Genomic DNA, 72,089 nt, shown 5'->3' with positions numbered 1-72,089 from the left:
TTTTTTTTTGTTTGAGGATATCCAGGGCTTTATTTTGCAATGCAGAGGCCATACCGTGGCCCCAACCCCACTTCCCACCCTGCACTTCTTAAATGTTTATCACTCTAGAAGACCCAGCAATCCCCTTCCTGATCTTTTGAAGATCATTGAACTGGAAAATTATACCCTTATTTCTCTGAAACAGATCAATAGCATTACTTACAGAATTCACTTTACATATGTAGCAAAAGTTATACTAAAATTTTCACTAAACTAACTTTATAACTAACTTTCACAAGAGCACCAATTCTATTTATGAGGATAGTCCCCTGTGACCCAATCACCACCCAAAGTCCCTGTCTTCTGATATTGTCATACTGGGGATTCAACATGGTGAGTTTTGAGTGGACACAAATATTCAGATTACGGCAAGAAATCAAGAGAGGCATGGAAGGGATTCTTTGTAGCCCCTTCAGAGGGAGCATTGTCCTGCTGACGGCTTTGAACCCCTGAACCCATAGAATGACGAGACAATAAACTTCTGTTCTCTTAACCCACCCAGTTTTTGGTTCTTTGTAAACACAGCTCTAGGAAATAAATACATCTTTCTCATTTTTTTTTTTTTTTTTTTTTTTTTACTGTGTTGGCCATCACCGTTTAACCCACATCATGGGACATTCCTAGAGTTTAAAAAGTAATAGAGTCAGCTGGCGCCATGGCTCACTGGGCTAATCCTCCACCTGCGGCGTCGGTACACCGGGTTCTAGTCCAGTTTGGGGCACTGGATTCTGTCCCGGTTGCTCCTCTTCCAGTCCAGCTCTCTGCTGTGGCCCGGGAGTACAGTGGAAGATGGCCCAACTGCTTGGGTCCTGCACCCGCATGGGAGACCAGGAGGAAGCACCTGGCTCCTGGCTTCACAGCACGCTGGCTGTAGCTGCCATTTGGGGGGTGAACCAATGGAAGGAAGACCTTTCTCTCTGTCTCTCTCTCTCACTGTCTAACTCTGCCTGTCAAAAAAAAAAGTAATAGAGTCATAAAAAATGTCAAATGGTATACTGGGCACCTCAGGTTATTTGGATCAACCTCCCTTGTTTTAGAACCATTCTTAACAGATGATCCCATATACAGGATAGGCACAAATTAAACCATTCCTCATAGAACTTATGTACTGGAAAAAATATTTGCAAGCAAATGCTTACTGGGAAATCTAGAGAAAGAGAATTAGGATTCCTTAGGATGCATATGTTAGAAAACACAACCCCAACTGGCTTAAATTAAAATGAAAGCAATTAACTCACTCAACACAGTAGACTGTGGACAGGTCCAATTATGGAGAAATTAAAATATATTACAATTAATATCTGGTCTCTTTCCTGGAGTAAGATTGTCTCTAACCACAGGCTTTGGGCCCCTCATGGTGTAAAACATAGATACAACAATGCCAGATAATGTTACTTCAATCAACCCATAGGGCCGTTGTTGGTCCCTCAGCAAATTATCTAAAGTTAACAAATCATGGGTTTGCTTGGGTTGCATACCCACTTTTTATTATTATTTATTTTTATTAAACATTTTTATTTTAATTTTAAATTAATTTTTAATAGATTCAATATGATTTGTAGATATAATTCTAAGAACACAATGATATTCCCTTCCCCCATCCCACCCTCTTTCCTTCTGTCTTTTTTGTTATTGTTTTTGAGATAATATACCCACTTTTTAAGTAATCACTGGTCTAGCACAGTAGCAAATTCACATTCAGAGCATAAGGAGGGTTATACCTCTAACTGCAGAGAGGAAAGTGGTCTTCCTTCAAAAGCAATGCAGATGCCCTTAATGATGTAAAGGGACGACTGTCTTTAGAGAGGCATCTGCCCAAGATCTAGCAGACAAAACAAATTCCATTACCAATCACATCATGTTGGTACATACATGGAGAGAAAACTATTCCTCCAGGGATCAGCGTTGTGGCATAGCCAGGAAATCTGCCGGCTGCAATGCAGGCATCCAATACAGGCACCAGTTCACGTTCCAGCAGCTCCATTTCTGATCCAGCTCTCTGCTAATGGTCTGGGGAAGAAGTGCAGGATGGCCCAAGTGTTTGGGCCCCGGAAAGCCATACAGAAAACCAGCTTGAAGCTCCTGGTTCTGACTTCAGCATGGCCAGCCCCAACTGCCATTTGGGGAGTAAACCTGCAGATAAAAGATCTCTTTTTCTCTTTCTCTTTGTAACTCTGACTTGAAATAAATAAATCTTAAAAAACTTATTTCTCCAGGGTGATTTCAGAAAGTTTCATCAGCTGAAGACATTTTTGCTAGGTAAAATAAGATAATATACAGCTGGGGCCTGTGTTGTGGTATAGCAGGTAAAGCTGTTGCCTGCCACCTGCCACCTGCTGCCTGCAAGCCCCGCCTCACACAGGGGCGCCAGTTTGTGTCCTGGCTGCTCCACTTCTGATCCAGCTCCCTGTCAATGGCCTGGGAAAAGCAGCAGAAGATGGCCCAAGTGTTTGGGCCTTTGCCATTCACCTGAGAGACCTTTAAGAAGCTCCTTGCTTCAGCCTGGCCCAGCCCTGGCCAATTGAGGCCATCTAGGGAGTGACCCAATCAATAGAAGGTCTCTCTCTCTCATCTTTCTCTGTGCCACTCTGCCATTGAGATAAATTATAAAAAAGATATAAGGATAGAAAAAAATGTGGATTGGGTTCCCCTTAGGGCACAGAAGCAACACTGCTCTTACTCTAAGGAGCCACCAAGACTTGGGCTAGGAGTAGCTAAGACCTGTGTTTTAGAAGAGTTACTTACAGATTAAAGAGGAGGTAGATTGTAAGTCACACTAATCATCTCTAATAAACCATAAAGACCTGAATTAGGATGGAGAGGGTGCCCGTGGAGAGTATAGCACTAATAGGGTACTCTGCAGGATTTGGTGGTAGGTGAGGAGGAAGAATGGAGAGAAAGTACATCTGAAATTTCTTTAGTAGTAACCAGGAAAAGGCACTGCCTCTAACCAAGGTGGGAGCTAATTTACAGAATGAGAAGACGGTGCGGAGATAATGAGTTCAGTTTGATTTTATGGCATTTAAATATACTCATATGAGAGTAGATTAAAAATGCACTCACAAATATATATATCTGAAATTCCCAAGAGGTCAGGAGATTAAAATGTTGAATTCCTGCCTGCACTTAACTTGCAGTGAGCGGAAGCTGAAAGGCAAATTTTATATGGTTCCTTCGTTTCTCCTTTACCACAAACCATAAAAATCCCTTACTGAAATTATTTCACTAAAAATCTCCAACTCAGTGTGTGTTCTACATATTTGTCTTTTGTGTCATTCTTTGTTTTTAGACCCCCAAACTCCTTGGGGTAAGGACTTTGTCATTAATTTAGCACAGCTGAATCTATTACATGGTGCCATGCGTATTTATAGAACTTTGCTAAGTAATGATGATTCAGATTTGGTAATCAGCACTTGTGATGATCATATGGTTATGCAGATCAACACTTACTATGCAAAAATCATTTCCTATAGGGGCAGATGTGCTGGTCTCCCACTTAGTAAATTTTTAGATCAGTTGATTTCTTGCAATATAGAAGTCAATTTGGGATTATGCCTTTGATTGTCTTCTTGCTACCCAAGAGAACCAAAGATGCGGCACCTTTTTAGGGTACTAAGCTGCTGAAGGTTAATAATGTTAACAGCATTAGCAGCAAATAAATCGAATAACTCAAATGACAAAAGATGCCTTTGCTTGATTTAGTAGGATTATGATTTCAGTTCACCAACTCAGAAATCCATAGATAAAACTTTTTAAGGGGCAAGTGTTTGGCCTATTTGTTAAGACAGCATATTGTATATTGGAGTGCCGAGGTTCAAGTCTGGGCTCTACTTCTGATTCCAGATTCCTGATAAGACACATACAAAGAGGCAACAGGTGATGGCTCAAGTGGTGTGGACCCTTCCCCCAACTTGGGAGCCCAGATGAAGTTCCAAGTTCCTGAATTCACACTAACCCATGCTGTTGCCAGCATTTGGGGAGGGAACCAGTGGATAGGAACAGACATTGTCACATTCTTTCTCTCTCTGCATCCCAAATAAATGAACAAATAAAAATAAAAATGAGACACTTAAAAACATTTATAATATGGTCATCCAAATCTGGTTCCTACATTGATAGTGTTGATACCCTATTGGAAATTGGAGACAATAATTCTCACTATTTTTTCCAGAAGATGACACATGCTTCTGGACTTCAAATTTAACTTTCTTTCACAATTTCATTAATTTATTTTGAAAGTTCATTGTTCTGGCCAGCGTCATGGCTCAACAGGCTAATCCTCTGCCTAGCGGCGCCAGCACACCGGGTTCTAGTCCCGGTCGGGGCACCGGATTCTGTCCCGGTTGCCCCTTTTCCAGGCCAGCTCTCTGCTGTGGCCTGGGAGTGCAGTGGAGGATGGCCCAAGTCCTTGGGCCCTGCACCCGCATGGGAGACCAGGAGAAGCACCTGGCTCCTGGCTTCGGATCAGCGAGATGCGCCATCCACAGCAGCCATTGGAGGGTGAACCAACGGCAAAAAGGAAGACCTTTCTTTCTGTCTCTCTCTCTCACTGTCCACTCTGCCTGTCAAAAATTTAAAAAAAAAGTCCATTGTTCTGCTCTTCAAAGAGGATTTGTGAAAACTCCATTTGTTGATTTAGTAACACCATAAAAAATAATCTATTCTATCAACCACTCAGGTCAGTAAGAAAGGAAGAGAGAGGAGGGTGCTGAAGGAAGAGGGACGTGAGGGGCACAGAAGTTTGGAGACAGGAAGTTTTTGAATTCTACAATATCAGAATGCAGTAAATCATTTTAGAAAGAAGCCTCGTTGTTCTCATGCTTAATTTTTTTAGCCTGCTCTCAGGGGAAATTTTGCAAAATTTCTTACCTGGGAGAAATTCTTAACTGCTCTTCCTTATTTATCATAATCATCACCACTGGCTGATTGAAATCTGTGTGATATTTATTGATTTGAAGTTGATAGACAACTCTAATCCTATTTTTAAAATCTAGCAATTAAGTGACACTATCTCACTAACCCCCCCCCCCCAACAAAAAAACCTTCAATAGCAATGTAAAGATGCTCAAGTATCCAATTATATTCTGGGTGTACATAAACAGCTCCTCAAGAGCAAGTATTAATTAAGCGATGATAGTTTCACTGTAAAAGCTGCTGAAAGCTCCAAAGATTATCAAATCTGTTGTTTCATGGTCTTTCTCCCTTTGTACCCTGGGTGGTGGTAGATGGGGAAGAAAGATTTAACAGATTTTTGCATGTGCGTGTGTAATTTTGCAATTCAGTGGTCCTTCTTAATACTCGTTTTTGGAATCAACTAGAATAAAATCTAAAATATCCCTTTATTGCTAGGTTTTTTTTTTTCCTTTCCTTTGTTATTGATGTTGTTTTGTGAAAATTCATGTGAAGGAGTTGCTTGCCATTTATGTATTTTTGGAGAGCTCAGTTGGAAAATGTGGGTCTCTCCAGTTTTGATGAGGGTATGTGACTCAAATGCAATGGGAAGAAACTTGTAGCCACGTGCCAAAGCTGTATAGATTCTAAATGAGATGCAGTCAGAGAATGGCTTTCTTCTCAACTTCTCCAAAACAGAATAAAACAGAAAGGACACACTGGAGATAGAAAGACAAAACTAGGCAATTTGTGGGTGGTCCGTTGGAAGTAAGTGAAATACCGGAGCTGGACCACAGAAACACCAGAAAAGCTAGAATGTGGTGGCAAAGCAGAGAATGAGGCCTTGGCAAGTTTCCGGCTCCCCTCCTCCATCTGAGTGTTCCGTTATGAGAGGGCTGCGACAGTGTGGGTGAAGAGGGGTAGGATGTGGGACTCTTGTCTGTGCACTTCCACAAAGAAAACTTTGTAGGCAGCACTATTGTGTCCAAGCAGATTTAAATGTGTGAATGCATCAATTTTTTTTTCAGATTTCATAAGCATTACGAAAATAAAAGCAGAAGAGACCCAATTCATTCTTTTTGGGGCTTACAAGGCTCACATACAAGTGGATGAGAAAGAAGGCATCGTAGGACTTCAGAAAAGAAAAATTGGAAATACAAATTGAAAGTGGCAATGCTTTGTTTAAATTCAGATAAATAGTTTTAGGACATTACTTGACGGTCTTATAGTTGTCAGTTTGCATATATTAGGATAACCTATTACTTGCAATGTTTATTTATTTTTTGTTTTGTTTTTAGTTTATGAGAGGGAGAGAGTGGGGGGGGGGGTAGAACTCTAGTTAGAGCTGCATTAGGTCAAAGGCAGGAGCCCTGAAACTTAGTCCAAGTCTCCCATGTGGGATGTGGGTGTCCAAAGTGCTATCTTTGCCACTGTGCCCAACACTGACTCCACTACCTGCAATATTTTAGGAAATATCATCCATATACTTATAACAGCTTATTTGGCAACAATAACTCAAAACAATTTTTATAAGAAATGTACTTATTCTGTAATATTCTCAGGAAACTGAGGCTGCAATAGTCATTTCCATTTTATGATTTATCCTTTTATTATTTATACTTTGTTCCCAAATTTTTTATTTAAGGTAAACAAATTTCATATATTTCATATGTAGAGATTTCAGAACATAGTGATACTTTCCACCCTACCCTCCCTCCCATCCACACTCCCACCCTTTCTCCTCCTTCCTCTCCTATTCTCTCAATTTTTACAATGATCTACTTGCGGTTGACTTTATTCTCCTAAGATTAACCCCACAGTAAGTAAAGAGTTCAACAAATAGGGAGGAGGAGGGGGGGGGAGGAGAAACATTGTTATAAGATCCCCTGCTGGGAAGATCTTTGATTTTTGCAGGTTCTATCCTTCTGTCATTACCACAGAGAAGTGCGGCAAGGTAGAACTATTCTAATTAAAATTTTTATTTTTTTCTTTTTTTTTTTAAAGATTTATTTATTTATTTATTTATTTGAAAGTCGAAGTTATACAGAGAGAGATGGAGAGGCAGAAAGAGAGAGAGAAGCAGAGAGAGAGGTCTTCCATCCACTGATTCACTCCCCAGATGGCCGCAAGGGCCAGAGCTGCGCCGATACGAAGCCAGGAGCCAGGAGCTTCTTCCTGGTCTCCCATGTGGGTGCAGGGGCCCAAGGACTTAGGCCGTCTTTTACTACTTTTCCAGGCCATAACAGAGAGCTGGATTGGAAGTGGAGCGGCTGGGACTGGAACTGGCGCCCATATGAGATGCTGGCACTGCAGGTGGCGGCTTTACCTGCAACACCACAGCGCCAGCCTTTAAAATGTTTCTCTACATTCATCTTCTCCCCACCATCCCATCTGTGCCTCACAATCCTTGAGTAAAATATCCTTGGATTCTTAAGCATGGCAAAGCCAGACCTGGTTGTGCGGTAACTACCTTCACCCTGCCTTCTAGATCAGATATTTCAGCAAGTAAACATGCATGGCTCATCCTCTTGAGCTTTGTAAAGACTGTTAACAGAGGCAGGGAACACACATGCACACTCTCAGGCGAATGGTAAGGACTAAGGCAGACTGTAAAGCAGATACTCTAAACAGCCCAATTATCCTGAAACCCTCGGTGACTGTCGCTTCTCATAGATCCAGGCTCAGGGTTGCCAGATAGCCCAATGTCCATTTGAGTCACTTTTTGTCTGTTTCTTCTGTTTGAGTCTCAGGGCTCATAGCCAGTGAACATATCTGGGATGAACCCCAATTTCTTAAACTTGGGACACACGTGAATCAGCAAATAGCAGCTCGCCTGGTTTATAAACCTGAACTGAGTGATCACATAAGAATCTCTCCAGAGGGGAAGAGGAGTTGCTTTACCTGCTAAGACCAATCTGTCCACACACTGGAAACCTCTTTCCTGCCTGTCTTTCCCCTTGCCGTCTGTTTTCTTTTCCAATCCACAGCATATCACTCCATTTTTCTCCTTCTGCCTTCTTACATTCGAGAAATATGGACATACCTCTGCTCTGGAGCCCGTCATTGACCAGGTGCCCCTCGTGTTTTCCCATCAGCCTCTCCTTTCCCTGTAGCTCCCACTTTTCTCTGTCTAGCAATTTCTATTCCTCCACAATTCATGTTCTTTTAACCATTCCTTCAAATACCAGTTTACACTATAAGGATTGTCTCTCCACTTCTTTTCCTTTAACTAGGAGCTTTCTCATCAATCAATTTCTTGAGTGCTAGGTGCTTTTACTGCCACATATAAATACTTTTTTTTTAAATGAAGCAAACCTAGCTTTTGAAAACATTTTCCTAAGGTTTATTTTGTTTTTCTCTCTTTAAATGCCTTGACTCCTGTTTACATGTGACAACTGAGCCTTCCTGATTTTCCTTGAATCCGTTTCCTGCCTCCAGTTTCTGTGACTTTCCATTATCCTCCTACATTCACTTCAATTTAATTTTGAAAAATGTTTTGTGTCACTTTTATGACTTTTTAATTTTCAATTACAAAACTAATATACATTAATTTAAAAATGAAAAATCTACAAGATCTTTTCAACAAATGATGCTGGGGCAACTGAATATCCCCATGCAAAAGTATAAAATTGAACTCCAGCATCACACTATATATAAAAATTAACTCAAAATTGATAGTAGGCTTAAATGTAACAGCTTAATATACAGAATTTTTAAAGATTATTTATTTATTTATCTGAAAGGCAGAGTTACAGACACAGAGAGAGAGAGACAGAGAGAAAGGTCTCCCATCCACTGGTTTATCCCCCAAATGACTGCAATTGCCAGAGCTGGGCAGATCCTGAGCCAGGAGCCAGGAGTTTCCTCTGGGTCTCCCTCTCAGGTGCAGGGATCCAGGTGCTTGGGCCATCTTCCACTGCCTTCCCAGGTCACTAGCAGAGATCTGGATCAGAAGAGGAACATCTGGGACTAGAACTGGCACCCATATGGGATATTCACCGCAGGTGGAGGATTAACCTACTGTGCCACAGCACCGGCTGCAGTATACAGAATTTTTAGAAGAAAGCATGCATGTAAAATCATCATGACCTTAGTTTAGGCAGTGTTTTCTGGGGTATAACAAAGCATAAGAAACAAAAGAGGAAAACAGATACATTAAGCTTCATTGAAATAAAAATCTTTTGTAGTTCTGTGGAAAGCATTAATAAAGTGAAATCGAAGCCTACAGAATTGAAGAAACATTTCAAATAATACATCTGTTAAGGGATTTGTATCCAAAATACATAAAGAACTATTACAAGTCAACAGTGAAACCTAATTTCAAAATGTACAAAGGATCTGAGTAGTTTTTCTCCAGGAAGATATACAAAAGGCCAACAAACAAATGACATTTGTTCATCATTATTCATAGGGAAATACAAATTAAAACTACACTAATATATCACTATATACCCATAAGCATGGCTCAAATGATACAAGAAGACAAAAGCAAGTGTTGTCATGGATGTGGAAGACTTAGGATCTCTATGCGGTGCTGGTGTGATTATAAAAGGCTGAGCCACTTTGGAAAATAATTTGGCAGTTGTTTTAAATGTTAAACATAAAGTGGCCATGTGACAGAAATTCTGCTCCCAGGTATATGCTCAAGAGAGTTGAAAAAACATGTTTACACAAAATTTGTTCAGAAACATTTATAGCAACATTATTCTTAATGGCAAAAAAGTGTAAATAACCCAACTGCTTATCTATACATAAATATAAATACTACTATATATATAATAATTCATCAATAAAAAAGCAATGAAGTAGGGATACATAACACACTACTGATGACTCATGAAAACTAAGATAAAGCTAAACAAGACTAAGATTAAAAGTCAGATAAAAAGCCAGTCATAAAAGCTTATATGATTCCTGCATTTATTATTGCTTGATTGATTGATTGATTTAAGCTCCTATCTGTTGATTCACTCCTCAAATACTGGTAAAGCTATGGCTAGTTCAGGCCAAAGCCAGGAATCAGGAACTCAGTTTAGGTCTCCATAATGGATGGCAGGGACTTAGATAATTGAATCATCACCATTGCCTGTCAGAGTCCACATTAAGAGGAAGCTAAAGTTAGAATCTGGATCCAGAATCAAACCCAGGTAATCTAATGGAGGACCTTAGTTCTATGCCAAATACCGAGCTCTGCATAATTCCATTTACATGAAATGTCCATAATAGGTAAATTTATAGAGAAAGGAAGTAAGTTAGTGGTCCCTTGGTGATAGGGAATACAGGAACTGGGAAACTGCTATTAAAATTTGGTTTTGGGGTGATGAAAGTTTTCTAAAATTAGATAGTGGTGATGCTTTGTACAATTCTGTTCATATACTAAAAACACTAAACTGTATAATTTAAAAGGTAAACTTATTTGTGTATGGATCATACATCAAAAAACTATTAGATATAAAGAGAATTGAAAATGAATCTTTATGTGAATGGAATGAGAGAGGTAGTGGGAGTTGGGAGGGTTGTGGGTGGGAGGGAAGTTATGGGGGTGGGGAGCCATTGTAATCCATAAGCTGTACTTTGGAAATTTCTATTTATTAAATAAAAGTTAAAAAATCTATTAGAAAAAAAAATAAAGTTATCTATTACTTAATGATCAAAGATAATCACTGATTCTAGAAGAAAAATAGGGCAGCTTTTAGAGGCATTCAGATCTCTGTTTAAATCCTGTCCTTTCTATACATGTAGTCTTAGCTAAGTTACTTAATTTCTTAGACTTCTCTTTCATTTATAAATGAATACATTAGCAAATATATAACAAACTGCTATTAGAAATTAACTGTAAAATGTAATATTTCCAGTATAGCGTGTCTATTTATTTTTAAAAAGATTTATTTATTTATTTGAAAGAGTTCCACAGAGAGAGAAGGAGAGGCAGAGAGAGAGAGAGAGAGAGAGAGAGATGTCTTTCATCTGCTGGTTCATTCCCCAATTGGTTCACTCCCCAGCTGGCCATACGGCTGGAGCTGTACTGATCTGAAGCCAGGAGCCAGGAGCTTCTTCCAGGGCTCCCATGAGGATGCAGGGGCCCAAAGACTTGGGCCATCTTCTACTGCTTTCCCAGGCCATAGCAGAGAACTGGATCGGAACTGCAGCAGCTGGGTCCTGAACCAGGCCCATATGGGATGCCAGCACTGCAGGCGGCGGCTTTACCTGCTATGCCACAGCACTGGCCCCATGTGTCTATTTCTGAGCTCACACTAGTCCAGGAATGTTGGTTTCTGGTTGATGGCAGCTCTATGAGTGATTTGGAAATCCAGGTTCTGCAGATTTTGGCTTTGCTGTCAACTAGAGCACCACTTGTTAACTTTTTCTTTGTAGAGCTAGATAATAATTACTGCAGGCTTTGTAAGCCTCAGGTTCAACTCTGTTGTGATAGCACAAAGCAATAGACAACGTGTAAGTGAATGGACTTGGCTATGTTGCAATAACACTCTTTCTAAAACAAGGCAGAGTGCAGCTACCTGATACATTTTGTCAGCTCCAACGCTGGAATATTGTAGTCCAACTTCATCCATCCAGCAAACAAATTAAAATCCAAAGGTGTGGAAGAAGTACATCTGCTTCATAAATCCTCAGCCTATAGCTTGTGCCTGTTACTCTGCTCACAGTGTCTCAGGGAGAACAAGTCAGTGCCACACAAGATCCTCCCGGCTGTCAGAGAGGCTAGGAAGCACCGCTGACTAAGCATGCACTTCCCAGCTTCGACTCTGGAAAGTGAGAGAGAATTGTCAGACACTGCTCATATTTAGCACCATTACAGTGCTGCTGCCAAGGTTAGCAAGAGTATCTTTTAAGTGCCTTGAACACAAAAACATTCAATACCTTGTCATTCTAACATATTTTTAACAAAAATTCCAACCTGTGATCATAGCTCCCCTATCTTCTTAATTGGGTTTTAGCCATCATTCTCTTTCCTAAAGGTATATTCTTCTGTGACTACCTCCAGTCTCTTTCTCCACTGCCCCATCCTAGACATGTGTTAATCCCCAGTTTTCAATGATAGTGCAGTATTCAGTAATCTTCCAAGTTCAAAACTTCTGAACCCTTTTTGGCTTACCTTTGCACAATCTTGACTCACTGTATAAATTTCAATTTTGATGTCTCTTTCCACATATGGTCATCACTCAGTTCCATGGGGGATGATTTCAGGACCCCAAAGAATCCCAAAATTCTCAGATGGTCAAGTTCCTTATATAAAATGGAATAGTTTTTACATATAGCTCCATGTACCTCTTGCCCTCTGCTTTAAATCTCTACACATTCAGTAGATTTGAATTTGTTAAGTAGTTTCAACCTGTGTTCCGTGAATCTGTAGTGCTGCACTTTGCAGATACAGAAGGCGGGTGTAGTTTGTAAGCCTTCTTCTCTGTGCCCCTACCCATTATCTGTTGTCAAGTGTACTGAATTCCTAGGGCTGCCTCTGCAAAGAACCGTGAACTGGGTAGCTGAAAGTAAAGAGGTTTATTGTCAAGCCCGCACAGCACAAATCAAAGTGGTGGCAGGGCCAAGCTCCCTCTCAACCAGGACAGGAATCCTTGATCACTGGGACCAGCTTCCTGAGGAGTGCAGGCAGCCTTGGCAGGTTCTGCATCCGCTACCTCTGCCATCACTGAGGTTCTTCCCGTATGTCTCTGCATTCTCATGACCCCACCCTCCAGAAACTTTAATTAGCATTGCAGAGAGAGAGAGTGTGTGAAGACAGAGAGAGTGAGCAACGAGAGAGAGAGAGAGAGAGAGAGAGAGAGAGAGAGCGCAAAGGAGACAGAGAGAGAGAGCAAAGGAGAGAGAGAGAGAGCAAAGGAGAGAGAGTGTGTGTGAAGACAGTGAGAGTGAGCAACGAGAGAGAGAGAGTGAGCAAAGGAGAGAGAGAGAGCGCAAAGGAGAGAGAGAGAGAGAGAGAGAGAGCAAAGGAGAGAGAGAAAGAGCACAAAGTAGCGATAGAGTGAGTTCCCACCTGTGAGTTCCTCCTCAGAGTCCTACACTGGTCAGGACTGGGCTGGGCTGAAGCCAGGAATCAGGAACTCAACCCACATTTCCCACATGGGCTGCAGGAATCCAATTACTTGAGCCACCACTGCTGCTTCACATGGTCTGCATATCAGGAAGCTGGAGACAGGACACAGAGCTGGGTATCAAACCCAGGCACTCTGATAAGGGACCCAGCTGTCTTAATGGTTAGACTGGACACACACTTCATGATCATCTTATTTCGACATCATTTATATTGGATCAGGGGCCCCACTACTTACTCCAGTAGTACCCCATCTTAACTAGTTATATTTAGAATCAATTTTTTTTCAGATATTGTCACTTTTGAAGTTCTGAAGGTTAGGGTTTTAATGTATCTTTTGGCTGGAACACATTTCAGCCCTGGATACCATCGTTCAAGCCTTCATCACCTATTTGCTGGACCACTGTAGTAGACTTTCCTGTTGTTTTTCTTTTAAAAATATTCCAGTTCTTCTTCATTTCAATGCAGATTTCAGTCAATAAACCCTTTCTAATGTGGCATGAGTATGATGTAACAGGCATTGCATTAGAAACTTAGTGACCTGTGCAAATAACTTAATTCCCTAAATCTCAGTTCTTTCCTTTCTTTCCCAGAATTGTAATAGCTACTTCACAACGTTATCAAGAGGATTAAATGAGGTCATGCATAGGAATGCACCTGCCATATATAGGACCTAACTTGGGGCCCAGGTTATCCCAATAAAGGTTGTATCTGAATTTATAAACTTCTTTATGCCATTCTTGCTTATTTCTCTGAGTGCCCCATTGACATGAGCATTGTCTTACCCTATGAGACATTCAGTAGTTATTTTCCTTATGAATTTTGAAGACAAGGCATTTCCTAAGCTACTACATTTCAAAATACCACAACCGTATATAAGAAAAGGAAATTTTAGGGAATCAGGTCAAAACGAGAAATAGGAAAATAAGTATACATGGTCAGGTTGAATTCATTAGCATTCTCTTTTACTTGTGATTCATCCCAACATATAGCTCACATAGGAAATATGTGTAGGATTTCAACTTTGGCTGCTAACTGTGAAAAAAAAATCTGTTTTGTATTTTAAAGTAAACGAAATTCCCTTTAAATAACAACACGGTGTTGAGTATCAGCATTTCCTTGTTTTTAACCCCAACAACAATCTGCTTTCATACATATTCCACACACAGTATCAATTCTTTAACATTCTTTTCTCTGAGGATTGCACAGGAATCTAAGTAGTGTAAATCTCATTCTTTTTATCATCTAGTGTATGAAAATCTGAGATCGGATTAAGTTTCAGTGCTGAACAGAGACGTGGTGGTTATTTGATCTCCGTCTATAAATAAGGAAACACTACCTGGAATAATTGCGTGGTTGTGATTACGCTCCTAATTAGTGCAGAAACCGAGATTGTAAACGAGGACTCTGTCAAGTGTTCCTTGCAGTCACACTGGAGGTAATGCAGACGGAATCCACGGGTGTTCCCTGGGAATGCGCATGCTGGTGGTGGACAGCTTCCAACCCTGGCACAGCAGCTGTGGAGTGCGGGTCTTGTCAGCCCATACACAAAACATTCATTTCTCTAGTAGAGGGAAATAAGATATCTGTACATACATTAAGGCTGACAATAAAACCAGAGCGATAGTTCAGGAAAAACAATTTAGATAGATTGAAAACTCTTTCCTTCCATCCCTATCTGCAGTTTCCTCAACTTCCGGTATGCATGTGAGTCACCAGGGGATTCAGCAGAGCCCAGAGTGTGGCCTGACAGCCCACATTTCCAACAAGCTCCTGGGGTGCTGACATCTATGAGCCAAGGACACAGCAGGAACCGCACAGCTCTGTGGGTGTGTCAATTGCAATTTCTGTGGTACCTGAGGAACGCCCAGCCTCATCCAGTGTCCCGCACCCTCCTGTCAGGGGCCACAGTATTGGCCTTCTCCAGCATGGATGTGGCCCTTTGCTTCTTCCACACCCATGTCCATCTACTTTTCCCCACCAAATCTAGCAACTGTTGTTCTCTTTGAAATACTTATGATTGATGGTGAAGTACAAGGGGAAAAGCTTGGGAGAAACCCTAGATTCAAAGAAAGTGTTCCTTTGTAAAGACTGATTTTTTTACCATATTTTGAACCATTTTTTTCAGCTAGCAATGTTATATCTGCTCTGATAGTAGACTGGGGTCAACTTTTAAAATGTGTGGCTCAGCTCATCATAGGCATTGATTTTTGGCATCACAGTGCTTTACTTACTTTGAAAGAGAAATATTCAATAATTCCATGTCTATCCAAAACAGGAAGTAGTTAATCACCATTTATTATATGCAAAAAATACTTTGTGTATGATATTAAAGAAAATAATCAACTAAAAGGAAGTCCATTTCAAATAATGGAAAATATTTTCAAACTTTATATTGAAAGATGAAGACATATTTAAAAATAATTTCATTGATGCAAAATTAATAAACTCAAGATTCATTGACAGCATGTACTAATTTTAGATTAAACAAACGTTGTGAAAGGAGACAATGTTTGTCAATATAATAATTTGAAGGCAGTATATAACACATTTATATTTCTCTGGCACAGCCTAATATCAAAACAGATATAGTTGAAAAATATTCTAGTGGTTCCTCATCTTCCTCTGTTGGTTTTATGATACCCAGATGCTCTCTTTCAGAGTTCATGAAATACACTCATCCTTGTAACTTTCTTGCATCCATGGCTCATCTGTTTCTTCCCTGTGCTGATTTTTTTTTCAGAGCTTTTGCCTATGACTCTGGTAATTCTTCTTCACCATTTTCACTGTATGAAACTATGACGCTTTTGCCTAAAATGCAGGATATTACCAACTCAAAACTGTATAATTGCAAGGATTTTATTAGCACATATAACTGGAGATTGAGTGCACTCCACAAATCATGGTACTCAGGTACTCAGGTACCTGTTTGTCTCTCAACCTAACTAGCACAGCCCAGTCCTCATTCCAAGGATGGCTCCGCTGTAGTTTCACAATTTGAAAATTCCTTATTGAATTCCAAAAAGAGAAACCCGTTTCCCATACTCTCCAAAACCTATAATAGAAGTTAAATGGACTACTTTGTTGAATGGACAACTTAAGTTATAGGCTCAATCTGGGTCGATAATGGTTAAGAGGGAAATGTCAGTTACCTGGGTCATCTAATTAAAATATCTCTCTAGGGATGAACATTTATGTAGGTGCCTAAAATATCAGAGCTCACTTTGGAAGGAAGAAAATGTGGAATTATTGGAATTATTTTGAATTATTCCAAAGGCATACTGGCTTCATAAAGCTTAGCATCTTGCACAACAATCAGGTCCTTGCACCAGTACATTTTTTGTGCCTTTGTTTTGCCTTCTGACAATCAGATGAAAGTGACAATAAAGCACAATGAATAAGAAATTGATGTCAAATCGATTGAAGGGTAGGGACAAATGCTATAAATGATCTTTCCATTAATGTATGTTTTTGTCCTAAGAATTTTGACATCTTACCAATCTTCAAACTGAGAAAACTCATGAAATGAACATCTGTAGAACATACATTGCATGTTTGTTATTTATCACTTCCAAAGGAAGATATACAAGCAGTTTTTACTGTGCACCAAAGAATGTACAAGTTGACAAAGGATCCATAAACATTTGAGTTATAGAGAAGATGCCAAAAAAGAACCCCAGGTTTTTCATGCACAGGAATAGAATTAGTTAAAAGGCATGTTCTTGGATAGTGGAGCATCTGAACCTCAAGAAAGTTTACAAGGTCGCTGGAAAAAGCACTACCCTTGGCATTTTTCTCTGGCGCAGGAAATGACAGGTGTAATGATATCGGGTGACAAAATCATCCTCAGTTTATATAAGCACATTATACCTTTCTATTATTTGGGTGACTTTCTCTTTTTATTTTTGTTCTAAGCTGGTGTGCAGCATTTGTGAACCCATGCAAGAATATACTGTGTTCTCACTGATATCTTTTGTGTCTTGTAGATAGCAGAGCTGAATTGGTAGAGGAGGTTAATGGAGAAAGACTGGCTACTTTTTATTTGCATATACATTGAGGACGGAATCTTAAAGGGGATGACCTTCAAACCTGAAATACTGTTTTTTAAGAGTGACAATCAGAAAGGTGAATACTAGTGATGACAGGGATAGAGCAAGGACAACAGCAAAGGGGCATCAACACCTTTGTCCTTGATCATGAAGTAGGAAACACTGGATAGGACCAATGATGTTTGTCCCTGATGACTACCTTCATATATAACCAAAGAAACAATAGGAAAAAAGTAAAAATGCTAAATCAAAAGAGAAGAACCTCTACATGCTGGTGACTAAGGCAACCAGTTACATAGTGAGGCTCAGGATCAAAGATCCCTGGAAATACTTCTCTACCTGCCTAGCAACAGGTCTGTTTTTGTTGTGACTTTTTCTTTGTTTACCAGCAAGGAAGAGAGATGGAGGGTGTGGAAGTGGAGCAGCTGGTTAGTAAAAACCATGACCTGGTCTCCTGAGATCAGGAAGACTGTGGAAAACAGCTAAACAGAACTCTACCTCCATCAATTGTGGGGATACGGGTGGAATAACAATCTTCTCTTCCCCATAAATTATATTTTCCTCCTTTGGTGTTGAGCACAAGACAGCAAATCTGGCAAGGTGGGGAGCCTTCGCTCCTTTTTCACCAACTTGAACCATCATTTCCGCAGAATATTTACTTTGAAGAAGACAAACCAGATAAGGAAAATGAAGGTAAGGTACAAAAGAACTGAGGAAACTGACGTCCATTGAGGAGGAAGCTAAGGACAGTGAATTCAGCCTGCCTGGAGGATATCTCCATGTTATAGATCAAGTAGAAAGTGATTTTTGGAGCACCTGTCTAGCAATCCACTTTGGAACCTGTTTTTTTTTTTTTTTTTCCCCCTCAGGGCTTCAGCACCAGTTAGCTTTCCTCAACATCACCTGTGTGTACTTGTTGGGCTCAGCCATTGCCACCCTGTGCTCTAAAGTCAACTCCCTCTATAATGCATGATGTTTAATATGTCGTAATAATAAGAGTGATTGCCTTTGTTATAAGCTTACTGTTTGCCAGAGACTCATAAAAGTGTTTTAGATTATTGGCCTATTTTATCCTCATAACAACCTTTTACAGGTGAGAAAACCATGACACAGAGAGATTAGTTTAACATGCATAAATCAGAATGCACTGGGGCTGCCATGGGGGCACAGAGGGTTGTTGTGGCTTGTGACAACACTGGCATTCCATCTCTGAGTGCCGAGTCGATCCTAGGCTACTCTTCTACCAATCCAGCTTCCTTCTACTGTGCCTGGGAAGTCGGTAGAGGATAGCTCAAATTCTTAGGTCTTTGTTCATAATGTGGGAGACCAGAATGGAGTTCTCGGCTCTTGGCTTTCCCTTGGCCCAGACCTGGCTATTGGGGCTATGTGGAGAGTCTCCCAGCAGTTGCAAAATCCTTCTCTTTTCTGGGTCTTTTTTTCTCTGTTGCTCTGGCTTTCAAATAAATGAATAAATTATTAATCACATAACATCAGTGGCAGCGCCAAGACTCTAATCTAGGGAAACTGGCTCTGGAGCCTATCCTAGTAGCTACCATGATATATAAATCAAGGTCATTTGTGCATACAATTTGACAATGGAATGTTTTCTATTGTGACTTTTTTTCTAGTAATATTTCCTATTGCTCAGTTTCTTCAAGGCTCTAGGACATTGGTAGCTAGAATAATTGCACCATGAACAATTTTAACTTAGAAAATCTTCTGTACTGGCCACAAATTCCAATTAATTTATTATATTTCACCATTTTGTATATCAGAAGAATGGAAAACAAAAATCTAAATTGAGGTAGAAGAGATCTCAAATAGCCTAATCCCTGATACATGTTCTTGCTTGTGTCTGGAGTAAGAGTGGCTACACTTTAAAGAAGCTTCCAGAATGATAGCTAGATGAGTTTATAAATTAATAGAAATTACTTAGTTTTTAAAAACTTTTAATGTTTATTTGGAACACATATACAGATAGAGTGAGAGAGAGCTCCTATCTGATTGTTTACTCTCCAAATGCCCACAATGGCTGGGGCTAGGGCTGGGGCTGGGCCAGGGCAAAGCTGGGGGCAGGGAAGTCAACCCAGATCTCCCATGTGGATGGCAAGAGCTCTGTTACTTGGGCCATCACCTGCTGCCTCCCAGGAGCTGCATTAGCAGGAAGCTGGAATCAGGAGTAGAACCAGGCATCAAACCTTGGTATCATGATCTGGGATACAGGCATGTTAACCAGTAGGCCAAATTCTCACCCCAGATATTACTTTTCTAAGTGGAAATTTTCTTATTATTTAGGATATTTGAAACCGGATTTGACAATATTGTAGAGAACTCTTCTCAAGAGAAAGAACCTTTAAGTCACTTAATATCTCTCCATTATTAAGGCTACCAAATTATCTTCTCTTGTACTTTTAGAAAGTAAAGCATTCCTCTACAAAAACTCTGATTTTTTGTTATTCTTAAATATTTTTAAAAGCCAGCTATTATTTGAAGGACAATAAATAACAACATTTTTCAGCAGACCAAAGAAGCCACGATCACGCTGGAGTTTATGATGACATCAACTTTTCCTAGACACTAAAGCAAGACATTGCTCCTAGCACTCTACCATCTGCTGCAGATATTTTAAAATTCTAAAGCACTAACAATGATGCAATTTGCTACATTTTGAGCTGCATTTTACAACTCTCTCTTTGCTGAATTACTATTGATGACATTAAAACCCTTTACAAATCAAGGCAACACATTTGCTTACTGTTGCCACCAAAGAGCTGTCAGCTACTCTTTATCTGCTGGAGTCTACCTGATACCTCTTTCAGGATCAGCAATGTGTAAACCCTTTTAAAGAACAAGAACCAGGACACACCATCCTGATCTGTATAACTTTTCCCTTGTAGGAGGAAATGCCCAGGGAGAAGACAACCATTGAACGAGTAGGAAGCAAGCTGGAAAGCCCAGTAAGCAATGCATGATAATTTTTCTCATCTTTTCATAGGTAAGAGTGTTCTTCATATTCCAAGAAACAAAAGACCAGGCATCACTAGAATGAGTTACACAACATCCAAGCATGAAGGTGCTAAGATATCTCTTCAGAAGCACAGTTGTAAACGTGGAGAATTACTCAAAGAAGTCCCCTGAAAATAAAAGCATGGCAAGAATTAAGATTTAAATGTTAGATAAAAAATGTAAACATTTTCTCTTGAAACTTTAGTAAGCACTAGGTGAGCAAGTACTAGTTTCAAAAGTAGGTGTGTTTTAATGACTCCAGTTTCAAAATTATTTTCAGCTAGTGATAGTGTGATGTTGGATTCCTTGTAATAATGCTTGCTTGTACGGACAGAAAGGCAAAAAATCACCTGCAATTATGAAAGAAGTTTCAGCTCAACTTGGCACCTGAGGGATTGTGGTCACCAATTTCAAACTTCAGAAACTTTTATCAGCTGTTACTTTCCAAATGTGACTTCAGTGTTCAAAATTTTGCCTTAGAAAAATGACATCTGTCAAAAAATAGTATGAAATAAGTCTTCCTTCTCTTACAGGAAGGACATAATCTACAAGATATTTTTTATATAATTGCATACAACCATTTTGACATTCTTGTGTTAGTTTCCTAACCCTTTATTTTTCTTAATATTGGACTCATACAAAGATATGTTCAAATTTCTCATACTGATTTGTATTATACTTCATTACTAAAATAATTTTGACAGTTGTACCTGTTAGGAACCTGCATCTATGGCTTACTAGATATTTCTTATTCATAAATAGTAAAAATAGTTGAATTTTTCTATTAGAAATAATTTACAGATACGAGAACACACAAAAATTTCATTTTTAATCAAAATTTTAGGATAACTAAAATTAACCAGTTTGTATAACACAGTATCCTTACTTGCAAGTGTTCTATTTCTTAAAATGACAGAAAGGTAGGTGAGTTCACAAACAATGCTGAGGGCTGAGTCACCACACTTGGAAGGGCAACTGTTTGTCATCTTGTTGTTATTACTGAGCACTTAGAGGAAGTGAAAACATGGTGAGGTTACAGGCAGGTGGCCAGGAAAGATGTGAATGAATCATTTGGAGCAAAGGCACACAGCTTGTCACAAGAGCTTCTATAGAGAAGAGGAGGAGGGGGGTAGAGGAGGAGGAGGATGAGGAGGAGGTGGAGGTGGAGGGGGTAGAGGAGGAGGAGGAAGAGGAGAAGGAGGAGGAGGAGCTGGTGGAGGAGGAGGGGGAGGAGGAGGGGGGGTAAAGGAGGAGGAGGAGGGGGTAGAGGAGAAGAAGGTGGAGGAGGAGGAGGAGGAGAAGGAGAGGGTAGAGGAGGAGGAGGAGGTGGTGCAGGGGGAAGAGGAGGAGGAGGAGAGGGTGGAGGAGGAGGAGGGGGTAGAGGAGGAGGAAGTGGAGGGGGCAGAGGAGGAGGAGGAGGAGGGGGTAGAGGAGGAGGAGGAGGGGGTAGAGGAGGAAGTGGAGGAGGAGGGGGTAGAGGAGGAGGTGGAGGTGGAGGGGGTAGAGGAGGAAGTGGAGGAGGAGGAGGTGGAGGGGGGTAAAGGAGGAGGAGGAGGGGGTAGAGGAGAAGAAGGTGGAGGAGGAGGAGGAGAAGGAGAGGGTAGAGGAGGAGGAGGAGGTGGTGCAGGGGGAAGAGGAGGAGGAGGAGAGGGTGGAGGAGGAGGAGGGGGTAGAGGAGGAGGAAGTGGAGGGGGCAGAGGAGGAGGAGGAGGAGGGGGTAGAGGAGGAGGAGGAGGGGGTAGAGGAGGAAGTGGAGGAGGAGGGGGTAGAGGAGGAGGTGGAGGTGGAGGGGGCAGAGGAGGAGGAGGAGGTGGAGGAGGAGGAGGAGGAGGTGGAGGGGGGTAAAGGAAGAGGAGGAGGGGGTAGAGGAGAAGAAGGTGGAGGAGGAGGAGGAGGAGAAGGAGAGGGTAGAGGAGGAGGAGGAGGTGGTGCAGGGGGTAGAGGAGGAGGAGGAGAGGGTGGAGGAGGAGGAGGGGGTAGAGGAGGAGGAAGTGGAGGGGGCAGAGGAGGAGGAGGGGGTAGAGGAGGAGGAGGTGGAGGGGGAAGAGGAGGAGGAGGTGGAGGGGGAAGAGGAGGAGGTGGAGCTGGTGGAGGAGGAGGAGGGGGTAGAGGAGAAGAAGGTGGAGGAGGAGGAGGAGGAGAAGGAGAGGGTAGAGGAGGAGGAGGAGGAGGAGAGGGTGGAGGAGGAGGAGGGGGTAGAGGAGGAGGAAGTGGAGGGGGCAGAGGAGGAGGAGGGGGTAGAGGAGGAGGAGGAGGGGGTAGAGGAGGAAGTGGAGGAGGAGGGGGTAGAGGAGGAGGTGGAGGAGGAGGAGGTGGAGGAGGAGGGGGTAGAGGAGGAGGAGGAGGAGGGGGTAGAGGAGGAGGAGGAGGAGGGGGTAGAGGAGGAGGAGGTGGAGGGGGAAGAGGAGGAGGAGGTGGAGGGGGAAGAGGAGGAGGTGGAGCTGGTGGAGGAGGAGGAGGGGGTAGAGGAGGAGGAAGTGGAGGGGTTACAGGAGGAGGAGGTAGAGGAGGAGGAGGAGGAGGGGGAGGGGGTAGAGGTGGAGGAGGAGGAGGAGATGGAGCTGGTGGAGGAGGAGCTGGTGGAGGAGGAGGAGGTGGTGGAGGAGGAGGGGGAGGAGGAGGAGGGGGTGGAGGGGTAGAGAACTGTCCATCAAGTGATCCAACCTGCGTGGTCCTGAAAGTAATAAAGTTTGGGTGAAAGGAATGCCTCTGGTCAATTCTTCCTAATTCTTCTGTAATTCTAATCTACTACCTTTACCTGCTCTCTGATCAAACATGAGAAGCCAGCCTCTAACACCTGGCACTCTTACTCCCAGAAGAAATACTTGTAGCTTCTTCATAACTCATCATCTGCGATGCATTAGTAATAAAACCCATGCAATCATTGCTGATTTAAAATGTGGTCCTGGGCATTTTCATCAATAGACCATTATAATTTCAAATGCTTCAAAAAGTATTGCTGAAGTCTAATTTCCAGTTTATCATCAAACAAGGCCAAATTTGGGCTTCAATAAATATTCCAATTGCATGGAAAATTCATGAGCTCCCAGGAAACATTACCCTACAGTGACAATCTGAGGGAGAACTCTACAACTTAATAGAAAAATGCATCCATAATTATAAACAGAAAGACCCCCCTCTGCAAACAATGCGTGATGAAATGAGGGCAGCTTTCCCTGAAATGCAGGCTTGATAACCAGTCAAGAAACATTTCCAGTTAGGCAATGCCATTACCTTTTGGTCTGTTTTATTTTAACTTTATTTTTCTTTGTAATCACACCGTAAACAGTTCATCAAGGAAATCTGTTAATATGCTGCAGATGGTGAGGGGACTATGCAGTGTTTCATCCTCTAGCCTCTTGGTCACTTAACGCTCATTAAAGTAGTTTTCAGCATTACACTGTGGAAGAAGTATTTGTTTTCTATCTGCTTTATTATTCACAAAAGCGAAGGTACAATTCTACAGTCAGAAAAAAAGCTCCAGCACTCAACACCTGGCTTCTTTTGACCCACTTCAAATTGTATTCAACCACAGAAAAGTTATTTACTTTTTCATATTTAAGAATGTTAAAAAAGAAATCACTAGTATCTCTCTTGGAAAATTATCTGAAGTTTAATGAATTAATATTTACAAGATAATCCAAACTTCTTGACGTTCCCTAGAGCTTTGAAATAGTAAAAAAAAAAAAAATACTTTCCAGCTACATATCTAATCTTTTGATTTTATTTAAAATTAGCGGTCTCCCCTCAGTATTAGTAAGACAACATCACAATAAGAGATGTAACAGATTTCACCATTGTCAAGAAGGCTTTTTTCTTTTGCCTTGCCAACATCTTTGCAGGGCTCCTTGTTAATCATTTTACTTTATTATTTATTCCATATATATTTCCATGAAGAGTTCTTAACTTGATGAAAATCTGATTTCTTGATCCACAATCAAATCTTACTATGGCCAGCTGCTATGTCTTCATAACTGTGAAAATATTACATCTCTTTGCAAGTTGGCTCTAATACAAGGAAGGTTACTAAACTAACCCAATTAAATTGAACATATCTGCAAGTTTAGATGATTATTGCTGTTCTCTATGAGGGCTGGGATCCAAAGTGATGGATTGCTGGCTACTCTAGTGAATTCTAGAGGGGAAAAATATCCCATCCTGGATTAGCTTGAATTGGCTTACATAAAGGTTTTATGATGCAAATTGGAGATATTGGACTTAGTAACAACCTACACTATCTGTGATATTCTCCTGTCTCATAGTCACAGGAAGCTTTCTTGAGTATGACGCTCTATCCTCATTAATAAGCTCTGTGTTGTACATCTTTGTCTGATATGAAGCTGCCATACCTTGTCACCAATTATAGACTCTGAAAAGACCCATCTCATTATAGTACTTAAATTGCTTGTTCCTGAAGGTGCTGCTTGGTGTGTCTCTTCTGCCTCTTGCCAACAGGAAAATCACCCTTGAAGTGAATAGATGTCAGTCAAAAGCTACAAAAGAAAAAAGCAAAAAGAATTAATAAAAATCCTGGCTGGAATATTTATCAGCTTATTAAACAGAAAAGAATATAGATCAGACAAATAAATTGCAAGGCTAAAAGAGACACTTTTGAACATTTTAATCACTTGAAACATATCTGCTCCTGAATTGGAGACCAAGTAGATATTTTGAATGTGAATCACACACGAGGACCAGGCAATGTTTGAAAACACATTTTTTCCTGTTTCTCATTGCATCTTAAGGTAGGAGGAGACTAAGCACAATGCAACAGGATTTGTTCTTTGGAAGACATAACTCTGCATTGCAAACCTGGCCCATGGGATTTTCACTTTTTTTGATATATTGTGATTGATTAGTAAACTGGGATTTCAATGAATGAATGACTGGAGTTCTGGGCAAGAAAGACTATAACAGAATGCTCTCTGCCAAAGGAAAGCTGGAGAGCTAACATATTAGGCTTGAAAGTATGCAAAACACATTTGAAATACATTCAAAGAACATTCAGTCCCAGGTGCAAAAAAGTTCTGTTTATTCTATTCCATTTCAAAAGGAAAAAAAAAAATTCACAAATTTCCTTTACTAACAATAAACCCCATTATAAGCAAGGGTTGTAAAAAAAAAAAAAACTTTATGTTTTCTTTTTTGTTTCCTTGCTTCTGAAAAGCATGATTTTATTCGCAGGCTGAACCAACAGAGACTATTTTAACGAAGGGCATGCTCCAAAGACATCCCGGTTCAAATACCTGCCCCGCACCTCCCCATCTATGGAGTTGAGTCAGGCAAAGGCAAGATGAAAAAGCTCAGAAACTGTCAAGCAGTTGCTAGCTCAGCCCCTGGGACACAAGAATATCATAGTCCTTTACACTGTGTTTCCAAAAACACAGCTCTTGGGATGTCAACCGATGTACTGTGCCTCCTTTGGAGAGAAAATGTACAATATTAATATAAAGCTAATTCCTGGCAAGAGGCTCAATAAGTTGAGGCTGTTATTTTTAAAGACCACCCTGGGTATTAGGCTACATCGTCACATGCAGGGAGACCACACCACTGCCATATATTACCCATTTGAATATAACTCACACACATGCCTTCAGAAGAAACAATAAAATAAAAAAAGAACTATCTGACCAAATAGAAAACATGTATGTTGGAAAAAATACTTGTAGAATACCCTTGTATGAGATGTAACACTTGTCTCTGGTTTCACATTTGGTATTGCAGCCACCATCATTTCATAGCAATTTTCAAAAGTAATAATGCACCATATAAATCTGGAAAATGGAGAAAAATCTACTGTCTACTCTTGGCCAAAACAAGTCATGGAATTCTGGCATTCCTGTTGAGTTCAAAAGAGCTCCCACAGAGAGCATCATATTGAATAGGGGAAAGTTGGAAGCATTTCCACTAAGATCTGAAACCAGACTAGGTTGCCCACTATCATGGTTGCTGTTTACTATAGTCCTGGGAGTTTTAGCTGGAGCTATTAGGCAAGAAAAAGAAATCAAAGGGATACAAATTGAAAAGGAGGAAGTCAAATTATCTCTGTTTGCAGATGACATGATTCTATATAAAGGGGAACCAAGACTCCACTAAGAGACTATTACAACTCATAAGAGAGTTCAGTAAAATTGCAGGATATAAAATTTACACGCAAGATTCAATAACCTTGACTTGTAAGATCATTCTCATTTACAATAGCAACAAAAAAATTTAAATACCTTGGAATAGAGTCACCAAGAAAGTGAAAGATCTCTACAATGAAAATAAAAAATATTAAGGAAATAAATAGAAGTTACCAAAAAATGGAAAAATTTTCCATGTTTGTGGATTGGAAGAATTTGTATCATTAAAATGTCTAAACTACTAAAATCAATTTACATATTCAATGCAATCCCAATCAAAATCCCAGTGCTTTCTTTCCCTGAACCTCCCATTAGCTGGTGTTCAGAAACATTTTGGCCTCCTTTCAGCAGAGCCAAAAACTGAGAATATTACTATTGCTATCACTTACTTACATTATTATTCCACAGAGATCATTACAAATGATAAAGAACCCAGCACTTACAAGATCTTATTACAAATCCAGCTCCTCAAAGAAGTTATGGCACTTACAGACATATTTTGCAGTTTAACTAAATATATGAAGATTACTTCTTTCTCTATGATTTAGGCATTTAAAAGGAAGACCTGGGGTGAGCACTTGGAGCAGTGGTTAAGACACTGCTTGGAATTCTGTAGAAAAGGGCCTAAGTTTGAGGCCCAGCTTTGCTTCTAATTCAGCTTCCTGCTAATGCACACACTGGGAGTCAGCAGATGATGACTCAAGTAGTTGAGTCACTGTCACTCATGTGAGAGATTCAGATTGAGTTCCAGGTTCCTGACTTCTGGCAGACTTACCCTGGAAGTTGTGGGCATTTGGGGAATTAACCAATGCATGAGAAGTCTTTATTTTTCACTCTCTCTCTCTCTCTCTCTCTCTCTCTCTGAATTTCAAATAAATGAGATACATAAGGTTTTTTAAAAGTAAAAACTACTTTAAGCAACATTTAAATCACGTAAGTTGAACTTGCATTTATCAAGACAGTGGATCATGGAAGAAATCAAAAGAGAAATCCAAAAATTTCTGGAAATAAATGAAGATGACAATACAACATGTCAAAGCTTATGGGATACAGCAATGTTAAGAGGAAAGTTTATAGCAATTGCTGCTTGTATCAAGAAATTGGAAAGGCACCAAATAATGAGCTATCAATGCATCTCAAGGACCTAGAAAAACATCAGCAAACCAAACCCAAAACTAGTAGGAGAAAAGAAATAATTAAAATTAGAGAAGAAATCAGTAAAATTGAAGCTAAAAAATCAATACAAAAGATCAGAGAAATGAAGAGTTGGTTTTTTGAAAAAAATGAAATTGCCACACCATTGGCTCAATTAACAAAAGAGAGAGAGAGAAAGAGAGAGAGAGAGAGAGAGAGAAGACCCAAATCAATAAAATTAGAGATGCAAAAGGAAATGCAACTACCGATACCATAGAAATGCAAAGATCATCAGTGGGGCTGGTGCTGTGGTGCAGAGGGTTAACACCCGGCATCCCATGTGGGCACTTGTACTAGCCCTGGCTGCTCCACTTCCCACCCAGCTCTCTGCTATGGCCTGGGAAAGCAGTAGAAGATGGCCCAAGGCCTTGGGCCCCTGCACCCATGTGGGAGACCCAGAGGAAGCTCCTGTCTCTTGGGTGCAGCTCTGGCTGTAGGCGGCCATCTGGAGAGTGAACCAGCGAATGGAAGACCTCTCTCTCTGTCTCTACCTCTCTCTGTAACTCTTTCAAATAAATACAATAAATCTTTTTTTAAAAAGAATCATCAGAAATTACTACAAAGCTGTATACAAACAAATTGGGAAACCTAGAAGAAATGGATAGAATCCTGGACTCATACAAACTACTTAAATTGAGCCATGAAGACATAGAAAACCTAAACACACCAATAGCCAAGCTGGAAATTCTATCAGTAATAAAGACTCTCCCAGCAAAGAAAAGTCCAGGACTGGATGGCTTCACTGCTGAATTCTACCAGAATTCTAACTCAAATTCTTCTCAAGCTATTCAAAACAATTGAACATTAGAGACTCTTCCAAAACCCCTTCCATGAAGTCAGCATCACCTTAATTCCTAAACCTGAAAAAGATACAACAGAGAAAGAGAACTACAGACCAATTTCCCTGATGAACACACATGTAAAAATCCTCAACAAAATAGAATTCAACGACACATCAGAAAGATCATTCACAGAGATCAAGTGGGATTTGTCCCTGGTATTCAGGGATGGTTCAACATTCCCAAATCAATGCGATACATCACATTAACAAACTGAAGAGCAAAAACCATATGATTATCTCTATAGATGCAGAGAAAGCACTTGATAAAATACAACACTGTTTCTTGCTGAAAACTTTACACAAACTGGATATAGAAGGAACATTCCTCAACACAATGAAGTCAGTTTAGGACAAACCCTGTCCAGTGTCCTAATGGATGAGGAAAAGTCAGAAGCATTCCCACTAAGATCTGGAATCATAGAAAGATGCTCACTCTCACTATTGCTGTTCAATATAGTCCTGGAAATCTTAGCCAGAGCCATTAGGCAAGAAAAAGAAATCAACAAGCTACAAATTGGGAAGGTGGTAATATGAATATAGACCTACCATATGACCCAGCCATCCCACTCCTGGGAATTTACCTAAAGGAAATGAAATCAGCATATGAAAGAGTTATATGTACCCCCTTGTTTATTGCAGTCCAATTCACAATAGATAAGATATGGAATCAACCCAAATTTCCGTCAACTGAAGACTTGATAAAGAAACTAAGGGATATGTACACCATGCAATACTACACAGCAGTAAAAAAAAAAAAAAAAAAAAAAAAGAAATCCTGTCATTTGCAACAAAATGGATGAAACTGGAAAACATCATACTTGGTGAAATAAGCCAGTCCCAAAGAGACAAATACCATATGTTTCCCCGATCTATGATAGCTAATAAGGCATCTAAAATGTAATCTATAAGCTGGCACCGCGGCTCACTTGGCTAATCCTCCACCTGCGGCGTCGGTACCCTGGGTTCTAGTCCCCGTTGGGCCACTGGATTCTGTCCTGGTTGCTCCTCTTCCAGTCCAGCTCTCTGCTGTGGCCCAGCAAGGCAGTGGAGGATGGCCCAAGTGCTTGGGCCCTGCACCCGCATAGGAGACAAGGAGGAAGCACATGGCTCCTGGCTTCGGATTGGTGCAGGGCGCTGGCCGTAGCAGCCATATAGGGGGTGAACGAACAGAAGGAAGACCTTTCTCTCTGTCTCTCTCTCTCACTGTCTAACTCTGCCTGTCAAAAAAAATGTATTCTACATAAGTGAAATTAACACTTAGAGATTTAATGACTTTGAACAGCCCTTGTCTTGACTATTGAAGAACATTTTTTTTTTTTGGTACAATTTGTTGAATTCTTTACTTAGTATAGAGTTAATCATATCTGTATTAAGTTAATTGAAAATAGATCTTGGTTAAAAAAAATAAGAATAAGAGAGGGAGGTATAAGAGTGTGGAAGGGGGATGTATATAGTGGGAAGAATCACTATATTCCTAAAGTTATATTTATGAAATGCATGAAGTTTGTATTCCTTAAATAAAAGTTTTCTGTGGAAAAATCCAATTAAAGCCTCCCCTCCCCCAAAAAAGCAGTACAACAAAATCAAAACAAGTAAAGGCATCCAATAAATTGATTCAGAGTCTAGAAATAAGACTACTTAAATACAGTCAACTAATGTTCAACAAGGGGGCAAATACAATTCAATAAACCAAATATAATTCTCTCATAAAATGATGCTGCGAGAAATGGACATACTTGGACAAAGAGAAAAAAAGTTATGGTAAAACTCTGAACAAAAATCAATTCAAAATGGATTGTATTCCTATATCTAAAATGCACTATAGTACTACTTGAATATATGCTAGGAGAAAACAGTTTAATTCTGGAAATTGTGATGATTTTTTTAATATAACATGAAAAGCAAAGTTCATAAAATGAAAAAGTAAAAAGCTGGGCTTTATTAAAATCTATAATTCTGCTCAAGAAAATGAGAAAACAAACCATAGACTGGAAGGAAATATTTATCAAAGACAAATTTGGTAAAGGACTATTACCCAAAATATACAAAGAACTCTTAAAACTCAACAATAAGTGATGAACATTTAGCTTAATGGTTAAGATATCTGCATCTCATGTTGGGTTATCTGGTTCAATTTCCAGCTCTGACTTCTGACTTCACATTTCTGCCAACACAGAACCCAGGAGGCCATGATGCTGGTTCTAATAATAGCACTCCTGACACCCTTGGGGGAAACTGGATTGCATTCTTGGCTCCTGGCTTCAACTCCAGCTTCTGCAGACACCTGAGGAGTGAACAATCAGATGGGAGTGTGCTCTCTCTCGCTCTCTCTCGCTCTCTCTCTCTTCCCCCCTCCTCTTTTCCCCCTCTCTCCGCATCTCAAATGAATAAGCATGTCAACAATCCAAAATTCAACAATAAAAAAGCAGTCTAATTTAGCAATGGGCAAAGAAGATATATAGCTGTCTCATAAGTATATGAAGATACTCTATATCATATATCTTCAGATAAATGCAAATCAAAACATCCTGGACATACCATTATAGACCTATTAGAATGGCCAGAATCCAAGATACTGACAACATCAAATGCTTGCAAAGAATTGGAACAACAGAAATGATCATTTATTGTTGATGGGAATGCAAAATGTCACAGCTACTTTGGAAAACAGATTGGCAACTTCTAATAAAATAAAACCTACTCTTACCATATGATTGATCAATTGCACTTTCTTGGATGTATCCAGTGGGACAGACATTCTTGACCACAGAGACATCTATATACATATAACAGCTTTATTCATAATTGTCTAACTTTTAGGCTGACAAAATGCCCCTCCATAGGTGAGTGGATAAATAAACTGGTAATCTGAGTAATAGAATATTATATAGCAATAAGAATTAACAAGACAGCAAGGCATGAACAGGCGCAATGAAAGTGTAACCATGTGTTACTGGGTAAAAGAAGCCAATCTGAGAAAGTTGTGTGTATAGGATTCCCACCATAGGATATCCTGGAAAAAGTAAAACTGTGGAGACCACAGAAAGATCAGGGGTTGCCAGGGTTGGGGGAGAGGGATGTGATAAATAAGCAGAGCCCAGGGGATGTTTAGTGCAGTGAATCTACCATATATGGTAGTATAATGATGGATGTGTGTCATTATACACTTGCCCAAACTCACAGAGAGAAGCCTAAATCAAACTATGGACCCTGGAGATGACTATATGTAAAAGTGGGTTCAGTAATGGGAACAGACAAGTCACATTTATGGGAGCTGGAGGTAATGGGGGTGGCGGGGAAGGATATGGGCACTCTGTAGTTTTCTCTCAATTTTTTCATGAACCTAAAACTTCTCTAAAAAACATAAAATCTTAAAAAATAGATAAAATAGACATTAAATAGAATGACTAGCCTTATTTAAGAAATAGAAAAAAAATGATATGAAGAGGGCTTGTTTTACTATTTATGACTCAACTATTGGTACACACATCTAAGAGACCGACACTTAAGCCAGATCAGCCTAAACAACACTGGCAAGCAATGGACTGACAGATGTCGCAGCCAGATCGCTCTGACATCCAAAAAAGATTTCATCTTTATGTCCCATATTTATTACCTACCTTCATGAGATTTGAAAACCTGTTCAAGTTAAAGCAGAGTATAGTAGAATCAATTCACTTATTTTCAACTTTTTGTTATGGAAAATTTCCAAGCCATTTTTGAGAAGTGGCAATGGTGTAATAGACGACCATAAACTCTGTGTGTGGACCCCTCCACCCACTCTCTCCAATTCCAGATGATTCTGCAGCACACCTCAGGTACCTGCTTCACAGGCCATGCTCCTAACTGCCATACCATGCTGCTGGAAGGAATGGAAATATTGAATATTGCTGAGGAGGGAAGAGGCAATGTTAGATTTTTCTTAAAAAAATATTGATTTGTTGAGAGTAATGAAGATTGGAATAAAGAAAAAAAACAGAGAATGAAAAAGGAAGTCATTGTCTCAGAGCAAACAGAATCTGAAATGTACAGTCTGAAGCACATGCACTCAAATTTTTGTGCTAAATGATTAGTGAATAAATTCACCTCCAGAAAAGCATGATGATTTTGACAATCTAACAAAACTTCATAAAGATGGAAGAAATTTAGGAGATAAAAAAACAATAAAATAGATAAAGTCTGAAAGTCTGTTCCCAGAGCTCTTCTTTTCCTCTGCTTTTCTAGGCCAGAAGTGTGGTGTTCTCAGAATCAGAGCATTCTCTGTGAATAGAAGGCCTGCGTCCCTTTGAAGTGTGCACATCACTTTGTGACACAGAATGTCTGTTGGGGCTAGGTGTGCCCATTTTCACATCAGTGTCTGGCAGAGAGAGCCGTCGAGGTCTTTGACACCTCGCAGTCTTTCAGCATCGTTGCTCGATGCTCAATGTTCTCATCAACCTTTATTTCCCAGTGTTCACTATGGACTCTTGACTACGTACTTGTGATTTGTTTCAGCTTGAATTATCTTCAAGCAGTTTTTAATTTCTGAGTATCTTTCCTATTCCTACTTTTTGATTTCTGAAATTAACGTGATCATTATGATCACATTATGAAATTATGTGATCCCATATGAAATGTGATCATTAAACTCAGTCACTGTGATGTGTCTCAGTCTACAGAATGAAAATAAATATTTTAATATTCCTAGAAGTGAAACATTATGGTATCAATTATGATTACTAAAGATACATTTCCAGGGCACTGTTTGTGTTGGACAGCAGTGCTTGACATTATAAAGTCCCATAATTTTGGAAAAATGCTTACCTGACAATACCTAACAGCAAACCTTCTAATAGTCATTCTAAGTAAGACAGCAGTCAAAGTGTCTAGGAATATCTAATTGCTTAAATGCTTTGAATTGGAAGCAGAATAGGGGGAAGAAAAGATATTGCAAAGGAATCTATTCATGCAGCATAATCTGCTCAGCATTTGTAATGAATGAACTAGAGAACTTGACTAAGTTGGTGATCAACAGGTGTATCCATCTAGAGAATGTTGAGGGAAGCCAAGCAAGATACCCAATAGTACATGACAATAATGCCATGCATATGAAAGTTAGGATTCACATGAAATGCCTTCCATATACTGAGTATATTAATATGTCTGCTATACTATATATACATAGACATATAGGTTTTATAAACAGTAATGTATAATTTAAAAGCAGATATACACCCTGAGAAACGCATGATTAGGTAATCCTGTCATTGTGCAAACATCGAGGAATGTAAATAAATTGGTGAATTTAGATGATATAGCCTGTACACACCTAGGCTATATGGTATAACCTATTGATCCTAGTCTACAAATATGTACAACACGTTATTTACTGAATACTGTAGGCAATTGTAACACACTAGTGTCTGTGAATCTAAACATTCTATACATAGACAAAATAGAATAAAAATACTAAACAATAGGCATTTTTCAGCTCCACTATAATCTTATGGAGCTACCAGTGTATGTGCTGTTAGTTACTGGCCTGAGTATTACTCTGTGGCACATTACTATATGAGGGTACTTCAAAGAGTTCATTTTACACAAGCCTTTTGAAGTACCCCTGAATATATATATATATATATATATATATATATATATATACTATATCTTTTTTTTTAACTTTTATTTAATGAATATAAATTTCCAAAGTACAGCTTATGGGTTACAATGGCTTCCCCCCTCCCACAACTTCCCTCCCACCCGCAACCCTCCCCTTTCCCGCTCCCTTTTCCCTTCCATTCACATAAAGATTCAAGTACTGAAACAGTATTTTTTATACTTTGTGTTTCTGTGTGGGTACAAACTGATGAGGTCTTCACTAATTATATACTATATCTTATATATAGTATAGTATATGTAAGATAGATAGAAAGATATAAAGAATTGGAGAATTTTTGCAAATTTGATATCTGATATGTGAATCATATCAGGAGAACACAAACACAACTCAACAGTAAAAGACTAACCCAATATTTTTTAAAATATTTAGACACTTTTCCAAGGAAGATAGGCAGTAAGTGCCCAACATCATTGGTCACTAGGGAAAGGCAAAGCACATTGTTAGTGGGAATTAGAAGATTCAGATTCTAAGAACAAGTAATTCCTTAAGGTTTTAAATATACAGTTATCCTATCATGCTGCAATTTCATTTCTAAGTATATACACAAGAGAAATAAAAACATATGTTCACACAAAACAACATAGATGAATATTCATAGCAGCATTTTTCATAAATGTCAGAATGTGAGGAAGACCCAAATATCCATCAAGTGATAAAAGGATTAGAAAATCAATATAAATGTATTAGTTTTTCATTTCTCCAATTAAATATCTGACTCAACTAACTTTATAAAGTGAAAAGTCCATTTCAGCTCACAATTTTGGAGGTTCATGTCCAAGATTGGGTGTTTCCACAGTTTGGCCTCAGCGAGGCTACAGATGGCAATATGGGAGTGAGTGTAGAAGAAGCATTACATGATGAGCCAGGAAGCAGAGAGAGCAACTGGGTCCAACTCATCCTTTTACAACCCATCCTCTCACAAGAACCATTTTCCAAGGCCACACTCTCTGTCAGTGCTCTAAGAACTTCCTACTAGTCCCACCTCTTAAACTCCATAACCAGATTTAGTGTCCATCCTATTCGTGCCATTAGCTTCTGACTTTAGGATTTAAATGTCTGCATGCATTTGGAGGTCAAATCATATTCAAACTATAGTAATAGTGCAGAATTATCCAGCAATAAAAAGGAATGAACCACCGACATGTACTACAACATGGATGAAGATGGAGGATATTATTCTCAAATAGTCACAGCCTACTAAAAATTTTAACAGTATTTGTATTACATGTCTAGAATAAGCAAATACGTGGAAACAGAAAGTGGACTTCTGGTTAGTGAGGACTGGTAGTGTTGGAGGAGGAATGGGAATGAGTGCTAATATATGCAGGTTTCTCTTTGCGGTTAGGCATAAAGATGTTCCACCATTGGGTTCTGGTGACGGCTGGACACCCTGCAAATAGACTAAAAAGCACTGGGCTGGACACTTCAGACATCTGGATAATATAGCACGTGAGTTATGCATCAATAAAAATTGTTTCAAAGATGCATCAAGATGATATAAAACAATTTTGGAGTCACACCTGGATAAAAAAAGAATAGTATGGGTTTTAGGTGCTTCTGGTTCCCTGTGAAATTTTATTTCTTCCTTTTAGATACACAATGGTGTAACTTATTAAACATGAGTTGTGGATGCATGATATCTGTTATAATATTTTGGTTCTGTTTAAAGTTTTAAGTAGTTCACAGTACAATATAAAAACCTATTTGAGAGCCGGCGCCGTGGCTTAACAGGCTAATCCTCCACCTTGTGGCGACGGCACACAGGGTTCTAGTCCCGGTTGCCCCTCTTCCAGGCCAGCTCTCTGCTATGGCCCAGGAAGGCAGTGGAGTATGGCCCAAGTCCTTGGGCCCTGCACCCGCATGGGAGACCAGAAGCACCTGGCTCCTGGCTTCGGATCAGCAAGATGCGCCGTGTGCAGCGGCCATTGGAGGGTGAACCAATGGCAAAAAGGAAGACCTTTCTCTCTCTCTCTCTCTCTCACTATCCACTCTGCCTGTCAAAAAAAAAAAAAAAAGAACCTATTTGAAAAACAATAGACACAGTGAAACACTTTCCAAGCATATTACATGTTCTTCATAATTTTCTAAGTTGTAGATTATTATATCCCTTTTATCTGCAATAACATTGAGATTGGAGTGGACCTGAGTTGAGTTTAGCTGTTACTTGGTTAAAAGTGGTGACAAGATTTGAGTACTACTCTTCCTTACACTTTTCCATACCACTTTCCTGTTTATCTAATGCTGCAGGTTTAGAAGGAAAGAAATGTTAACATAAATAATGAACATTTTCTATTAATATTTAACTTTAAAAATCTTTTATTTCATTTTTCCCTCACTTATATTCCAATACTTGCACACAGTTTATCTTCAACCTTTAGAACAGCTTGGCATCAAAACAGCTCTGGCTGTTTAGCCTGGCAGGTTCTTAATTATCTCTTTAGCTTTCTCAGGGGTAGTTGTTAAAATCTCTCACTTCTGTTCAATTCTGATGGCTTGTCTACATCTGGTTCCCCCTAATGCTGAAATGCTCCAACACAATCCAACCCTTTTCCTTATATGTGCTGGGTTTCTTATTGCTAAGGTAGTTTTGTAACACGGTGAGGTCAGCTTGTCTTAGCTCCAACTTGCTCACAAGTTTCTAAGCCTAAACTTCCCAACTTCAGCTCACACTGGCATTATGGACAGAATCTTCATAGTAATTCCCCATAAACACTGACCTGTTTTGGTGTAGCCCGTCTGTAAAGCTTTAAATGATTTTTCATTTTCTTTCACTCTGAATTTTACCCTTCAATTCACTGTTTTGCTGCAATTGATCTGTTAAGAACTCAGGTCATTCAACCTCAGAAGTTTTCCATCAGTACAGACTTGCTGAGTACAAGCTCATGATATAGGTCAGCATGTTCTTCTGCTCTCTGAAAACCGGGAGCTGAATACAGGGGTTTGGTTGCACTCAAGTTTTGTTTTGTTTGGCACACATCTCAAGCATGTAGCATTGTTACAGGAGAGGGTACAAAATGTCTCCCTTGCTGTGTTGTATCCATTCTTTCTCAGTACCTAGATCTATCAATTCACTGAAGTTTGCATAATAATGATGCTGTAATTCTTTTGTTTTAAATAAATTATTAATCCATCCATTTATTTTGGATACACGGAGAGACAGACCGAGAGACAGACGGAGCTTGCATCTGCTAATTCGCTCCCCAAATGTTTCTAAGAGCCTAGAACAAGGTCAAGACCAAAGCCAGGAGCCAATCCAGGTCTCCCATATGAGTTCCGGGGATGTAAACACTTAGGTCATCATGTGCCCCCTCCCAGGGAACACATCAACAGGAAACTAGAATTCACGGTGGATCTGGAACTCAAACCCTGACATGCTGGTGCGAGATGTGGGCATCTTAACCAGCATTTTAACCACGAGGACAAAGGCCCAGCCCCGCCATTTCTTTCTCACTTATAAGCTAAAATACATTTTATAAATAAATACTTATCCTTGTCTACTATTTGGAAAAAATGATTTTTCTATATTTAACTATTTTCAAGATAATGAGTTATTATCATCTGTTGAAGTGACTAATTTTTAGTTTTAAATTATTAGTATTAAATTAATATATTTAAATATATTTGATGTGTTTCAACCCACTGCGATTAATATTCTGATAGTATTAAATTATCCCATCTCTGGTCAGTGGAAGCCTCTTTGTGGTGTCTTCTCGGTCCCTTTGATATGACTAGCAGACTTTAATAACTTTCACGCTATCTGCAATGAAGAATGAGTCAAACCCAACTTGCATATTTCCTACCAGAGACATGGAATCATCTATTTACTCAAGACATGACAATTTCTTTTACAGAAAAATGGTGTTACCAGATCACAATCTGGACATAAGAGACACTACTGGATTTTTATTTCTAGGCCTTTTTAGTATTGACAAGAGCTATAATGTAAAGCAGATGCATATATTATTTAAAATACAATATTTCAGAAGTTTATACTGATCCTTTTCATTCAAATGTAGGCCAACGGTGTTTTAATTTAAACTCTTCTGTGTTAGAATTATATGTCCTTCTGCAAGGTATGGAATTAGAATATTGCATAATTACTTGTTTGCTTTATTGAGACATACAAGCCCATAAAGACCCAGTAAAATAATATTATTACTTGAATATGATAGTGGAAAGTAGTTAAAGTCTGGCATATGTTATCTACTCTCTCTCATATTTTAAATAAATATACTGAATTGGCAATAATGGAGTTTATCATCTTTAAGTGGCAATATATGCTTTTTGCCCTTTATTTGATCTTGATTGCACAATGGTGCCTTTCTTGCTCATAATCAGGCCAGTGTCAAGGTGGACACAGTCCTCTGGGCAATGCAGTTCCTTCTCTGCTGGACTCCATAGGACAGGCCCATGAGAACACGATTCTCTACTTCCTTCCACGTGGACAAGAGCTTTGCTTTCTCTTTTATTCTCAAAATGCCATTTTGCTGGGTTGCAACATTTGCCTTTGAGTTACATGCTGCTCTATTTCTTTCTGGTACAAAAATTTTTTAAAGATTCTAATCACTATTTCAGGGAAGTTTCATGAGTTTTGGTGTCTTTGGATTTTTTTGATCCCTTTGCTTGTATTTACCAGTCTATATTCGATCTCAATTTCTCTGTACTCCTTTCTGTCTTTTTCTTCCACTCATTTAATCATTCTTCCTCATTACCTCTCATTATCTTTTTTTTTTTTTTTTGACAGGCAGAGTTAGACAGTGAGAGAGAGAGACAGAAAGGTCTTCCTTCCGTTGGTTCACCCCCCAAATGGCCATTACAGCCAGTGCAATCCGAAGCTAGGAGCCAGGTGCTTCTCCTGGTCTCCCATGGGGTGCAGGGCTCAAGGACCTGGGCCATCCTCCACTGCACTCTCAGGCCACAGCAGAGAGCTGGCCTGGAAGAGGAGCAACCGGGACAGAACCGGCACCCCAACCGGGACTAGAACTCCGAGTGCCGGCGCCGCAGTCAGAGGATTAGCCTAGTGAGCCGCGGCACTGGCCCTACCTTTCATTATCTTTAAGATATAACGTCTCCAACATATTTGCTTAATTGTTCATTCTACTTTAGAAATTCATTTTCCTCTCCTTTTTTCTTTCCTAAGTTCTATAGGAAGATAACTATTTTTTTCTAACTCGTGTATATTGTTCCTTTATATTTTCTTTATATTTCTTTATATTTTCTTCATGTGTCTTGTCTTCCATTAAAACAATACACTGCAGTTTGGTCTGCCTTATGATCTATTTTCTAGCATGCTTTTACTGTTTGCATAAATGTATACCTGTTTTTTTTTTGTTAAACTAATTTTGAGCATGATTTGATTTCAACAACTTTTCAATGATTATTTTTATGTTTGTGTGTGAAATTGGTATTCTCACATGTTTAGAAGGAAGTAGTATACCTTTTTCAACTTTGCCATGATTTCAGCTCTCTCTATCTCTCTTTCTCCCTCCTCGTAACAGGTAAAAAAAAAAAAAAAAAAAAAAAAAAAAAAAAAAAAAAAGCTTGCATTTTGAGGCTTCCTCACTGCTCTTTCTCCCTTCCACAATGTCAGTTTGTTCTCTCCTTTACCTTTATTGTTTCTCTCCTACTCAATCTTCATCCCCCCCAGGGGGGCTTCTTCTTGGGGTGAACCCCTGTGATGGAAGATGGCGCTAACGGGCCTGCTGTGAGTACACACAGGAGCTTGAGGTTTCCGATTCCTTTATACTTCCTGCCCATTGTACGTACTCATCTTTAACACAAGCAGAACATCATCCTGCCCAAGCTGCTATTCGCAAATTACCCCCGCTCCGACTTCTTGGAGAATAACCAAGGGTGAATTTTAGGGTTCTTCTAAAAATGCAGTTAGTATTTTTCAGGTTCATCAAATGCTCCCTCTTTTCCCCTCTGCTCCCTTATGCAACAGCACTGATGTCCAGTGTCCCTTAGACTTGTTAGTGATTATCTGATATGACAGTATCTCTCCCTTATCCCCTGGGCCCCTCGATCTAATTTGGTTGATCTAGAATGGAACCTGAACATTTCTATTATTTTAAAAATCCCCCAGATGATACTATTGTGCAAACAGATTGAGAACCAGTGGTCTCATCCAAATGGAGATACATTTTTAAATTGTTAGGTAAAATGTGTATCTATTTTTGATATACAACATGATGTTTTGATATATTTATTTACTGTGAAATGACTAAATCACACTATTTAACATATGCATTACCTCACATACTTATCATTTTTTTGTGTGATGAAAACACTTAGAATCTTCTCTCTAGTTACATTTTAAGTAGACAATATCTTGTGATTGACTATTATCATCATGATGTAGATGTCTTGAACTTATTCCTCCTGTCCCATTGAAACTGTGTGTCCTGTGACTTAAATTATCCCAATATCTGCACCTCTCAGCCTTGTAGCCAGCAAGCTGCTCTCTACAAATAAGAGCTTGATTTTCACTTTTCCACGTATGAGTGAGGTCATCAGAATCAGTGACAGGATTATAAATATTATTGCAAATGATGGTATTTCCCTATTTTAGGAAAGGCATAATAGTAGTCCATTGTATGTATGTACCTTTTTCTGTATCCATTAATTTGTTGGTGAACACTTCAATGGACTGTATATGCTGGCGATCATGAGTAATTGTGCAATGACCATGGAGAAGGAGAGATATTTTTATTGAATGCTGGAAATGCAGGTCCCTTTCCCTTTAGATTTGTGATATTCCCTTGGCTCCCATTCTTTTTTTTTTCAAAACTCAATGATATTCCACGGGGGTTAGTAAAGTGGCACGGTCTTATCTGTGGCGCCATCTAAACCCCAGGTGCCATCTTAGGCTCTGGCCCCATCACCATCTTGCACAGTAAGATTCGGACCTAAGCCCAGCTGACTTGCTAGAAGTCAGGTGACCAAATGGCCCACCCACAAGTGTCAGATCCACCCCTACCCTAATGGTTTTGTTGCTCCCACTTCCCTACCCTCTGCAAGACCATAACAGGACGTGCTTCCACATACACACTCTCTTGACCTTTCTCTCTTGGCCCCTCTCTTTTTTATGCCCTCTCTCGCCCTCTCCCTGCAGCCTGTCGGGTTTCCACCCACCTGACAATAAACCTTTCCTTCAACTTCAGTGTTTGTGGGGGCTTTCATAGGGCATTTCCCTGAAACTTGATGTATACCCCAGTGCTTTTGTTATTGCTGTGATAACATGTATTTTATGTACAGATCTAACCTATAATGTTAACTTAATGGATCATCAGAATTTAAGTAATTTTTTCAGGGCCAACATTGTGGCTTAGTGGTTTGAACTGCTGCTTTCTACACCAGCATCCCATATCAGAGCCCTGTTTCCAGTTCCCACTTCTCTGCTTCTAATCCAGCTCCTTGTTAATGAGCCTGGGAAAACATGAATGATGATCCAAGTATTTGGGTCCCTGCCACCCGTGTGGGAGAGCAGGCTGGAATTCCTTGTTCCTGGAAAATGGAACATTTCTCTCTTTCTCTCTCCCCCCCCAAAAAAAATCCTTGAAGAAAAAAGATTTTTTTTTTCATCAAAAGAACTTATCAATGGAATCATGGCTGCTTTTCTATAATCTATTTTCCTTTAAATGCAACAAAAAGAGAAAAGAGACATAACTACTTTTCCTCTTATCCAAAAAAGTTAACATTCCCTTTATATTAATTTAGAAAAGTTGGCATGTCTTTCTTCCCTATCAACTATTTCACATCTTATATATCTTGCTGCTTTGAACACACACTACTGTTTATTTCTCCAGTTGTCTTTGCTACTAATTTCTATATGTAATCAAATCCTGTTACAGCTTGCATTTTTCAGTCACCTATCATATTGGATAAAATGTAAAAAGGAATTTGAGAAGAAATTCAAATTGTGTTACCCACAAAATTAACTTTTTAATATTACACTGTTTTTTTCTCTATCCCATCCTCCCACTCTCCGTGCCTATCAAAAATAAATAAATATTTGGAAAAAAGTTTTTTCATCAAAAGAACTTATCATTGGAATCATTTCTGCTTTGTCACAAGGTGCATGATTTCTATTGCCCAAAATCCAAAGTGGTTTGAGCCTCCTACAGCTGAGCCATTCACAGGAGCAGGGCTGTGATGGCCAGGGAAGTAGCTACACGCGCTCTACTTTGTGATGGTACCAGACCTTCACATCACAGCCTGGCCATCCCTTGGGTTTGTAGGAGTATAGACTACTCTCTATATCTGTAGGTTCTACAGCTGCAGACTCAACCAAAAATATTTGGAAAAATACTGTCAATGTTGAACATATCTGTATTTGCTTTCTTGTCATTTCCCCTCAAACAATCCAATATAACAACCATTTACATGGCATCTAGGTTGAATTAGATGTAACAAGTAATGCAGAGGCTGTTTAAAGCACATGGGATGGTATGCACAAGTCACAAATAAATGCTATGGCATTTGAGTAAGGGGCTTGAGCATCTGTGGATTTGGGTACCTTTACAGGGTAGAGGAAGGGTCCTGGACTGATACCAAGGGACAAATATATTTTAAATTTTTTTTAAAAATTAAATTTTTATTTAAGAGGAAGGAGACATACACATTGACAGAAACAGAGCCTGAGAGACAGACATAGAGATTCTTATCTGGTTCGCTCCCTAACTGCCTACAATAGCCAGGGCTGGGCATGGGCCAAAACCAGGAGCAGGAAATTCAGTTCAGGTCTTCCACTTGAACCATCACTTCTTCCTCCCAGATTCTCCATTGGCAGGAAGCTGGTGTACTCAATCAGTGCTGGAATCCAATGTGGAACATACCTGTGGAACACATACCACATTGGAACACAGGTATCTTAGCCACTAAACTAAAAGTCCACCCTCACTCTGACAAATATTTTAATTTAGAAAAAAAAACCTACTTGTAAAGATAATGAGAATTTAATTTAGTGCTTCTGTCTGTGAAATTCACATTTCACATGTGGCAGGTTTTTACAGGAAGTTTGTTACATAAGTATGGGTTGCAAGTCAGTATCTGAAGGGTTATAGCTCCTAGAGTAAAAGTTGCTATACACTCTCTAAACCCAAAGTGAGTTTTTTGTGGCTTTGTAATGTATTTACTGAAAAATTCTGTTCTGTTATCTTTTAATTTTCAAAGTCTTCTCAAGCCCAGTCATTAACAGTCACTGTTCATTCCCCAAGGCACATCACCAAGGTGAGTAGTGACTCAACTCCTACACAAGATGTTTGGCTCATCTTCCTCCCACACTTTCTATAAGCAAACTAAATATGAGGGGTCTGTAAAACATTAATGGAGAATTCACATTATGAAAAACTATGCATAGAGTTCAAGTTTTTTGCACCACAATAAATTTAGAACATTTTAATTCTATTTTCCACAAACTTTCTTCCATTAGTCTGGTAACACACACCTTCTTGGGATGAAATATGTGCCAGTGGCCTCACCCTGTCCATCTCATAGTCTCTCAGCCTCAGATTTCTTGCAGTGTGTCCAGTTTTCACATGCCCTACCCTCGTCCTGTCAGAGCCTCCCAAGGACAGACAGTGCCGTATTAGCGTACAAGGATATGACCCCGTTGCTGGCTCTGAATTCCAGCCCGCTTGAATTTTAATAGATTCACAGGCAGTTGTTATGAAACAAACACCATAACACTCAGACAGGCTGGAGAATTATTTTTAGGCAGATGATGTGTGTGGCCCAGCCTCAGGCCCACCAAATGGTAATAATAGTAACACTATGCAGTAAAGAGAACATTTTTTCATAAAAATTGCATAAATCACAAAATGTTTCCTGCCGCCCTTCCGCATCTTGCCCACTTTCCTCCTCCTGCCCACCTTCCCCTGTTCACCGTCAGGAGTAGCAGGGCTCACTAAACCCAAGGAGCAACTGAGAGAGCAATGAACCACTGATTTAAATCATCATCTGAGAAAAAATAAGGAATGGCGTTATACATGTACAATCAAACAGCCCCAGTTCTACATGGTTTTAAAAACTAAACCCAGAATTTTTTGGTCTTAAAAATATAATCAGAAATGAATTCTCCTACATTTAGGATCTTTTCATATGCACACAAACACACACACACAGGCACTACAGGTGGTACTAGCCTAGGACTTGAAGTAGTGCACTTCCAAAAAGACAGTTAACGGTCTAGCTGAAAACGCTTAGTTGGAAGGGACCATTCTTGGAGGAAATACTAATATGATAAGGCAAGTAAAGCAGCTCCCTTTGCAGCGTGTCCTGTTAGAAAATTGATACATTTAGGTTGCCAACCCTGCCTTCAAGACTGAGGAGTCAAAGATCCCAAATTTTAGTTTCACCTTCAAGTTAAAGAAGCTGTGTTTTCCCATGAGCTCTCTAACATGCTTTTCCATGTACTGTTGAGAAATGCAACATCGACTAAATGGGGGAATCATTTGAAGGAATCTTATTAAAAATCCAACTTCCTAAATGTGGACTGTATGTATCCTCTAGCATCAGAGGAAACCAGAAAAGAGAAATACATATTTAGGGCAAAACAGACAAAAGAGGAAGGTATAGCATAAATGTTTGATAGGAAACATTTTCTGTGTGTTGTACATATAATTGGCTTCATTTTCTCCAAAATTTGTAAAAAGACAAAAAACTTGGAGAATGAAAGCAGTGCAGTGGGTTCAGTTACCTCTGGGTCACAGACTTGGCTCAGCTCCACAGGGATGTCTCACCTTGGCAACTTTTATCTTTCTGCCCCCCAGTTTTCGTAGCTATGAAAAACTGCAAGCCAATAAGGAGCAAAACAAATGGGCTTTTTTTTCCTATCTAGAATCAAAGGGAGAAAAGCAGGCAAGGAACCACTACAAGACAATTACATCTAAGATTTTGTTTTGTTTTATAAAAGATTGTATTGGTTTCAGCATTTCTCTATTTCAAGTTTCAATTTTGTTTTCTTCTAAATTTTAGTAACTGCCACTGGTTGGACTTCTACCACATCCTAGAATTTTTTTCTAATGTTTTATATACTATTTCTGTGGCTCCTTATTGCTACCTTATAAGACAAATATTAGTATTCTCATTTTTTATATGAAAGCTGACTCATGAAGGTTCACCAATCTGCCCAAGTTCCTACAGCTTGTAAGATAATGTTTTAAAGAGATCTATTTCCAAACTTCAAATTTTATTACTGTAAATTAATGAACAGTGATTTTTAACTAAATAAATTCATGAATATATAAACTTAGGACTACACACATATAATTATGTGTACGTATACTTCTCAGTCATGTATAAAGAGCTTTTATTTCAGGATAGGGAGAATTGGAATCTACCTTCTCTGTTCTTTTCTGTTATGTCCTTAATGAGAACCAGTGCTTACCAAGATGTATGCGTGAATATAGATGGTTGCAAAAGAGAAGTCAAAATATATTCTATCTAGAAAGGCTGGAGGTAAGGAAGATTCTATTACAACCCAGTGATTATAAATATGATTTGAGGGAAGGGTAATTTTTAGATTCAAACTCAATGAAAAGCCATTATAACAGGTGTTCCATCTGCCCCTGGAGAAGACAGAATGTTGATTCCAAGGGGCTGAATCAGCAGATAAATCTTTTCCTATTATACTGAACTCCAAATCTCAAGACCGAATCTCACTTAGGCAATTATCCCTTTTAGAGATGAAATAAATTGACCTCACAAATTATTACAACCTCTTTTGTGAACAGGAGTGACAAAATTGCTCAAGACACTTGAAAAATATTCCCTCCTCTGCTGTACACTTTTACCCAAGAAAATAACCATCTGATCCTTGCTCCATCCTCGTTTCTGTTCCATAGAGCGTTTAGCAGGCATCCAAATAAACAATGAATGTAGATTAGAAAGAAAGAAAGAATAGCATGAGAATCACTAACGGAACCGCTAATGCCAAGGTGTCAAAATTAACCCTTCTATTCCTTCATTTTTAGGATCAACACTTCCTGAAGTTATTATAACCGGGTGCTACATACGTTCCTTGTAGGGCATAAGAGGATTTCAAGTACAGAAACTTCGCAGGGGATATATGTGAAGTTATTTGAGGTGCTTACCCCAAATTTTGTTTCAAGAACTTCAGTTTTAAAAATCAGTGAAAGTGCAGGTATTGGTCTAATGGCTAAGACGCCTGCAACCCATGGCAGAATGCCTGGATTTAATTCCTGCCTCTACTTCTAAGTTTTCCTTCTGCCTAATACAACTTTAGGGAGACAGTACTAATGGCTCAAGTAACTGAGCTTCTGCAACCCACGTGAGAGGCTTGGATTGAGTTCCCGATTCCCGGTTTTGGTCTTGACTGGGGGAATTGCAAGCATTGGGGAAAGAAGGGCAGGTGCAACCTCCCACCTCTCACATAAATAAACAAATAAAAATCAGTGGAGTGAAATATATTCAAACCTTGCAATGCAGTGGGACATGTTCTTTATATGCAAGGAACAGACAGAGGGACTTCAAAGGGACTAGGACTAGGGACTACGACTGATTCGATCTGGGTGCAGCCTACTGTCAACTGTACTTTTTAAGGAACCTGTCTTTCCACAGGTTCTATCGTTAGATCAAGAGAAATGGCTCAACACTTGCATCCTTGCTTGAAATAATTAGAAGTAAAGCAGCATAATATTCTATGAACTAAATGCTATGACAAGCAAGGCAAAGTTAAGCAAATGAAAATTCACATCCCACATGTGAACCAAAAGAAAAAGAATGTCACGTGCAGAAGTAACAACGAATTGTAATCGACTTCTTAATTTTTAAAGTCAATAGGTTTTTAAAGTACCCTGGAACATAGTAGGTTTGTAACAACTGTCATTGCCTTCTGAGCTCTTTCCACACACACATAATTTAATCATTCCACCTGAAGTGTCAGGCACACAAAGGTATCATTAGTTAAGAGTGAACAGCACTTTGATTTGAAGTAGCAGACTTGAATTTTGTTTTTAACTATTAAAAACAGATAAAAATTAAAGTGAATAATTTTTAGTCTTAAATAACCACATTTCTTACTATTTTAACTTCAACTAAAATGATCTTCCAAAATAAATGACAACATTTATTTTTAGAACTACTAAGTTTTAACTTTTGGAGCAGCATAAGCCAAATACCACCAGAAACTCTTCAAAATTTTGAAATTCCTGTTGAGATAAATTTTCGGAACTGCTAAAACAAATACATTCTCTCTCTCTCTCTCTCTCTCTCTCTCTCCCTCTCTCTCTCTCTCAGTGTCTCTCTTTGACACACATACATACTCACAAACAAGTAAATAAAATACAACATATGAATCTATATTACTTCAGAGAATGTTGTGGACAAATAAATATAAACTAGTTTTTAGAGGAGAGCCAATTTTGAGCAAATGCCAGACCCACTTTTATTCAAGTTGGGAATAACTTGGTAAAAAATGGGCCTACAGTAGGCAGAAACACTCTATTAATGTGGAGAGACAAACAGCAGAGTTTTAAACAATCGCGTGGGCTGACACGCTGGATCAGAATCTACATACAGACTTCCCAGACCCGGGGTTCTTGCTTCTGACCAAACAGTTCTTCCCCCAAGGTTTGGCTGCTGGGGGGAGTGCTCCACGCCCATGTTTGCTGCAGAGACGCAGCGACCATTCATGGTAGATCTCACTCCTAGGTTGTTTGAAATCAGAGGTAAACTGAAACTCAGGCTGCAGCTCAGACTCATCAGAGATAGTTTCCTATTAGGATCAAAGCAAATAGCTCCTCACCCCAACTCCCTGACAGAAAAAGGGATGTGTGCTCTCTGGGGAAAATGACTCTCAGTTCAAATTCCTTGGTTCTTTCACATATGCGGTTCTTCGTACTGTCAAAAAAGATGAGACATGACAGGAAGGGAAAAATAAATATATACAAGCAGATTCACAAATGAATTAAAAATTGGCATTAGATTTCAGACTAAAATATAATTATCAATATACTAAAGAATTCTTGATAAATAGGCAAATGGGAAAATGTCTATTTCTCAATAGAGAAATGGACTTTCTTTTTAAAAGAGATTTATTCATTTGAAAGGAAGAGTTACAGAGAAGGGGAGAGAGAGAGAGAGAGAGAGGTCTTTCATCTGCTGGTTTATTACCCAAATGGCCATAATGGCTAGTGCAGAGACAGGGTGAAGCCAGGAGTCAGGAACTTCATTCAGGTCTCCCATGAGGGTGGCAGGGACCAAAGTACTTGGGTCATCTTCCAATGCTGTCCAAGGTGCACTAGTAGGGAGCTAGATTAGAAGTGCAGTAGCTGGGACTCAAACTGGTGCTCATGTGTGATGTCAGCATCTCAGGCAGCAGCTTAACACACTGCCTCTCAACTGCATCCCCACAAAATAGAATGTCACACAATCAAATTAACATTACAGAAATAAGATTTTATTTCAAATATTAAATTAGTAAGTTTTGGAAGAGACGACATTTCAATGGAAATTTTAAGCATGTGTGGTTAAGATCATGAAGGATTTCTTTCAAGAATTGCAATAGGAGATGAAAAATGGCTTTTCTAGTACCATCCTGAAAACAAAGCACAATCAAAGCCATGGCTACCAAGAGGTGGGATTGGTTCTGTTAAACATGTGAACCAGTTAAGAGCAAAGGTCATGATGACAGTCTCTGGGGTGACTCAAGGCATGTCGTTGATTTTGTGGAAGGTCACAGAATGATAATATCTGCTAATGAGGAGAGTGCTTTGAACACCAACCATGGCTTTAGCAGAAAAACTCCAGGGGAAGATCCCCCAGAGAATTCACACCATGCTCCTGCTCATTAGTCTCATCAAACAAGGAATGTATGGGGAGTATTTCAATGGGAAATTATTTGCTATCCACTTTAAAATCCTGATTTGGCTCCTTCTGATTTCTTTTCATTTTCCTATACTTAAGAGAAAATCTTTAAAAGGAATTCTTTTTTCTTCAGTTAATTAAGTAAATCTCCAAGATCTTCAGTTCTTTAAAATAGACCAAAAGGATGCTATTACAGCTGACAAAACTATTCTGAATTTGATGACTTTTATGTTGGGAAATCAATTATATTTTTATTTTTATTTTTATTTTTTAATTTATTTTCCCACAAACACTTGAAGTCCTGTTGTAAGAATTCATACAACCAGATTCACAAAAGAAGAGGGAAAATAATTTTTAAAACTGAATGACCTAACTAGCATTTAAAATGTACAGTGAACACATGAAAGAGAGGTGCAGATATAATAACGTTTAGATGCATCACAGTCAAAATACTGAACACCAACGTTAATGAAAACTATTGTTGTTAGGCTGCCACAGTGGCTCAGTAGGTTAATCCTCCACTTGTGGCGTTGGCATCCCATATGGGCACCAGTTCTAGTCCCAGTTGCTCCTCTTCTGATCCTGTTCCCAGCTATGGTCTGGGAAAACAGTAGATGATGGCTCAAATGTTTGGGCAACTGCACCCACATGGGAGATCTGGAAGAACTCTTGGCCCCTGGCTTTGGATTGGCCCAGCTCCAGCCATTGTGGCCATTTGGGGAATGAACCAGCAGATGGAAGACTTTTCTTTTTGTCCCTCCCTCTCTCTGTTTGTAACTCTCTCAAATAAATAAATAAATCATAAACATACACACACATACACACACACACACCATGATTCAAGACATTTTAAGTTTAGGGGAAAAACAACAACATAAAAGCTGGCTGACATCTTACCAGAATAATGCCAGTCTGAAGGTAATGGACTTAGAGTGATCAGTGGAAAAAAAAAAGGAACCGGCAACTACTTTTCTGTATCTAGTGAAAATATAAAATACTCTAAAATAAAGAAAAATTGAAAACAGTTTGAAAAAATGCTGAGAATTTATTGTCAACAAACTCACACCACAGGAAATCTGAAAGAAAATACTAAAGAATGTTCTTGAAAATGAAATTGAAAGGATTATCCAAGATGGAAGCACAAATCTTTTTTTTTTTAAGATTTATTTATTTATTTGAAGGGCAGAGTTACAGAGAGAGAAGGAGGGACAGAGAGAGAGAGTGGTCTTCCATCCACTGGTTCATTCCACATGGCCACAACAACCAGAGCTGCGCCAGGCTGAAGCCAGAATCCAGGAGCTTCCTCCAGGTCTCCCACATGGTTGGTTGGTGCCAAGGAGCTTGGGTCATCTTCACTGCTTTCCCAGGCACATTAGCAGGGAGGTGGGTTAGAAGTGGAGCTTCAGGTCTTGAACTGATGTGCACGTGGGATGCTGGCTCTGCAGGCTGCAGCTTAAGCCACTTGCACCACAGTGCCAGTCCAGGTCGTACAAATCTTTAGGAAGGAGTGGTGAGTACTGAGAAGGTCAAATTTCTCATTCAAATAATGTTTAAACATACCAGTGACTTTTAAAAGGATTAGTAATGAATGCAGCACATGGTTCCTCACATACATAGAAATAAATAAAATAAATGAAACCAATAGATAGAAAAATATTTAAGAAGGTATGTAAATGGAATTTCTATTGCATTAAAGGTCTTATATTCAAGATGGTCCTTAATGAATTATGAAATTCAATTATACAGAAAACCTACTAGAAATAGAAAATATATAGTTTAAAAATGTGGCAGCATAATCAATGCAAAACAAAAGTGAATTAATATAGGAAACTCAAAAAAGAAGGAACAATGAAAATGAGACCGCCCCCCCCCACAAAAAACCCACATGATTATTGGAATAAACCTAATTATATCAACTAAATGCTAAAATTAAACTGCAGAAATTATGAAACTCTACATACACATGCATGTATATTCACTTACATATGTATGTTATTTATAATAGTCATAATCTAAATATAAATATGCAGAAAATTTAAAAATGAAAGAATACAAAAGCACCATTCCAGCACTAGTCAGAAGAAAACTAGTGTAAATATATTAATATAAGAAGGTATAAAATATAAGACAAAAATACTACTAGAATTAAAAAGGGACATTTCATAATGATAAAGTTTACTCTTTTGGAAGATTTAATAGTCCTATTTGTATATACACATAACAGCATACAAACCAAGATTGTACAATGTATTGTTAACATAAAGCCATCTATATTTCCCTAACTTACCAATAAGCAATTAATAATAAAATTTATAAAACACTCAGACTTCTAATATCATCTTAAAGTACCTTAAAAACTAGGAATTTATTTAACAAAAAGTATGCTAAAAACCAACAATAAAATCTTTGCTCATAGAAATTAATGATAAATTTTCAGATATATTTGTTTATATATTAGAAGACTAAATAGTGATAGTATATTTATTTAATTCAAATTGATCTTTGAATTCAATTCAATCTCAACTAAACACAGAAGGCTCTTACTTTTGATAGACATTAACAAGATGAATCTAAATTTTATGTCAAATGCAAAGCACTCATAATAACCAAGGCAATATTCAAGGCAAAAAAGAATGTTCTAACTAATGTGAAAAAAACAAAATCTATCAAGATTACTGTCAATATTAATAATTTTGATAGATTAAATTGGCGCAATTATAAAAGACAAATGAAATAGATAAGAATGGTATCAGTGCAATTAACAAGAAAAGAAAGATATCTTATAAACATTGGGTTAGTCATAGGAACCTTAATCCCCGACTAAGGTAGTATGCATGAAAAAAGTTATCTAAATTGGTCCAAAGAGTTTAGTATTAATGTAAAACCATAAAGCGTAGAGATTTCAATGATTATCCTCACAGATTTGTGGTAGGAAAAGATTTCTTTGAAACAACACCAAAAAGTCTTAATGCTAAAAAACAAGAAAGCATAGCTTTATAAATATTAAAATCTTTTCATCTACAGACACTACTAAAAAGTGAAAAGGCAATATACAGGCTGTGAGGATAAAGCTCATATATGTATAAATGAAAAAATTCATTTCTAAAAAAGTAAATGATTCTTACAAATGAATAAATAATGAAGTTTATAAAAAGGCAAAACATGTGAATAGCACTGAATGGAAGATAGTCAAATCATCAATAAACAGGAATAATGTTTATGCTTAATTCCTTACAGGATAACCAGGGCAGGAAGAGAAATGTCAGTCAAAGTCCAAAAGAGAAAGGAAGTGCATCTGGGGTCACTTCCTCAAGGACTTCTGCCATTTTTGTGAGTGGGATCTGAGTGACTGAGAGGTTGGAAATTGTGCCCTTCTCTGATCCAGGATGGAAAAACTGGCATTCAGAGACACTAGGAAACCTCTGAAGAAGCCCTCAGCATTTTGTCTGGGATTCCAAAAGGCTATAATCAAGCAGAAAGATGAACCAGAAATAAGGTAGGTGTCTGAAGGATTACAGTTTAATCTCAACTCGTCCCAACTTGTGACTGAAAGTGATTTTTGCTTACACTCAACATAAGTGCAAACTTTATTTTTTACAACTAGAAGATAATTCTGTTTGAAGTCACATTTTGTCACTAAAATGTACAAATTATAATGTCTGGAAACAAAAATTAAAGAATTCTGGGAATAAAAAGACTGAAAGTGATACACCACAAACCATGAGGTAAAGACGCAGTTCATAGGCCTGCGCCGCGGCTCAATAGGCTAATCTTCCGCCTTCCGGCGCTGGCACTCCGGGTTCTAGTCCCGGTCGGGGCACTGATCCTATCCCGGTTGCCCCTCTTCCAGGCCAGCTCTCTGCTGTGGCCAGGGAGTGCAGTGGAGGATGGCCCAAGTGCTTGGGCCCTGCATCCCATGGGAGACCAGGAGAAGCACCTGGCTCCTGCCATCGGATCAGTGCGGTGCGCCAGCAGCAGTGCGCCTACTGCAGCGGCCATTGGAGGATGAATCAACAGCAAAAGGAAGACCTTTCTCTCTGTCTCTCTCTTTCACTGTCCACTCTGCCTGTCAAAAAAAAAAAAAAAAAAAAGACACAGTTCATAGAAATAACATCTCCAAAGAGCCGAAAGTAACTGCCAACCTAGCATTCTATCATTTAACACAGAAGGTAAAATAAAAATATTCGTATGCAAAAACTTAAGAAAATGACAACACCCTGTCTACACCAAAGAGAACATATGTTTTCTTGAACCATACTTCAATTATCCAACCTACAAGCTCAAAAGCACAGGAAGAACAAGGAATAACTGAAAGATTTAATGTATGGCTGAATCTCAATTAATGCTGAATATCTGAAACAAGATTCACAGTTTTTCCTATTAGGGCTTAATATATTTATCATTTCATTGGACAAAAAGTGCATTCAATCAGAAAAGGTGTAAGTGAAATAAAAGTGTTTAAACATAGGAAATGGTGAAAGGACTAATTCATGTTAATTGAACTAATGTTTAAACTAAACACTGAGAGGATAGAATAAGATAGTACTGGTAACTAATGTGGTGGAAATGGTGCAAAAGCTTTCAGTGTATCCAGAAGAAGGCAGTGAGGAGAAGAAAAATCAACATAGAACAGAGGAGGGGAAAAAAAGCAAATAGTAAGACAATAGACTTAAAAATAAATATCTCATAGTCACATTAAAGAGGAATAGCTGTTTTATCAGGGGAAAAGAATTATCGGACTTAATGAAAATTTTGAAAATAATTTTCTAACTTTGGTAGACATGGCTTAAATACAAAGATACAGAAAATAGAATGTAAATGGATCCAAAGATTCACTTTTATAATATCAAAACCTGACAAAGGTGTTGAAAGAACATAACATTTCAGTTAAATAGTACTTGTGGACATAAATGAAGCATTTGCCATCATAAAAAAGTAAAATAAATCAAAGCAATCAGCATAAAAAACGACAGCATATCAACTTGACACACTTATAATGAATGTATAAACTGCTGGTTTTGCCTTGATGTTCTACAGGGTCCAGTAGCATTTTTATTGCCTTTTTAATATTCTACCTAATTATACAATGTAAAAAAAAAGGAAAATATTGATGTCTTCAATAATTTTCCATTGCTTATTTCTCTCTTTAAATATTTTGCCTTCTGTACTGTTGAGCTCTGCTAGGTAAAATGCAATGTACAACATAACAAGTTGTAGTTGGTTAAAATGAGTGCTTATAATTATTATTTCTTGATGGATAGACTCCTTTCATTTCATCTTCACTTCTGTTCACTTCTGAAAAGTAATTGTTCTTCATACAAAATTCTTTGTTATAGTTGATTTTCATCACATTGAATATGGCCTCTCACTTCCTTTTAATTTCTATTATTTTTATGTTAAGTCAGTTTTTAATAATATTGAATGCATGTGATGAATAGTTTTTCTCATTGCTTTTAAGAGTTTCCCTTTGTCTTTGTTCATCACCATTTTAACTATGATGTGGTACTTGTGTTGATCTCTTTGAACCCCCTGAATTTGTGGAACATCTTGGATGTATAGGCTAATGGTTCTTAGCAATCTTGGAAAGTTGTTAGCCATTATTTTTTCAAGTATTTCTTCCTGTTTCTTTCTCTTCTGGTACTGTTGTCATGTTTATGATAGGATACTTCACGGCATCCCACATTTCTCCAGGGTAGTTGGCCTTACTTTTCTTTCCCTATCTTCAGACTGCATAGTCTGCATGAGTAGCTCTGCCTTCAAGTTCATTGTTCTTTCTTCTGTCAATCAAAGGTAGTGTTGAACATGATTTATTCCTTTTTGTTACGATTTTCAGCTCCAGACCTAGCACTTAAGAAATAATTTCTTACATGTGGTTGGTTTCTATCTGATGAGATATTGCCATCATACCTTTATTTAATTATTTAAACATAATCACCTTTATTTCTTTGAACTGACATCTATTTGCATTAAAGTCTACTAAGTCCAACATGTGGGCCCTCTCAAAGGCAGTTTTTATTTATTTATTTATTTATTTATTTATTTTTCTGTTTCTTTGCATGTCCTGGACATGACTTTGTAAATCCTTCATCTACATTGCTAATAATGTTTTTGTCACAAATGTACAATGTAAGTTTTTCTGGCTCAGAAACATCCATCTCTTTTAAAGGGAAGTCAAATGTCTTAGTAATGTCTTCATTTGCTACTGTTAAAAAAACAAAATAATTATGGCTATTGAAATTTATGAGAAAAGTTTTTTAATCCCTTTATTTTAGTGTATGTAAATTTTCATTGTATAGAATGAGCCAACAAAATGTTTTCAAATGCCAGTATATACATTATATTGGAAATGAAACTTACCCAGAGATGTTTGAACTTTATGACAAATAATACTAAGTAAAAGCCCTGTCATATTTTTATTATATTTTAGGGCAAAGAATAACTACAATTGATATGTTAGTATTTCAAACAGATCAAGACAAAGCTATTGGTAAGAAGTTGGAAAACAGGGACAGAAACTAAAACTTATAAAAGATGAAATATAGAGGAAAAAATCATTTCACCTATGTCAATAAATGCAAATTAAAACAATGAAGCACAAATATCGCCTCTGATGCTAGAAATAATATTGAAGGAGGCGCAGAATTTGGAGAAAAGTAAGTTTTACAATACCAGTACCTTTTCTGAGAGAGAATTTAGCACACATTTTAGAAGTGTGAAAAACTTTGTCACCCATTGAACAATAGATTTATAACAGTTAATCATAAAGAAACACTGAGCAAAGTATGAAAAATTTAATTATGAATATGCTTAATATTGATAAGAGTAAAAGAAGTTAAAGTTCCTTCAAACAACTATTTAATTAAGCCACATATGGTACACCTATTGAATAACATGCAAACACTCAAAATCATTGACTACATTAGTGGTACGTGACATGATGAGATTTGTGTTATAAAACATAATCTTGTTAAAATGTAGTGTATGACAATTCACAGCATAAAAACTATATGTGTGACATTTTTCCCTCCTTTTTCCTGTTTTCTAATATTTTAACAATTAATATATAAAATGAGAAAAAATTATTGCTAAATTATGAATCTATGTCTTCTTCATGAAAAAAGTTTTCCATGTGTGTAGCTTTTGTGTGCATCTATACTTCTGTGTCAGAGTTAGGGTAACAGTACCTTTTATCTCATTCAAATATTATAGAGATGTTATATATTTTATTTTCCCATCCACCAGAAACAGTGTTTCAACCTAATCAGTGTATTTGCAGTCACTTCTGTTGAATTTAACTTTCTTCAGTATTTTTTACCCTAGATACACTCATTGTGATTTCCTTTTCAGGAGCAGATTCCTCTGAGGAAGAGGACTGAGATAGCTTCTTCACGCCTCACCCTTCAATCTCCCTTTTGTATAACTGGAGGCCTAAGCAATGCAATAACTTTGAAAACTCCACAGCACTCTATTCTTCTTCAGGTGGTTCTGCTTCATTAATTAGAATAGAAGCTCTTGGGTAATGCAACAATGCAATGTTTCTAGATCCTATGTCTCTGCTGCTGATAATTGTGTTATACAGGGGATGTGCAAGAAGGCAGCCATGTGGAGAAACAAGTATAGAGTTGGTCCCAAGTCACCTTTTCCCCCTTGAATTATTCCCAAACTCAACAGGAAGAACTTAGCCCTCATTTCCTACATCTGTGTTACCCTAATATGTAATAAGCTGTCTATGAAAATTTTCCTCTTTATCATAGTTTCTTAGGTAACATAGACTTCCCTCATCAAGAAGTAAATGCTTTGAGGTCAGAACACTTGCTTTACTCATTTTTATATTCTTGTTCCCCAATAACTCATGCAAGGAGTCTTCCATTTAATAAATTAATGCAAGAACGAATGTGTCAATTGATCATTCTAGTATGGGCTCTACCTCTTACCAACTCTGTAACTCCGAGATGGTCAACTATGCTTTGAGTTAATTTTCTTATTTGTAGATGATAATATCTGCTTCATAAGTTCATTAGGAAAATTGAAAGAGGAAATTATAACATTGCTTTTGCAAAAATATTATTTTATTACTCAATAAATATGATTCCAATTGTAACCTTAGAATTGAATCCAGATTAATTTTGTGAGTGTAAACACTTTTGCAGGGCTCAGCATTGTGGCATAGTGTGTTAAGTCCCCACCTGAGATGCCAGCATCCCATACAAGTGCTGGTTCAAGTCCTGCTGTTCTACTTCTGATCCAACTCCCAGATAACATGCCTGGGAAAGAAGCAGCAGTCCCAAGAGCACTGTGTGGGACACCCAGATGCAGTTCCAGGCTTCTGTCTTCAGACCCAGGCACTCTGGTCATGTTGGGGGAATGAATCAGTGGATGGAAAGTCTCTCTCTCTCTTTCTCTCTCTCTCTCTTTATAAGTTTGCCTTTCAATTAAATAAATTTTTAAAAATCTTAAAAAAATACTTTTGCAAAAAGTCTTGCACAGGTTTAGGCAGCTTGCTTGCTCTTTATCCTAATTTAACTTCCTTCCTGACCTTGCTATCACTGATGGTACTATGAAGTATCGAAGAGATAATACACTCATTCATAATATTCACACCTATATAAACTTTGCAATTTGGCTGGCGCCGCAGCTCACTAGGCTAATCCTCCGCCTTGCGGCGCCGGCACAGCAGGTTCTAGTCCCGGTCGGGGCACCGGATTCTGTCCCAGTTGCCCCTCTTCCAGGCCAGCTCTCTGCTGTGGCCCTGGAGTGCAGTGGAGGATGGCCCAAGTCTTGGGCCCTGCACCCCATGGGAGACCAGGATAAGCCCCTGGCTCCTGCCATCGGATCAGCGCAGTGCGCTGGCCGCAGCGCGCCAACCGCGGCGGCCATTGGAGGGTGAACTAACGGCAAAAGGAAGACCTTTCTCTCTGTCTCTCTCTCTCTCACTGTCCTCTCTGCCTGTCAAAAAAAAAAAAAAATCTTTGCAATTTGTCTTTATTAGATTGTGATGTTCTCCAGAATACACTGTCTTGTACATACTTGTGACCTTAGGATTAAATATAACACATGTTAGGTGTTTAACACAAGTTTTTCAATGAAAAAACTAAGATAATTCAAGAATAAGAATTTTTATGGTGTAGCAGGTAAAGCTGTTGCCTGCAAATCCAGCATCCCATATGGGCCCCATTTCATGTCCTGGCTGCTCTACTTCTGATCCAGCTGTCTGTTAAAGTCCTGGAAAAGGCAGTGACAGATGGCTCAAGTGCTTGGAACCCTGCTGTTCACACCAGAGATCTGGAAGAAGCTCCTGGCTCCTGGCTCCAGGCTCCTGGCTTCAACCTGGCCCAGCCCTGGCCATTTTGGCCATCTGGGGAGTGAACCAGCAGATGGAAGATCTGTCTCTCTCTCTCTCTCTCCCTGGCTCTCCCTCTCTCTGTAACTCTGACATTCAAGTAAATAAATGAATCTTTTAAAGGAACAAAGAAATGCAATGGAAATAAATAGGCATTATGCTATGGAAGCCACCCAACCAGTTCCTAGGCTTTGTTTTCCTCATCTTTGTCGTGGCACTTAACTTCAGCAGGTAGGAAGTATGCCCTAGTTATTCACTTCTTTCCTGTGGAAGGAAGACCATGAGATTTCAAAATTAATTTTTGACAGATATGACAAATGGGGGTTGCCATTTCACACCTACAGCGTGAATATCTCAATGGCAAAGAGTCAGCAACTGTTAATTAAAAATGGGCATTGTTAATTGGGCCCACTGTTGTGGTTTTGTCAGCAGCTTCAGAGCCTTTTAGACCTGTTTCAGTGGCTCCTTATGGTCTGATAAGATAAATGCCTTTTCTTTCTGGTGGGATAATAGCAATTATGACCCAGACTTTTGTTCATCATATTAGTTCAATAAGTATATGTAGAACACATATACAGTCTTCATGTCATTTAATCCAAAATATCAATCTAACACAATATGATAGTTATTTTCTTTCCTATCTTGTACAAAAGCAAACTGATTAAGACTTGATTCTGAACGATTTTTTTCACACTAAAGAAAGTTTGCTTAAAACATGAAACTCTTGGAGACAGATTCATTTTCCTTTAGATTATTGCAATCTATAAATGCTCAATCTCCAATTTATTTGTATCTTCAAAACCAAATTAACATAATGATATATTTAATTTTTTTGACAGGCAGAGTGGACAGTGAGAGAGAGAGAGAGAGAGAGAGACAGAGAGAAAGGTCTTCCTTTTCCATTGGTTCACCCCCCAAATGGCCGCTGCTGATCTGAAGCCAGGAGCCAGGTGCTTCTCCTGGTCTCCCATGCAGGTGCAGGGCCCAAGGACTTGGGCCACCCTCCACTGCCTTCCCGGGCCACAGCAATGAGCTGGACTGGAAGAGGAGCAACTGGGACAGAATCCAGCATCCAGACTGGGACTAGAACCCAGGGTGCCAGAGTCGCAGGCTAAGGATTAGCCTATTGAGCCACGGCACCGGCTCCATAATGATATATTTTAAAGTATAAGTAACAGTTTTATAGACCAAAGAAAAAATAAATTTTGAAAAGATTTGTGGGAATAGGCAATTGCTGCAGTGGTTAAGATTCCATTTAAAACACCTGTATCCCATATCGAGTCCTGAGTCTGTGAGCAATTTCAGCCTGCTGCTGATACATAACCTGGGAGGCAGCAGTGATGGTGCAAGTCCGTGGGTACCTGCCACTCTTGCAAGAGACCTCAATTGTCTTCCTAACTCTTCAACCTGGCCTAGCTCCAGCTGCTGTGGAAATTTGGGGAGTAAGCCAATAGATGGAAAGTCTCTCTGTGTTCCTTTCTCTCTCTCTCTCTCTCTCTCTCTTTGCCTTTCAAATATTGAATTGTGCATTGAAAAAGAATAGTGATTAGGCCAATGTTAATCCAATTATCCCCATTAACATCACTTTAGCGAAACAAAACCAAAAAAGAAAAATCTCAAAAAAGTACACATTTAGATTTTAAATTCCATTTAAAATCATACCCTGGTCCAAATAGGGTAACTGCATTAGTATATAACAATATCTCCAAGTGTCTAATGAGTGTGAGGAAGCTCATCAGAGTGTGTTCACACAATGGGTTTTTGAGGACTAGAGGAGGAGCAAGAGAGAAGGCACTTTGAAGAGTTAGCTACTACTCTGAAAGACTTGTCTCTTTTCCTTTGTTCCACTCCGAGTATTCCCTGATTCAATGAATTTGGGAGTTGGTGGCTAATCTACTGCATTCTTAAGCCAGGCTGACTGTGTACATTAAAGGAAACTCATTCCTCCCTGTTACTCGTCAGCCAAGCAAATGTCATCAACACAGTAGAGTAACCAAGTTCAATAGTGCAAATGCTCAAAGAGGCCTCACCTTGCCTTCAACTTAAACTAGGAAATTCCTTTAATATCTTTTGAAGACTTTTATTTCATTCACAAAGCTGCTCTCAATTTTTAATTACACGCATACACAATATATCATGCTGAGAGCTGTGTAAATAAATTAACCCACCACTTTTATTTAGGCATGCCTGCATATAGTCAATATCTAGCATGATGTCTGGCAGAGTTGATGTGAGATTTCTTGTTGAATAAATGCATAAGTGAAAGAATTAAACTGCATTGAGAATTCTGGGATTCTGTGTTAGTCTGAGAAACTTGAATGTTACAGGTTAACATTATCGTTGGCATAATTTGCTCATAATTGTTACTGAAATCATTACAAAATTATGCAAAGGTGATAGAAACAATGGAAGAAACTGGTGTTCTGAGGAATCTGACCTATATTTTGATTAAAATAGAGCTGAGTACTCCTGAAATTCTAAAAATCTTTACTTACACATCCCTATTCCAAAGCAAAATGAAACACCACTAAGCAAAGAGCAGATGAAAATTCTCATTATGCGGTTTAGAACCTGTTCACTTTCCAATGTCAGAGTAATAGAATCTTTATTTAAAATGTTCTGTTTCTTTTTTTTTTTTTTTTTTTTTTGACAGGCAGAGTGGATAGTGAGAGAGAGAGAGACACAGAGAAAGGTCCTCCTTTTTGCCGTTGGTTCACCCTCCAATGGCCGCTGCAGCCGGCGCATCTCGCTGAACCGAAGCCAGGAGCCAGGTGCTTCTCCTGGTCTCCCATGCGGGTGCAGGGCCCAAGCACTTGGGCCATCCTCCACTGCCTTCCCGGGCCATAGCAGAGAGCTGGCCTGGAAGAGGGGCAACTGGGATAGAATCCGGTGCCCCGACCGGGACTAGAACCCGGTGTGCCAGCGCCGCAAGGTGAAGGATTAGCCTGTTGAGCCATGGAGCCGGCCCTTTCTGTTTCTTACATTTACACAAACATACCATCACTGAAAGCATTGTTATTCACTTTTATTTTACTATTTCACAGCTAACAAATGAGCATCAAACGGAAATAGGCCATCCTGAAGCCTTCAAAATAATATTGTTATATTTGATCAAAAATGTCCACTCCTAGAGGGTATGTGTTGTTTAATGTCCACTCAATATCTGGCCCTCTCAAGTAGAAGGCAATAATACCATTCAACAAGAGTACAGGGGTGCCTGTATCTAAAGAGGTATTTATTTGCTTGAAAACCATTAATTCATTTTATACTCACTACTGACAGTTTATCAAATAATTATAATTATGGGTCTACATCAGATTGATTTGAGTTAAATCTTTTTATTGAAAAGGTAAAGATTCCATATTGTATTACTGATTCTTTGAGCCAAAAAAAAAACTGCAAAAAAGATTTACTCACAGCTGAGTCTTGGTGAGCAGAAATATAACAATGAATGTTGAACTGAAAAGGTAGGTTTCACAATGCTTTTGTCTATAATCCTCAAAGTATGGTAGTTGGTTCTGCTGCAGAGTTAATTAGCATACATGTGGAAACAGTTTATGGATGCAGTTTAATCCCAAACAAATGTGAAAATAAGCTCACATTGTTTTGTAGAATGATTTACATTCATTATCATCTAGTTAAAAAAAAACACATGCTTTAAAAAAATCATTCCTTCCAGAAAATCGGTGAATAAAGCAGTTCCATATTTGTACTTTTGAAGATTATGTATTTCCAGACAAGGTCATATTTCCTCAAATCAAAATAAAGTGTAAGCTTTTGTCTGATGCCATGGTTTCCAGACTTGATCCAGAGACAGAGACGGTAGTGACTGACACAGGATACATGAAAGAAGTAAACAGATGTAATAGACTATACATCATTAGGAAATCCAAATAACTTGCTGCTATAAAAGACATTTGGAACTTCACAAAGCTTATGATGGAAATGGCTTTAATACACATAGTACTCTGACTATGAAATAAGGCCTGATATTTTAATAAGCTTTTAAATCTGTCTTATTATTAGTGATCATGGTTTTTGATGGACTCAGTTTGATCAGAGATAGAGTTGTATCTTATAACAGTAATTATTATTAATATTTTTTAACTTTTATTTAATGAATATAAATTTCCAAAGTACAGCTTATGGATTACAATGGCTTCGCCCCCATAACTTCCCTCCCACCTGCAACCCTCCCCTTTCCCGCCCCCTCTTCCCTTCCATTCACATCAAGATTCATTTTCAATTATCTTTATATACAGGAGATCAATTTAGCATATATTAAGTAAAGATTTCAGTGATCATTAATATTTAATGAATTTTGACTGCTGATGGGAATCTAACCATCAAAATGAATATACCACAAACTAAGTTGGCTGTCTCTGGATTCTGGAAGGTAATCTAATTGAGTTTCTAAGAAAAAAAAAAAAAAAAAGGGATCCTCACCATTCCTGGTGTTTTGAACTATTACACTAAGAACCTGACCAAAATTCAAGTGATCTACAGTGTGATAGGTGAGGCAATGTTTACTCAGGCAAAGTCCATGTGTAAAGCTCTTGATCAGCTGACAGATGCTTCAAACAAAAGCTTTTATTCAATCAGCAAATATCTGGGGTCTTTATTATGTTCCAAGCAAAGTACTAAAGCCTTTCCTACAGGGTGGACAGGTGAGTTAATGTTTCTATTCTTTGGAGTTGTTGCCTCATGGGGGAAATAGTTGTCATGTGGGAATTACTAAGAGTTCTGTTGGATAAACTTCATATTAGGAAGTTACTGGGTCATTATAATCTGTTGCAGAGCCACCTAACTGCAAGGGTAGGTAGATCAGGGATACCCTAACCCTAACCCTAGCACTAACCCCAACTCTACCCCAACCCTTAGTTAAGGTACCTGAGTGGGGAATTAAATGGATGACTAGATGGTATCCAAGGAAACAAGAGGGAATTTCAAAGATATGACTTCTGGGAATGGATAGGACTCCCTGTGCCAGGAATTTCAAGTTTAAATACAGCAAGTTGGTGATGCATGAAGTAGAGAGATAAGTTGGGGTCAGCCCTGGCTGTGTATTCAGGTCTTTGACCATTAGATTTTGGGTTAAAAACTACTTACTTATGTTGATGCCACTCTTCCATATTTGTTAAATGTTCACTCTATATGGACTAGTTCATTTAACATATACCTGAGTGTAAAAATTACCCATCCTCCAGTCAGAATTTTGGAAATGATGGATTTTTCTTGTACATTATCTAAAACAGGTTCTAAAAAGGTGTCCATCCTCTTTTAATTGCAATATTTTTCCTTCAACATAGATCTATAGGCATCTATTAGAATGAGTTGCTTATGTTCAAAAGCACAGTGCCTACCCAAACTTTGTCATGCTTCACTATAAAATGTAAAAAATCAATACTCCATGAATTCCACTTCAATGTATTTTCTCTGCCAGGTAGTTAGGACACAATTGCCTTTTATTGAGAGACACACAGTGGATGGTGGGGGGTTGAGGCGTAGAATGGGCACATGAACTTAAATAAGTATGATTTGTATCTGGAAGGGTGAAATTATACAGCAACTTTTATTTGATCTTGAAAACTTGATTTATTGGATCCAAGATTAGTTATTACAGCCTGACTTGAGCTTTAAGTATATTTTACTTCTTGCAATGCTTCTCCTCAGATTGGGTTACCTTTACTCTGTAGTGACAGCATTGAGGATATTATACTACAACATGCTAAGAAAATAGGATATTGCAAGAATTTAAGTTATATGCTACTGATTCTTTTGTGAAGAGTTATCCATCAAACTGTGTTATTATATGTGGTCAGTTTGAGATTTTTAAGAATACACGCATCCTTGAATCTCTGCTGAGTGAGGTCAGTATAAAAGAGGAATGTCTGCTTTTATTCAAACCTCATGGGCGTTCTTACAATTACATGAAAACAGCTGGGTTTGGGAAAGACAGGTTCATGTGCGAGATTTCTCTCTGCTCCCCTTTTCAGGAAGTGGAATGACAGCTCCCTGAGAAAGCTCCCTGCAGCTGCCCTGAATTTTAATTCCTTTTTGGGGTGGAAGTGGGTATTTCTGAAAATTTTACAGACACTGTAGACACCATTAGTTGGGTGACATCAACTAGCAAGATTTGCTTTAGGAACCAGTAGCTTCTCAATCCCCTGGTTACTTGGTCAACCATTTTTAGAGTAGCAAATATTATAAATAACATGTCTTATTTATGTTCCACAAATACTTTTTATAAAAGAGGGTTTCTAAGAAGAAAGCATAGAAATATAGCTTGGATAGGTAACTTTTCTGACTTTAGGAAAACTAAATCAATAAAAAAATCTGTGGTGGTTTTCTCATTTCTTGCCTTCCTGAGTAGGAAGGGAACACCTGTTTCAAATTCAACAATAATTTGTATAATGAATTTTCATTTCATTTAGATGAGAGCATTAGTTGATTTCCCTTTTACCCCCTGAATGTGAAGATGTCCTGGAAACTCCAGAGTTATTTTTATTGGTAAACATTTGTGAGGGAGGAGCTTTTGCCAAAAGGCTTTCAGACTGATTTTCATTTCTTGTCTTTTCGTTATGTTTTCTTTGCCTTCACAGAGAACATATCAGAGATGAAACCTTGTGACAGAAATCAACTCATAGACATAAAAATACACTTAAATTTTTCTCATTGACCTCCATTATTTAAGGGATGTTTTTGTTTTTTAAAAGAAATTTAATCATGTCAATCCACTGCTAAAAATCCCTAGTAAATAAGCTCCATTGCACTCAGGAGAAAAACCTTTATCACTATATGAAAAAAAGAAGTTCCCAACCCAGTGTAATAATAAGTAAATACAGATATTAGTAATACTAATTAACATTTATGTAGAGGAACTTCAATTATGTAAAATGAATAAAGAATAAAGTGATCCTCTGTTCTACATTCAAGAAAGGAAAATATTAATTGCCCTTTGGCCCTGATAACAAGTAACCACCAGAATCCCTTTTAAGACCGTCCAAATCTATCAGACAGTGTTGCACCAATAACCCCACTTCTGAAATCAGCCAGCCGGTATTCCCCCTGATCAGTACCGACCTCCTGCCCAGGCTTCCAAGGGAGCCAAACAAGAGCCATACTGCAAGCAGGATCCTGCCATGCCTGCAGGGCAGCCTCAACTCTCCAGCTGCCGGAAGTTTATCACGCCATCCTTCCTGTGCCCCTGTTTTACAAATGTGCAACCAGGATCCAAAGGGATAAACAACAAGCCCCAAAGTCATGCAGTCACCAAATAACTAAAGTAACACTTGAGTAACGTGATACTGATTCACAGCCCTGTTGTTTCTTCCGGGAAATACTTTCCATCACCTTAATCACCTGATTCCTCCCCTCAAAATCCTCTCTAATTCATCCATACCCTGCTTATATTTTGTCAGCAGAATTGGACATGATAGATCCCTGACTAAAGCAACACCAACTGGAAGGCTTCTTCCTTAGAACTTGCACATAGTCCACGTCCCATCTGTCCATTTGCTCCTGACAAACAGCTCTTATTACTGATGCACACTCTTATTGCAGCTGTGGCAATGGTGCTCAAGTATAACTTACCAGTCCAAAGACAGCAGTACCTGCAGCCCTCCCTAGCAGACTGACAGAATGGGTGTTGAATAAATGCCCAGTGTTCTTGTTGTCTGTATTTTGTATTTATACCATGTTCCCTGCACTAAATTGTTTCATTAGCAGTCCCCATTCAATGGGTACCTCCGGCTTTCCACCATGCGCAATTTTCAAGCGGGAGTGATAGTTGCAATCTGGTGTCTTTCATCTTCCCTCTCAAAACCTTAGATTTTAAACTCCACAAAATGGGAGTAATGTTTGTCTCCTGGGGTGGTTTTCAAGAGTCTACATGGAAATTTGCATAATGTATGTAGAATAATAACTGACACCTAGACACTCTCAAGGACGTTGAGTTCAGTCTCATTTTTGAATTTTTATTTATTTGACAAGGAGGAGGAGAAGGAGGAGAGAGGGAGAGGGAGAGGGAGAAAGGGGAGAAAGAGACAGGGAGAGAAAGAGAGAGAGAGAGCACCCGCTGATTGGCTTCCCAAATGCCTGTTATACCTCGAACTGGCAAGGACCAGGGCTGGGCTAAAGTCCGGAGCTGGGAACTAGGAACTCACTCCAGGTCTCCCAGGTGGATAAGATGAGTCTGAGCTCTTGAACCATCATTACTGCCTCTGAGGATCTGCATTAGAAGGGAGCTGAAATCAGCAGAGATGGTGGAAACCCAGGCACTCCAATATGCAGCATCTTAACCACCAGACCAAATATCTTTTATTTTAATTGTGCGGATTTATCTCTTATAAACTGTGTTTTAAATTGTACTGGAAATTTTTACAGAAGGGCTTGCCATTTAATGAGTTGTTCTTTGTGCAAGTAGAAAACATACCCTCCCAAAGGTGAGGGCATCTTAAAAGGAGGAACAGGAGCTGGCACTATGGCGAAGCTGGTTAAGCAACCACCGGCAATTCAGGCATCCCACATGGGCGCCAGTTCAATTCCCTGTTTCTCCACTTCTGACTCAGCTCCCGTTAATGTGCCTAGGAAAGAAGCAGAAGGTGGCACAAGTACTTGGGCCCCTGCAGCCACATGATAGACGTGGATGAAGCTCCTGGCTCCTGGCTTTGGTCTAGCTCAGCTCTGACCTGACCATAAGGGAGGGAACCAATGGATGGAAAATTCTCTCTCTCTCTCTCTCTCTCTCTCTCGTGTGCGTCCCTCTCTCTCCATAACTTTGTCAAATAAATAAATAAATAAATCTTGTTTTTAAAAAGCAGAAACAAATGAGTTAGATAGAAACATTTTGCTGATTCTTGATCGTATGTGTAATCCTATCAAAATGGGTTAAGCCAAAGTGGAATAAAATTGGTGCCACTATTTGTGCCATAAGTATCCCTTCACAAATAAATAAGCCACCCTATGTCAAGTTCCTACACACCACTGCCAAATTATCTTTGCAAGATGCAATTTTGACTTTGATTGTTTTCCTGATGAACTTAGCAGGCTTCTCCATTTCCTCTCAAATCCAGGAGCTGAGCATTTGTCCCTGACTCACAATTCTGATGGTTTTGCCCATCACTTCCATGAAACTTGGGGGACTTGCTTTCCCCTATATGCTGTCATTATGCTGGTTTCTCTCCTCACTGCTTTGGAAACCACAAGGAGCCTACTTTTTACCAGGTCTCTCAAGAGCCACAAAGTATTCAGGGTCTAGCACAGCTCCAGATAGCCTTCCCAGGAACCAGAAATAATCATTCCTCCCTACTCTCTAGTCCTCTTGAAGACCCCGCACTCCTTGCCTTACAATACAACCCATTTACATGTGCAATTTCTTCTGCTACACTTCAGTAAGTTAGAAACCCATGTCTTTTTTAGCACTTTAACTTACTCAAGGGCAATGAGTACTTCAAAAAACTGTAGGTGCTTAGTACCTTTTTGTGCTCTATCAATTTGCACTTACATATTGTAACTTAAAAACCTAGCCATCCCCTAAAAATTTCTTTATGATCACTTTGAGAAGTACTGAACTATATTTTAAGTGCACAATTGCAGCATTCAACAAAGATGCAGATCAGCCTCAAAGAACATAAAGTCCAACTCAACATTTGGTTTAGGAATTCATTTACATACACGATGCAGTTTAAACAATAAGTAGAAGGTTGTATCCAAGTGTTCACAATACAGATTTCATCGCAGGGACTTTAAAAGGAGATATTAACAACATGGCTTACATTTGAAAATTTGAGGTTGTGGTAATCAAGATCTAGAGCCATGAGTACATTCTATGAAACTATAATAGTTTTTGGCTCATACTAAGCTCTCAATAGAGGTTTACTAAACAAATTCATGATCTTTCAAAATATTGCAAGCACATAATATTTGCAAAATTCTCCTACAATATTTGTGAAGATTATCTTCATTGGCAATGTTCATTTTCCCATTTTCTTTTCCTAGATGAATTTTTAAATTTGATGATATATAGTTTTAAATCTGCTTATTTCAATATTTGAGCACCATCTGAACTGTTCTTCACAGAGCAATCACTCAACCTGAGAATGAGCATCACAATTTTCTCCAAACCCACATTAAAAATTAATAAGTATTATCATAATTTCCATGATCATAAATTTTGCCACCCTATGTGGGGTGTCATATTTGCACTAAACTTTAATGAACTCTTGAGAAAGATCTCAGAAAATATAATGGAACAATATCAAATAATTCAAATGAAAGAAGCTGCTTTTTTCTATAAGTAGAAAAAGATGTAACCATATTGAAAACAACAGTTTTCTGGCAAATGGGCTCCTACTTAAAAGTAGAGACTATATGAGTATACCCTGTCATCTCCCAGTGTGCTTGGGGGATTGATGCCAGTTCCTTGGAGATTCCAAAATCTGTAGGTCCTCAAGTCTCTTATGAAAAATGACATCATATTATTGTATAACTTGCACATAGTCTCCTTTATGCTTTAAGTCATTTCTGGATTACTTATAAAATCTAATACAATCTTATAGGCATTGCCTAAGCAGTTATATAGTTACTGTATTGTTTAGGGGATAATAACAAGACAAAAATGTCTGTAAATTTTCAGTTCAGAGGAATTTTCTTTCCCAGTATTTTCCTTCCCAGTATTTTCCATCCACAGCTGGCTGAACTTACAAATGTAAAACCTACTGATTGGGGAGCCACCAGTATATTGTGTGAGTGTGGTTAAAAAGGAAATTGTCACCTCATTTTTTTTTCAAAGCTTAGATACTGAAAATCTGACCCCAGATTTGAATGAGCTGGGTCTAATTTTCAGCACGCTATACTCAGCATGTATAGGGTGTTTGCCTGTGTAACAGGCAGAGAAGAGACACCATCAGATGTCACTCACTACTGACCACAGAACACCACCATCTCACTGGGTTGTCCTTCAAGATCATTCTCTTCTTGAAGACAAAATAGACTGAGCTCCCCCAGAAAATCTGCCCCATGCCAGCTTTGAGTTTATTGTGCATGCAGGGACATTCCTGAGCCAACCGATGACACAGAGTGTGGATGATGTCTGTCCCCAAAGATAGAACAACTCCTGGATCTCTCGCTACCTCCCCAGAGCTTCCTTCCCACAAGTACTTCGCCATCTCTGGATGTCTCAGTACTTTATGTTATAATCCATCACCTCGGTGTATGTTTTCTTCACTTTATTCCATGTCAATTATTTCAAGAAATATTTCCACATCTCCTTTCTTTATTTTTCTTAAAATATTGCCCATGCAGAGTGTTATGTGTGCATGTGACAGATTCTACAGAATGACGTAGAAGGCCAGCATGTCTGTTATAACAATCTAAGGACATTAAATTAAATAATAAATAACCTTATTAGTAAAAGAAGGAAAATTTGTGCCACATACATTTTGGAACTATCCTTCCTCTTCTGTCATTCCAGTACTTTGCTCTTCTTTCAGTTTCTTATAATTCCTATTCATTTATTGAGGACCATAGATGCCCATCTTTTTTGTTGGATTATCTCTAGCTAGGACATTCCCTCAATGGATGACTTAAAACCCCAGGTCACACTATCAATCTACATATTTATCAAAGAATTGTTCTAAACCAAGAAGAATCAAACCAAGATAAATAAAAATATCAACTCCTGCCAAGAGGAATCCTGGTGCACCTGTCAAGATTATTTCAAAGCCTGCCACAGGTGTCATCTCAGAGCCTCCTCTGTCAAGTTCTTGACCACGTGCTATCTGGAGATGTATTCTTGAACCCATAAATTGAGCTGTAACCAAGATGAACTTTGGCTGTAGAGAAGGGTGGTATTGTTACCCAGTGATGGTTTATTCTTGCCTGCTTCTTCTCTCAAAAAGAAGAGAAATCTGATCCTTTCACTGAGTTCTCATCTTGACAGTTCATGTCCTATTTATCCCTACTTCCTGGTAAATATCTGTTTTCTGTTAATGGCAATATCACCTTCCTTTTACCTGTGGAACAAACCCCTACTTGGAAGCTCTTCTAAGGTAAAGGAGAATCACTTGGTTAGGATGAGACAAACAGCTTACTTCAAGAAAACAAAAAAGCTAACTGTTCCCTTCCCTTGCTTCCTCTATCAAGAATAGAAAATTATGATTTTAAAAAATCAGCAAGAGCTTGTTCTTATTGCATTTCATGCTATTTCTGAGTTTGTGAGCTCTCAGCATCCTTCCATGGTGTCAACCCATTATATACCTTTAAAAAAAAAACTGCCTCCATTAAACTTTAAGCTGTCAAGGATTACAACGAAAAGATGCAATTTTTTTCACGGCAGGAAAGGTCTGATTTAGTAACAAGCTATAAGCTAACAGAGCAGCAGAATCCACGGATAATGTTTCATTGAAAAGGAAAAAAAAAAAACATGCTGCTTTTTTGTGTGCTTCAATCTTGTTTTTTCTCTTTTCTTTAAATATATATATATATATATATATATATATATATATATATATATATACAGTCCACTTAGCTGTCAAATACAATAGAAATGAGGAATTGTGTTCCTCTTATATTGGTGGCTACAAATTTCTATCTTAAAGTGCATACAGATACACAGTTGGTTTCTAAACCTTGTATATTGCAAGGGGCACCATTGAGAAAAAAAAAATGTTAGTCCACATTGCTGTCTAGCTTACGTGTTTAATATTGATTTAATTAGTCATTTAATTCCAAACACCCTTATTATCTACTTGTTTGAAAGGGCTATTTGCTTTCACCACAATGCATACATTAAAACAAGTGAGTGGATAGAGAACCAGGCCTGGTGCTTTCTTGTTGCAGAAATGCTACCCCCCTCCCCCATCCTTGCTAGAGCATCACAATGTCAAACATTCCCGCACACTCCCTAAGGAATCTGCAAGGCTAATTAGGGTGAGCTTCACCATAAAGAATACAGTTGTTAAAACAGCTTCTGTACACACTAGAGTAATGAGCATTCTTTACACACGCGGTGATTTGTTACTGCAATTTGCAGTCATATATCTCTTAGGAAATAACTCATATGTTGTTATTTATTGCATGTATGATTATTAATGATATATTAACAACTGTTGAAAGCAACTTATTTCACCCCAATAACTCATGCACTTAGTTCAATGTTTAAAGAGCCAGGAAAGCATCAATTGTTCCAGAAAACTATGTCTTTTCTTCCTTTTTTTTCCCATTGAGATGGTAACAAAAATGTTCAAATCTTAAATGGGAAATATTATTTAACTTTCTTGAATACATATTTTATTATTATAGTTACAGGAGAGTGTTTTTAAAATTCTGGGTAATTTATGATTTTTTAAATTTGGACCATCCTAAAATCTAATATCTAACATAAAAAAATGTTGTAGATCAGTTACCTTTAGTGACTTGAACAGGCACAGCAACTTGTGCAAAGCTAATTTTTAAATTAATGTTACTAGAAGAAATTTGTTGCTGTGAGTCAAACTCAATCCAAATATAGAGCTACACAAATACTTCAAAATGCTGTGTTGGTAATTTGTCTTGCATTAAATATACAAGGGAGGTTAAGCTACTGACTTAAATATTATGTGTGAGACATCGCACCATTCGGCATTGATGAAAACTGAGCTTCGTACGGCTTCACCTTCAGCACTGACAGATTTTTACCAATTAACTACTTCCCAAATGTCTTCTGATAATTGGAACAGGGAAACAAGAGAGCTTTTGTTTCAGAAATTAAAAACACAGCATTAGATCTAAACTTTCACGTATCTTTGAGCTACTACCCAGGATGATTTCAAGGTCTGAGAACCTGTATTGGCTTACCTGAAATCATGGATGCTGTATGCTGGTGTTCCTGCAGAGATCTCTTGCAAAAATTTAAATTGCATTACAAGTGTGACATTGTTCCAGAGAGACAAAAGATTCTGTCTTTTGAAAAACTCAGAGATCTGAAGAAAGCATTACACAGTACAGGGCGTTCATTAGCAAACATACTGATACTATATCAGATCTGCACAATATTAGAGGCAAATATAT

The sequence above is a fragment of the Lepus europaeus genome, chromosome 15 (genome assembly GCF_033115175.1).
Source record: "Lepus europaeus isolate LE1 chromosome 15, mLepTim1.pri, whole genome shotgun sequence".
NCBI lineage: Eukaryota > Metazoa > Chordata > Mammalia > Lagomorpha > Leporidae > Lepus > Lepus europaeus.
The sequence above is the reverse complement of the archived record's forward strand: the minus strand, read 5'-3'. Positions refer to the sequence as shown.